General features: G+C 63.1%; 7 protein-coding genes across 7 annotated transcripts; 5 read left to right on the forward strand and 2 right to left on the reverse strand.

Moving 5' to 3' along the window:
* The first annotated feature begins 2823 nt into the window (after positions 1-2823).
* Positions 2824-8003, forward strand: LOC111146511 (ly6/PLAUR domain-containing protein 2-like). Its single transcript, XM_022502047.1, has 3 exons — positions 2824-2875; positions 4936-5034; positions 7792-8003. Exons 1-3 carry the CDS (start codon positions 2824-2826, stop codon positions 8001-8003), a joined length of 363 nt encoding a protein of 120 aa, XP_022357755.1.
* A 9513-nt stretch (positions 8004-17516) lies between these two features.
* Positions 17517-18840, forward strand: LOC111146457 (lymphocyte antigen 6 family member D). The gene is made up of 3 exons (XM_022502011.1): positions 17517-17568; positions 18287-18385; positions 18596-18840. The coding sequence occupies exons 1-3, from the start codon at positions 17517-17519 to the stop codon at positions 18838-18840; spliced, it is 396 nt and encodes a 131-aa protein (XP_022357719.1).
* An 8524-nt stretch (positions 18841-27364) lies between these two features.
* LOC111146825 (Ly6/neurotoxin 1) lies at positions 27365-33306 on the forward strand. The gene is made up of 4 exons (XM_022502524.1): positions 27365-27454; positions 28768-28924; positions 29134-29235; positions 29426-33306. Exons 2-4 carry the CDS (start codon positions 28873-28875, stop codon positions 29620-29622), a joined length of 351 nt encoding a protein of 116 aa, XP_022358232.1. The 5' UTR covers positions 27365-27454; positions 28768-28872; the 3' UTR covers positions 29623-33306.
* Positions 33307-43243: 9937 nt separating this feature from the next.
* LOC111146459 (ly6/PLAUR domain-containing protein 2-like) lies at positions 43244-45075 on the forward strand. Its single transcript, XM_022502012.1, has 3 exons — positions 43244-43304; positions 44372-44491; positions 44870-45075. Exons 1-3 carry the CDS (start codon positions 43244-43246, stop codon positions 45073-45075), a joined length of 387 nt encoding a protein of 128 aa, XP_022357720.1.
* Positions 45076-48667: 3592 nt separating this feature from the next.
* On the forward strand, positions 48668-51976 carry LOC111146750 (secreted LY6/PLAUR domain containing 1). The gene is made up of 4 exons (XM_022502432.1): positions 48668-48728; positions 49116-49235; positions 49556-49682; positions 51895-51976. Exons 1-4 carry the CDS (start codon positions 48668-48670, stop codon positions 51974-51976), a joined length of 390 nt encoding a protein of 129 aa, XP_022358140.1.
* Positions 51977-52645: 669 nt separating this feature from the next.
* On the reverse strand, positions 52646-56770 carry LOC111146651 (thioesterase superfamily member 6). The gene is made up of 2 exons (XM_022502290.1): positions 56230-56770; positions 52646-54117 (listed from the first exon to the last, which is right to left on the reverse strand). The coding sequence occupies exons 1-2, from the start codon at positions 56740-56742 to the stop codon at positions 54004-54006; spliced, it is 627 nt and encodes a 208-aa protein (XP_022357998.1). The 5' UTR covers positions 56743-56770; the 3' UTR covers positions 52646-54003.
* A 5401-nt stretch (positions 56771-62171) lies between these two features.
* Positions 62172-64902, reverse strand: LOC111146686 (prostate stem cell antigen). Its single transcript, XM_022502345.1, has 3 exons — positions 64854-64902; positions 63524-63631; positions 62172-62870 (listed from the first exon to the last, which is right to left on the reverse strand). Exons 1-3 carry the CDS (start codon positions 64900-64902, stop codon positions 62656-62658), a joined length of 372 nt encoding a protein of 123 aa, XP_022358053.1. The 3' UTR covers positions 62172-62655.
* Between the last annotated feature and the right edge of the window lie 833 nt (positions 64903-65735).

Raw genomic sequence — 65735 nt, forward strand, 5'->3', positions numbered from 1 at the left:
CTGCGGCACACTCAGACAGGCACGGAGGCCCAGGCAGGGTTACCTGGGAGCTGGGGGTGGGAGAAAGGTGAGAAGCAGGTCTGAGTTCACTGAGAGGAGGGGTTGTAGTCAGAGTCACCCAAGATGGCAATGGCAGCTCGCACGTGTAGGGAGGGGCTCCCCTTCCCTGGAACCCAGGTAGGGCCCTGCTAGAAGAGCTGGAGAACGCGATCGGCCCCTGAGCACCTGGCCTCTCCCCCGTGAGCGTGGAGCCGAATCGAGGGCCAGCCCCCTGCCTTGTGCTCCGATATCACGGTCTGGGCTCTGTCACACCCCTTCTCATCCTGGAAGCGGAGTCAAGAACTCTCTCAGGCCTGAGCTGAGGACGAGGTGGGGTCTGAGAAGGAACTCAGTCCTCGGGGTCCGGTCCCTGTCCCAGGGCAGCTTCATGCGGGCGGGGTCCGTCAAGGCGGCCAGGGGCTGCTGAGCAAGGGCTGCAGGAGGTCACCAAGATCAGTGGTGAGATGAAGGTGGGAAGACTGGGTCCACGGACTGGAGTACATGGGGTGACCCAGGAGGGTGCGTGGGGTCAAGCGCATGGGGCGCGTGGGGTGCAGAGACGTGGGGAGCCAGAGCGGACAAAGCGGCTGCGGGAAGTGGAACACACTAACCCGGACAGAGCGGGAGGACAGGCTGGCGTAGATGGGGTGGAGGGGGTGGCCGGCGGGGACGGAGCAGGTGGTGAGGACGGGGGGGGCAGATTGGGTGTGTGGGGGATGACGATGGAGGGGACAGTCTGGATGCAGTGACTGGAGAACATGGACTGCATGGTATGGGGGTGGGAGTGGAGGAGGTGGTTTGGATGGAGGGGATGGAGGGGATGACAGGATGGAGGGGATGCTGTGGGTAGAGGGGGTGGCGTGGACAGAGAGGTGGAGTGAATGGTGTGGACAGAGTGGATTTAGGGGATGGAATGGATAGAGGGATGGTGTGCATGGGCGGCTGGTGTGCACAGGTGGCTGGTGTGCACGGAGCGGCTGCTATGAATGGAGTGGACGGAAGGGATGGAGGGTGGGGTGGAGAGAGGAGATCGAGGGGATGGAGTGAACAGGGATTTAGAGGCTGGTGTGGGTAGAGGGGATGAAGGGGAGAGAAATTGAATGAGGCAGGAGGCACGGCGTGGACTCTGGGTTTGCGCAGCCAGGATCCCTCCCATCTTAGCACCTGGATGTGAATGAATTTCAGGCTTCATGACCTGAGCTGTGTGTTTGCTGCACCAGGTGCCCTGTAAGCGGGCTCCTGATAAGGGTGAGCCCACCCCCATCTTTCTGGTGCTAGGGCAAATGAGGCCTCACACCCCATGTGGCTAAATTTATGAAAGTTCTAAAAGAAGTTTAAAAAAGGAACATAAAGTATCGTTGACAAAGATCCCATCAGAGTAAGCGAGTGGTCCAGCGTGCGTTGGGATGCCAGGCTCTAAGACAATCTGCTAGGCGGTGGCTGTGCAGAGAGCGCCCGTCCCAGCCCGGGGTCTGACCCCTGCCACACAGCAGGGCCCCCACATTCAAGCACACAGCCCCCAGCCTGTGTGCCTGCTCCACCACCCATCCCGCCACCAACTGTCTCTGCTGCCCTTGTACCCAGGGATGGGCACGTGCAGCTCTGCCCAGCCCCGCCTGGACACAGGCTCCGGGTGGACACAGGCAGGAATACTGGGTCTGAGGATGTCCTAGACAAGGATGATTCTGCAGGGGCCAGAAAGAAGGGGAGGGTAGTCAGGAATCAGGCCAGGCCTGGATGAGGGCATGGAGGCGTGTGGATTCACTCCAGAGGCTGTGGGGAGGGCAGGGGCCTGGGGGACACAGGGGAAGCTGGGGAGCCAGGGTTATGCAGATGGTGCGCACCTTCGGGGCTCTCAGTGGATGGTGACACAGTCAGGGTGGCATCTAGAAGGGTGGCTATGGTCACTGGGGAGGGGACTCCAGCTGCCAGAAGAGAGGGGCCTGTGGCCCTGGGAGGTGCTGGAGGAGAGACACCAAGAGGTGTGAGCTCTGACCCTCAGCCCCTGGGAATCCAGCCAGACCCCAAAAGAGCAACTGGGCTCAGCCTCCGGTGGGCAGACTCTTCCCTGCCTCCTCCCCAGGCACCCTTGTCTTCTGTGGTTCCCCCAAGCCTGGTCTGGAGGCCAACGGGCAGTGGTCCGGTGCTACCTGCGATGCTGGGCCGCACCTCTGGCTCTGCCCACCCCCACTTGGTCGGCCCCTTGGACCAGGAGCAGAAGCACGCCCAGGGGCTTACTAGGAATGCATGGTCTCAGGTCCTGCCTGGGCCCCCAACCCAGACCAGCGCTTTCCCAGAGTCCCATGTGATCCGTGTGCACGTGAAAATTGAGACGGGCTGGTCCGCAGCCAGTTTTCAGCCAACAGTGCCTCAGTGTCCCCATCAGAATGGGGTTGGTGTCTCTCTGATTGCCTGTCCCAAGGGGGAAGTTCAGGAGAAACTCAGAAGACCCCTGGCAGAGCTGCGTCCCTGAGGTCCCTAGAGTGGGCCGGCACCCATAGACCATCATTCCTCTTCCTTCTCCCCAGCCTGACCTGGGGCCCCATGGTATCTTTGGGGACCAGGAGGCCAATGGTTCAGGAGAGAGGACACGGTGGCCTCCCGAGAGTCCCCAGAGCCTGGGGGTGGGGCAGAGGGAAGCCCAGGCAGCAGGAGTCAGGCCGGCCCTCCCACCCCGAGCTCTGCTCCAGCTAAATTACTAGGTTTGACCCCCGCCAGGACGCCAGCCATATAAAGGCACCTGGTGCTGGCGGCTGCCCAGTCCCAGCCAGTGGATGCCCCACGATGAGGCCACTCCTGCTGTCTCTGCTTCTGGCTACTCTGTGCGCTGACCTGGGTAAGGGCCACTGACCTGGGTGGGAGCGACTGGGACAAGCAGACGCTGGGCGGGACTGGCTCCCATCGGCGGGGTCTGCTGGGAGCTGCAGGGAGCGAAGGGAGAGCTCTTGTGGGTGCTCCTTGATCAGCCAGACCTGGAGACTTTTGTGCCCCTTGTGTCCCCTTGTGTCCCCTTGGGCCCAGTTTCTGGTCTATCTGCGTCTTGTGGGGTGAAAGACCCCGGTGGGGGGGCCCGAGTCTCCAGAGCTCTGGGCGGGCGGTGGGAGCAGCTACCAGCTGGGGGACCTCCACCCTGTGCTCCTGGAAAAAGGGCGTTCTCGTGCTGAAACCGCGAAAAGGAGTGGGTCACCCCATCCCGGCCCCAGCTCTGTCTTTACCTGATGACCTGGCTGTGTGACCTTGAACCAGAGCACCTGCTGCTTTGGGGCCACCGGAAATGGGGCCTGGGGAGGGGGTGATCCAGCCTGTGATTATCAGCAGAGTAATTACCATCCAGGGATAATGGCCCCTCAGCGTCCCCTGAGTGGAGGCGGTGAGGTGGGGCCTCTGGCCTCAGGGAAAGGCAGAGAGGGAGGCGCCTTGGGGATCAGACCCAGCCTGGGTTGGGGGGCTGGAAACAGGCAGGGGATGCTTGGGCAAGGTTGCAAGGCTGGCTCTGGGGAGAGAGCAGAGGACAAAGTGCTTATCAGAAGAGAGGCTGGCGTGGAGGTGGGGCGCAGCCGTGCGGGACCCCACTGAGGATGTGCTCAGAGCCCCTAGCTCACAAGGCCCCTCCAACCCCTTGTGGGGAAGCAGAGGCATAGTAAGGTTCTTGTTCAGAGAAACCTAGGACCTGCACCCACCAGCATCAGGGACTCTGTTGCAGACAGGACCCTAGGGACAGCCAGGGTCACCCCAGATACCCTATTCTTCTTGGGGGTTCCAGAACACTAGCCTGGGAAGATAGCCTGGGACCCTGGGCTATGACCTTGACTTGATTGCCCATGGTTCAGCCCCAAGCGTCCTCACTTTCCACACAGGCGGAAGGGTCTTTGATGGCTGCTGACCCATGTGTAGGGGACGCCATCACCCCCTTTCTCAGGTGCCAGCTTCGACATCCGAGTGGCATTGCCTTGCCCAGAGCACACCACAGGGCCCAAGACCTGGTGCAGAGGTGCCCTCTCTGGCAGCACAGGCCCCCCATCCTGGGCAAGGTGTCCTGGCTTTCCCACCAGCCCAACTGCTGCATCACGGCTCTGGGGACACCCACTCCAGGCAGCCTTCCCAGATGGACCCCTCCCTGTACTGAGACTCAATTCTTTCTGGACCGGGTGTCCCACAAAAGTGTCTATTGTAGTTTCCAATCCATCCCACTCAGTCACACATAGTACCTCAGTCGGCCACCTCTGGGTCCTGCAGGGTCTCCTTGTGGCTGGGAACTGGGGCCAGTCACACCACATGTGGGGTCTGACTAGAACAGGGGCCTTTTGCTGTAGACTCCCCTTGGATCAGGCAGGCAGGTCCCAGGCAGTGAGGGGCAGGGCCGGTGCCTCCTGGTAACTAAGCCGCCCTCAGTGTACACTGTGTGCGAAGCCCTGCGGGCCACAGCTGGGAGCCCAGCGCGGGGCGGGGGTGGGGGCGAGCCAAGTGCTTGATGCTCATGTCATGTCCTCTCCCAGCACGGCTGCGCTAGTCCCATGATGGTCCCTCAGAGAGGGGCAAGGACAATGAGAAGCAGAGCCCAGATCCCCCCAAAATTAGCTCTCCTTGCATTGCCCCCTGCTGCCGGTGCCCGCCTCTGTCCCAGGTCCCAGGGCCGCCTGCAAACACCAGGCCACACGCTGCACCCCACTTCTGCCTGTGGGTACTCCCTGCACAGCGCCGGCCGGCCTGGGGTGCGTCTCCAGCCACCGAGTCTCTAGTCCCAGCCCAGGGGACCAGGAGTGGCTCTGCAGGGAGGCTGGGAGGAAGACGAGGTGCAGAGAGGGACAGCTGGGCAGTGGTCCAGCCTCCCCACGCCCCACCCTGCCCGGGCTCCCCTGCCCAGACTGACAGGGGCCTGTGCTTGCTTCCCCCTAGCCCCGGCCCTGCACTGCCACGTGTGCTGCGGCCACAAGGACTGCGAGTCTCTGGTGGAGTGTGCCCCAACCGACAAGTACTGTGTGATCACGCAGGCCAGTGAGTACCCCGCGCCCTCCAGCCAGAGTCAGAGGGGTCCACGCAGGAGATGTAGGCGGCAGGGAGCAGGCCCTACAGGGCTGTGGCAGGACGAGACATGGAGGGAGGCTGGCCCCTGGAGGACCCAGCGGGCATAGCCCTGCAGGGCCACCTGGCCGGTAGCAGGCGACAGGCCCCCGCGCCCCCTCAGCTTCGGCCTGGGGAGGGGGATGTCACCAGCCACACCCATAACCCGCCTCCTCCAGATCCCCCCCACCCCCCGGCGGCCGGCCTCCTCTGACCCCGTGGGAGAGGCTCTCTCCTTCCTCCGACCTCCCAGGATGCCCTTTGCAGTCTGCTCCCTCCGTGGGCTCTCAGGGCTGAGTCGGGGGCTGAGGGTGACAGGCAGGGCTGGGCGCGGACCACAGAAGGTCACGTGGGAGGGAGGCAAGGGGTACAGTGATTCTGGTGACCCTGAGGAGTGGCAAGCCTGACGGGGTCGCAGAGGCCTGGACAGGGCAGTGGGAAGCCGGCCTGGAGGCACAGCAAGGACAGGGTGGGGACTGAAGGGAGGGGCTAGAAGCTGCTGTGAGGCCCCCCTGGCAGCCCCTGAGAGAGGAGGAGGTGTGGCACGAGCCGGGTCCCCCGTAGATGGCGGTGTGTGGCGGTCCAGGAGGCCCTGGGCTCCTGGGAGGGAACGAGGAGCCCCCCACAGGTTGCTGTCACCATGAGTGTCCTGTGTGGGGGGGTCCCAGCAGCATCCCCAGACTCCCTGGTTGACTCAGGGGCTCTGCCATGGGCCAGGCAGCCAGGCAGCCTCACTGGGCCCGGCTCCCTATAAACCTGGGTGATCACGAAGGCTTTCCTGCTTGGGACACAGGCCCCTTAGTACGAGGAGATGTGGTGTCTGGCCGGGGACACGGGTGGTCTTGCCCCACCCCCATCCCCCGCTCAGCCCAGGGCCCCATGAGGAAGCAGCACAAACAGTCCACTGCCCGCAGGACCCTTCCCTGTCAGGCAGCAGAGGACCGTGTCGCGTTCTCAGAAGCCCCACTCAGCCCCACTCAGCCAAACCCTGGGGGTGGGGGGTCACCTGGCCCACAGCCTGGCACCTGCTGGCTCTGGCCGGGTGTGAGGCTGGGCCGGGCGGTTCTCGGCCTTGAGCAGCATCGGTGGCGGAAGAGCCTTAAAACCACAGACCTTGACGTGAGTGGGGTGGGGGGGTGAGGAGGGTCCGAGGGGGCTCCTCCCTGGCGGTCCCCAGCGTACCAGGAGCCCCCGTGGGCCCCCAGTTCCAGCCCCGCGGTGGGGGCTTCCTTCACACCCCAGGCTGGCCCTCTCGCTGGCTCCTCATGGACCGTCTGTCGCATCTGTCCGTCCCTGGGTCCGGCCGGGCAGCGTTCCCTGAGCGGGTCCCCCAGGAGCAGTGGATGTGTTGACCTTGGGGCTGTGCTGGAGGGCTGTACTCCCTACAGGGGGCCGTGAGTGAGGCGCTCCTGTGTGGGAGGGGGAGGTGGGGGGCCTCCGGGAGCAGCACCGGGGGTCCCCTGGCTGGGGAGTCCGGCCACGGGCAGGTGGTAGTGCCGTCACTCCCGTGGGCCTCCTGCACCACTGAGGCCCCTCCAGCGGGTTGTGGGGGTGGCAGCGCATCCCGGCTCCCTGCTGGCAATCCCAGGGGCGGGGGGCACCGCCCTCCTCGCAGCACAGTGCCAAGCAGTCTTGCCTGTGACAAAGATGAGTGTCAGGGGCTGTCAGGCCGCCCGCTGAGCCCTCTGACTCAGCCCTCCCAAGCCTGACCCCGTAGCCCGTTTCTCAAGGGAAGAGCCTGGAGCTCAGACTCCAGCGGGGAGGAGGCTGCTGCATTGTGGAAATGCCACCGGGCCCTGGAGACTCGGGGCGGCCCCTGCCCCCATCCATTCTGTCCATAAATACATGCCCCTTCCTGCCCCGACTGAGCGCGGTCCTGACCAACCATCAGGTTCAACTAAGAGTTTGCTCCTGGGCTGCGTGCGGTCCCGCTTGTGGGAGGGGGGATGTGTGCAGGGGCTGGGGCCTGCCACTCACCCTGGCCCTCCCAGTGCTGTTGCCGCCCACCTGTCCCCCTGTTCTGTCCTTGCTGGCCCAGGCTGCTCTCGCCGCAGCCCTGCGCACGGCGCTCACTACGGGCAGCATTTTCTCGACCGGCTCAGAGCTGTGCGGGGAGTAACTTTGCCGACCCCCGAACAGTCTCAGAGGGGCGGCTCTGGGCATCTGTCTCCTGGACCAGGAAGCTGAGCCGAGAGGTCATGTCGCGCACTGGGGTCGTCCCTTTCTGGCAGGGCTGTGGCAAGTGCGCTGAGTCACAGGTCACAGGTGGAGGGAAGTCCCACACGGTCACAACACCTCTGGCTTGAGCGGCCGTCCGGGCACTTTGGGAACCCGGTGCTCAGCTGTCCCCGGTGCAGGAGCAGAGGCCAAGCCAGAGGGTCACATAGCTAGAGGCGTTCTGCCTCCCGGCCCAGGACAGGGCAGGGCTGGGGACTGGGCCTGGTCCCTCCTCTAGACCCAGGAGTGAGTCCAGGCACCTGTGAGAGGGAAAGGTTGAGGTGGGGGGTCACCGAGGGGCCTGGACGGGACTCCCCAGGCCTGCGGGCACCACGGAAGGAGGCCCTGGAGGTTGGCCGTGCGGGCGGTGCTGATGGCCCTGGGCTACCGGCCTGCCCCGCTGCGGGCTGGCCGGGTGGGGGGGGGGGGGACCCAGGGCACGCCAGCCATGGGCCCTCGCGCCTCTCTCCACAGCAAACCCCGGTGGCATCTTGGTCATGAAGTCCTGCGCCCCGGTGTGCCCCAACAGCACCATGTCCTCGGACGGCCGCACGCTCTCCGTCTCCTGCTGCCAGGGCAGCCAGTGTAACCGCAGCGCAGCCGTGGGCCTGGCGGGCAGCCCAGGGGCCCTGTGGCTCAGCGCCTCGGCCAGCCTGCTGTGGCCACTGCTCCGGGCGGCCTGGTGAGCCCGCCGTGCCCGCCCCGGCGCTGGCTGTCGCCCGGACCCCGCGGTCCTTTGCAGCCATGCCGCTCTCCGCACACTGCCAAGCCGGCAAGAAGAGCTCCTGCCTCTCGTGGGGCTCCTCCCGACTTCCCCTGGCCACACCCAGACCCTGGGCTCCTGCCCCTGGGAGGGAGGCTCCCCCCTGCTCAGGAAGCCCCCTCCGAGGGTCCCTCAGCCCTCTGCTGGGGTCCCAGCCACCCGGCAGTGGGAAGGGCACCTCCACCCCTGGCACCTCTCCTGGGGTCCCGGCCACCCGGCAGTGGGAAGGGCACCTCCACCCCTGGCACCTCTACCTGCTCTCAGGGGCTTCCACTGGGGGTTCCTTCCCAACCAGGCTCGTGTGCCCAGAGCTGCTGTGCAGGGAGGGAGAGGGGGTTCAGAGGTCGGGGCATTCCCCCCACCCCAGCACCAGCCACCCCTGGGCTCCCACGTGCACCCCCCACCCACTCCTTCCACTGCTGACTCACACCCCAGCGGGCACGCTCGCTCCTCCTGGCCCACCAGGGCCTCTTGGGAGCCAGGAGCCCTGTTGGAACTGCCAGGCCCCTCCCGGGGCCCTTGGCTCACTGCCCGAAGCTTGGAGAGGGGATGAGGCTTTCTGGGATCCGCATGTCCCCACCCCAGTCCCTGCCAGGTAAATGCAGGCTTGTGCCCGATCCCTCAGCTGCCGGCTGTCACCGCCTCGGGCAAGGGTGTGCACAGCAAGCCCACCCCTAGGAGCTTGTGAGAGGAGAATAAAGTCACATATCCTGTCCTGTCCCCATTCTCTGAGACACTGAACTGGGGGGTGGGGGGGCTGTACCTCTGATGAGGCAGGGAGCTCTCTACAGAGGGTGGGCGCACGCTCCACGCACGAGCTCAGCGAGGACAAGCATGCTCCCCTCGGAATCCAAGAAGCCAGCATCCACTCCCACCCCCTCCACCTGGAGGCTCACATGGGGTCCCCTGACATCCGTGGTCAGCCCCACCGTGTGCCCCACAACCCCCTCCGTCCTGCACCCCCGGTCGGGGCCCAGCCAGGCACCCAGGGCTCTTCTTGGCCGGCAAGGCCCTCCGAGGCTCCAGCTCTCCTCCCTCGCCTCTGCGCAGGGCCTCTCCTCAGAACCCCACACAGGTCCCCTTGCCCACAGCTCCTGCGGGATCTCCCTGTCCCAGCCTATGGGGCCCAGCCCTGGTCCGTCTGCCTCCTCCCCACGCAGGCCCTGAGTCCTTTCCCTTCCCCCACATCACTGACCCTCACCTCCCTCCTGGGGGGCCTGCCTGGCAAAGGTGGGCTCCCACAGCTCAAGGCCACGGCCACGGAGCGTGGTAAAGGCAGCAGCTTCCCCAGTTGGGCGTGGGCCTCAGTTCTGGGAACCGGGCCGCAGATGTGCAGCTAACCCACCCGGCCTGCTGCGGGCACCTGGTGCCTGCTACTGCCCTGTGCCGGCCATTCTGGAGGAAGCACGGTGCTCCGGAGGCATGTGGGGACTCAGGCTGGTGGGGGGGGGTGGTGCCTGGTGCTGGCAGACTTACTGTGGCTCCTTCTGTGCCCAGGAAGACCCCGGAAGACACGACGGCGGAGGGGGCCCGGCTTGGAAGCAAGGATGCCAGCCTTCCCCTGGGGCCCCTCTGAGCCTCCAGTATAATTTCCCTTCGTGGCCAGGCCTGCAGGGCTCCAGGGACCCAGGAGGAGGTTGGCTTGGGGTCCATGTGAAGTGTCCACATCTCAGGGGTTTGGGGTACGGTGGCCCCAAAGCAGCCTCGGAAGGTTGGTTTTCTTAAGGAGAGTGGAAATTCCCTCTTGACTTCTGTCCGACCAGCCTTCCCTCCAGCGCAGGTCCCACCCGTGCAAGTCACAACGGAAAGCCGAAAGCCGCAGTGGGTGCCACACCATGACCCACCGCCTCTTCCTCCAGGAGCTTCTGCGTTCAGAAGTCGGGGCGGGGCCAAGAGACTGTTCCACATGAGAACATTAGAGGACACTGAGACACAAGCAGCTTTTCAGATTCCACTCTGGGCTGGCAGAGTGGTCTGCCCAGAGCCGAATTTTCTCCCCCATCCCCGACGGCGGCACCACAGTCATTAAATCAACAGACACTCAGAGAGCGCCCACCACACACCAGGGTCGTGCCGGCGCTGGACCAGTGCAGCAGCACGCACGTGGGGCCTGCAGACCAGCACAGGCCAGGCCTTCCCAGGACTGGGGCGGCGGGGGGGGGGGGAGTGGAGGGCGGTGCTGGAGGGAACAACAGCCTCTCTGAGGGGCAGGTGACAGCTGTGATCCGGACCCTGGGAACCTGCGAGGACAACAGGTATAAAGGCCCAGGGTGAGAAAGGGCTGGGGGTGGGGTGTAGGGAGACCCCGGGGCAGGAACCCTGAGGGGGCAGCAGGGCTGGAGCCTCAGGGAGGAACACTATGGGGTGGCATGGGTGTGGGGCCGCAGCCAGGGACTCAGGCTTTGACCTGTCCCTCCCGAAGCTGCTGAGGACACAGGCGGGAAGGCTGGGTGGCAGCCCGAGCTGAGAGCTTGGTTAACATGCACCATGCAGTCCAGAGTGGCTGGCCTGGCGGCTTTGGTCCTGGCTCTGTATGCCCCGGGGGTCACCTCCGGGACTGGCCCCAAGCCTGTGCTCTGCTCTGGGGGTTCCTGGGCCTCCCCCCAACATCTCCTGCTCCCCAAGGAGCAGCCCTGCTCTGTCCTTACATAATATTCCCAGGATGAGATGATATAAGCCCCTTCATAAGCTCTGTAGGTAATGAGCTCCCTGCCAGGCCCAGCTTAGGACCCACTCCCTGCCCTGGGGAGCCCAGCCCCACACCCAGAGCAGGTTGCAACAGCATGAACCCCCCTAGACCAGGGCCTGGTGCCAAAGCCAGGCCCCTGAGGCCACCAGGCTGAGCAGGGAGTGGCTGAGCTGGGCAGCTGCTGGAGGCCTGGGGGGGCGGGGCTGTAGCTCCTCAGTGTCAGGCCGAGTGAGGACGGCACCCAGGCCGCCTGGCCCTGCCGGGTCCCGAGCATCACCCTGTGCCCTGACAAGCTCCAGGAACCTCGTCTATAAAGTGCAGGTTTGGGAAAAGGCTGCCTGCGCCTGGAATGTGGGTCTCACTGAGAGACTGAAGCCCTCCCCCACACATACTTGGGAGGACAGTAGTCCCCATCCAAGCATGTCACCAGTTATTTCAAAAAAAATCTATTTTTAAAAGTCTGGTTGGGGCGCCTGAGGGGCTCAGTGGGTTAAGCCTCTGCCTTCGGCTCAGGTCATGATCTCAGGGTCCTGGGGTGGAGCCCCACATCGGGCTCTCTGCTCAGCGGGGAGCCTGCTTCCCCCTCTCCCTCTGCCTGCCTCTCTGCCTCCTTGTGATCCCTTTTTCGCTGTCAAATAAATAAATAAATAAAATCTTTAAAAAAAAAAGAAAATGATGTTGAAATTTTAAAAGAAAAAACCTTAAAAAAATCTGGTTGTCCTGGTAAGTGTTTTAGTGGAACTTAAAAGAGCGGCAGAACCCAACAAGGGGCCATTTGCTATTCTCAAGGGACAAGGGACCAATGAGAGGGCTCAGGATTGTCAAAGAAAGGAATTTACACTGCTCTGAGGTACTAGTGGCCAGAGACAGACAGACCAACAGGGCACAAACTCTTAAGGGTTAGGATTAATGATGTCCTCTCAAAGCCACCCCCACCTGATCATACAATCTTAAATAAAAAGAGCGTTTCTGCATGTTGGGTGTTGCAAGACCCAGAGCTGCCCGCCAACCACTTGCAGATGTAAGGCTCTGAGAGCCCCCACCTGGGTTCACTCCACAGTCTTTGAAAATTACTGTGTTCTCTTGTCAGGGACAGGTGTGCATGTACATGAGAAAGGGAAGAGAGGATAGGAGAGAGAGACGTCATGTAAGCTATCTCCTACAGGACACATAGGTGTATGGATGGATGATGGATGGATGGATGGATGGATGGGCGGGTGGATGGATGGATGCATGTATGTATGAATGGATAGAAGATGGATACATGGATGAATGAGTGGATGGATGGATGATGGATGGATGATGGGTGAGTGGATGGATGGATAGAAGATGGATATATGGACGGATGGATGAGTGGATGGATCGATGATGAATGGATATATGGATGGATGAGTGGATGGAGGGGTAGACAGAGAGAAGATGGATGTATGGATGAATGGATGAGTGCATGGGTGGATGATGGATGGATGAATGGATGGACAGATGGATATATGGATGGGTGTTGGATGGATGAGTGGATGGATGGATAGATAGATGGATACAGGGCTGGCTGGCAGCCTGTGGATGGATAGATAGAAGAATGAGTGGATAAGTAACAGATAGATGGGTGGATTACATAGGTTGTTGGTGTTCGCTACCCTGGAACTTATACCCAATGCCATCATGGAGCTCAAGGGTTTAGAGCCACAGGCTCAGGCTACAATAGGAGGAGCACTGAGCAGCACCACAGCAGAGCGGAGAACCTAGGGATAGAACATAAACACACTCTGTCTTTTTCTAGAACCCTAGAGGGAGCTTTCCTCACATGGAGAGAATAAACTCCCTACAGGATACCTGATTCTCAGGTTCTTCTTTTTTTTTTTTTAATTTTATTTTTCCAGTGTTCCAAGATTCATTCTTTATGTACCACCCCCAGTGCTCCATGCAATCTGTGTCCTCCTTAATACCCACCACCTTCCAATCCCCCCACCTCCCTCCCCTCCAAAACCCTCAGTTTGTTTTTCAGAGTCCACAGTCTCTCATGGTTCATCTCCCTCTCCGATTTCCCCCAACTCCCTTCTCTCCATCTCCCCATGTCCTCCGTGTTATTCCTTATGCTCCACAAGTAAGTGAAACCATATGATAATTGACTCTCTCTGCTTGACTTATTTCACTCAGCATAATCTCCTCTGGTCCCGTCCATGTTGACACAAAAGTTGGGTATTCGTCCTTTCTGATGGAGGCATCATACTCCATTGTATATATGGACCACATCTTCCTTATCCATTCATCCGTTGAAGGGCATCTTGGTTCTTTCCACAGTTTGGCGACTGTGGCCATTGCTGCTATGGACATTGGGGTAGAGATGGCCCTTCTTTTCACTACATCTGTATCTTTGGGGTAAATACACAGTAGTGCAATGGCAGGGCCATAGGGAAGCTCTATTTTAAATTTCCTAAGGAACCTCCACACTGTTTTCCAAAGTGGCTGCACCAACTTGCATTCCCACCAACAGCATAAGAGGGTTCCCCTTCCGCCACATCCTCTCCAACACTTGTTGTTTCCTGTCCTGTTGATTTTGGCCATTCTAACTGGTGTCACGTGGTTTGGATTCATGATTCTCAGGTTCTTTGGGTTCTTCAGCTCTGGGATTCCAGGCTCTACAAGCCCACACTGCTAAGAGCCTGTGCCCTTGGAACTCCAAGGTCCCCAGGGTTGCTGGGTTCTGTGGCTTGTGCCCACGACCTTCTGCAGGCTCTCTTCCTCTACTTCACAAAGGAACACAGCCGAGAAACTGATAAGCAGGGTGCATGCCAGACCTCTGCTCATCCTAGGTGCTGGCACTAGGTGCTGGTCTCAAGGTGCTAGTCCTAGGTACTGGTGCTAGGTGCTTGTCCTAAGTGCTGGCGCTAGGTGCTGATGTGGGCAGAGGTCCTGTGGGGCCTCTCTCAGGGGAGTTGGCTGCCAGACCTGAGAACCGGTGTGTCTGCTCCCTGGGTTTGCGCTCTGGCACAGCAGGAGAGGGAGGCCCCGCACTAGTGGCCCAGGGGATGATCTAGACAGGTGGGGCCATGCCAAACCCTGGGAAGCAGGTGAGAGAGACCCATGTCTAGGCCTGTGGCCCTGTGTGTGAGGGCGAGTCTCCCGCACAGGAGGGAGGAGTAGGGAGACCTGGGCATGGGGTAGAGCCCCAGGGCAGCCAGGGACTGAATTGGGGGAGGAGGGCAGGCCCGGCTCTGGTTCCCACGGGCTGGCCGGGTGACCCTGGGCAAGGCCCTGCCCCCTCCACATCATCTGAGGGAGGTCTTGTCAGCGAGTGCAGGTCCGTGAGTGGAGGGACAAGGCAGGCCCTGCCCCAGGGCAGTGTGACCCTGTATCCCCCCATGGCCTGACTCACTGGGTAGTCACCTCAGCCCTGTGGGGAAGAAGGGGTGTGCCAAGCCCGAGGCCCCCCGGCCCAGACCCAGGCCCCAATGGCCTGTCCCTGCTCTACTCTTCAGGAGGCCCCAACCCTTGGACACCCGATCATCCCACTCACATGGGGCCCACTTGTCTGTGCCCCATCTCCCCAGCTCATCTGGGGGTCCTGCGGGCTGGCCCCGTCTCTCCTATCTGTCTCTGTTGGGCCCTGAGTGCGTGGTCCATGGCGGGTACTGCTCAATGACGAGTGAGCGGCGGCCAGGCGCCATGCGTCCCCTTGTGCGGCCGGCCAGCCCTCGTCCATGATGCATCTGGAAACTAAAGAAGCCTTGTCTGCAGACCCCAAGGTGGGGGGCACCTCCAGGGAGGGAAACCGACCTGCCCATCCTAATGCCCACCCTCACCCTCAGCAGGGCCCGGGGACCCCTTAGGCTGCCTTTTCAGAAAGTCTGGAGTGGCCACTGTCTGCCCTGAGCTAGGCGCTTCCCTCTCTGAGCCACTCGCCCCCTTTGTGGAACCCCAGGGACCCCCAGAGCCCGGTGATCGAGGCCTTGATTCCCCTCTCCCACTCCAAGGCTGAGACCCTGGGGAACAGGGGGAAGGGGGGGCAGGGGCGTGAGCAGGAAAGGCACGAGGCAGCAGAGGTCTGGGCTTGTCCTGGCGCCGCTGAATTCAGGAAGCAGGCAGGGCTGAGGGGTGAGGGCGTGAGCACTCCTGTCCCTCCAAGACGTCTTCTAGGCCTTGTTTCTGCTGCTAACAATCCCCGGCGCCATACAGCCCAGCGACCCAGCGGGCCCCGGGGACTGGGTGAGAGGGCTTGCATTCTGGAGAGTGGCAGCTTTCTCCAGAGGATGAGCGAGGACAGGAGGGGAGGCCACGTGACCTGGAACTGTCGGGCTGACACCAGCGGGGTCCCACCAGGACCTCATCTCCTCACCAGTGAAAGGATGTTGGAAGGGGCCAACCTAAGGGGCCATGACGGCTCCTCTCTCCCCTGAGATCTGCCTCCAAGATCAGGGCAGCCAGGCCACCACCTCCAGGAAGCCCTCACTGACTGTACTGTTCCAATGACTCCCCATTCTCCGAGAGCTCCTGCCATGGAAATCGCCCACTCTCTCACACAAGTAAACTGTGTCTGAGGCTGCTGCTGACGGTCCTGCTAGGAAGCCCCTGGACAGGCAGCGCTCATCTTAGTGGGTGGCCCATGCCCTCACCAGCAGCCCTGTCAGAGACAACGGCTGTCTTCCCATGGATCCACCTCTTTTCTGGCAGGTGTCTGTCCCTGCCTGACAGGCGCACGGCCAGTGAAGCCCCAGGTGCCCCATGAGGATGGGACAGGGGTGCAGCGGTCCCCTTGAGCCCGGCAGCCTCATGCCCAAACTTCCACTCCTGGTCTGGACCCCTAGCTCTACCAGGCCCTATAGGAAACCCAATCTCCCAAACCCGTTGTTCTACTAGCTTCTATGCCCCTTGGCCTCAGTGAGTCATCCCTCCCCACCTGTCATTCCCACCCCACCCCCCATGCCAGTCACCACCCTGTCACCGAGCCCTACATCCTGCTTCCTGAGGTCTCTGGGGCGTCCACCTTCCATCTGTCCATAATGGGCTGTGCCTGATGAATTCCAGGCCTCAGAACTTGGGGTGACTTCCTCTCTCTGGCTGAGAGCACAGTTCCCCCATATTACCTGCCTCATCAAAAGAGGCCCCAGCTACCCTACATAAGGCCCCGGGAGCCTGGGACCAGCCCGGGGGACAGGCTCAGACTGCTGATGTGGGCCTGCCCCAGGGGCTCCTGCTGGCATCCCTCCCTGCGCCTCCGGGGTCCTGGAAGGAAATGCTCTGCCAGCCTTGCGCCTCTGGCCAGGTCCCACCAGGGCCAGCAACATCTTTAGGGAGGGCGGCCCGGAGGGTCAGGCAGCACATCCCTGGCCCATTGGCACCATGAGGCAGCCTGTCTCGCCCAGGTGAGGCCCCGCTCAGGAGATGGCTTGTCCAGGGCACGCCGGGAGGAAGGGCCAAGGGCTCCCAGATCTCCCCGGCCTGAGCCCACAGTGGTCCCAAGAGCTATAGGCTGGCTCTGCCCCCTGCCCTCCCTCCAGCCCAGGGCCGCCCTCCTTGCAGCAGGCCCTGCCCCTCCAGTACTTGCAGGGATGGGGCTCCCAGGGCCGAGTTCTGTGCTCTGGCCTGACTCCCCGTCACAGTCAGCGTGGCCTGCCAGGACAGGGTCAGGGGAGGCCTCCGTAGGGGACCTCCCACAACCCAGCAGGGTCTGCCAGGCACAGCCGAGTAGGGGGAGGGGCCGTGGCCAGCCAGCAGACAGGGAAAGCTACAGGGAAGGGAAGACAGTGCCTGCGCTTAGGGGCTGGGTCTTCCCTCCCCACGAGCACTCTGAGAGGGTGACGTTGGGGGGATCTACCCAGCGCCCCACACCCCTGACCTGGAAGAGCTCACTGCCCTTGGGGACCAGAGCAGGAGATGGAGAGGCCTGGTCCCAAAGCCAGATAAAAGCTGCTGGTCCTCCACCGTGCCCGGAGCACAGTGCAGAGTACTGGAGGGCGGCGTCCAAGGCAGGGCTGCTGCAGACACAGGGGCCCTTGGGGTCTCTGGGTCAGTGAACCCTTGAGCCTCTGCCTCCATCCCCACCCCTCCCCCATCAGCTCTGCCCCTGCCCCTCCCCCTGATGCACCTGGTCCGGGGCTCACCTCTCTGTAGGCTCATCCACAGGCTTGCCCAGCTGCCAACCCCGCCCCAGGATGGCTTCCTCCCCTCCTCACTACCCTGAGGTCCTGACATCTCAGCAAGATGCCTTGCTCGCCTGGGGGTCCTTCTCCCAACACTCCGTGGGCCCACCGAGCCGTCCTGAGCCCCAAGCCCAGGAAGCCAGGGCCAGAGCCTACACCTGCCTCGCGTGCCACCTGGGCACAACTCTGGCTCCCCACAGGGCACCTGCCTAGGCTTGCGACTCCGTTGACCTTATCTGAGGGTCGGGGTACAAGGGAGGGAGTAGAAAGTCCGAGACAAAGCAATCTAGGGACGGACGGAGAGTCGGAGAGAGGAGAACAGACAGTGAGCTGCAGAGCCTGCTGAGGCCTCCATCATAGCCTGGAGATGGGGGACGGCAGACCCTTGCCCTGCGGGGGCGAGCAGCCAAGGGGCAGCGGTCCCTCCAGGTGGCAGTGGCAGGGGCAGCCATGCACCAGGCTGGCGGGCGTGGGCCAGCCAGGGTGGGGCAGCTGGAATGTCGCTGCCTGGCTGGGTCCCCACCTTCACCCCTCCCATCAGCACCGGTCCCGGGCTATAAGGCCTCCAAAGAGGAGGGGCCCCCACTGCTCCCAGAGACGCCCCGAGATGAAGACAGCTCTCCTGCTCCTTGCTGTGCTGGCTATGGCTGCCGGGCCAGGTGGGCGAGGGGCTGGGCAGGGGGTGGGGGCAGGCAGCAGGGACCTGAGGGACACACATGGGAAGCTTGCAGTACCCGCCATTAGGCTCCGGGCATCCTGGGCTCCCGGGATGCCAGACTCAGAATTTAAAACAAAATGAACTCAGGTCTTAGCTTAGTGGAATCAGATGTAACATATCACAGAGTCAGAGACTCTTAGAATCGGCCCCCCAGGATCCACACACAGAGAGGGAGAGAGGCGGGGAGCTGTCTTGAGACGCCCACCACCTCCGAGGATGACCAGCGGCCAGTCATCCAGCCCGACTCTGTCCCCAAGGCAACCCGCCTCCCGCAAGCTCAGCGTGGTGGAGCTGAAACCCCCCAGCCCTGACTTAGCCTCAGGTCCTCATGACCCTCATCATGGGGACCACTGGGGACAGGCTCTGGGGTGGGGCCAGCCATGGTGGGCTGCTCTCTGGAAGTGTCAGGGCTCCGGGACGCTCCCGTGGCGAGGTCCCCAGCCCACAGCAGCCACCAGTTCTCTAGACACGCCTGGCTCAGGAGCCTCCTCCCATGGTCCCAGCCATGGAGGACCGTCACCTCCTGGCCCCGGGGGGTGTGTGCAGGATGGGAGCCCCAGCGGGGGCCCCTCAGAGGGGCCAGCGGGTCTCATGCAAGGCTGGCAGAGGGCTGTGGCCAGGCAGTGACCCCAGGCCCCCCTGTGTCCCTCCTCCTCCAGCCCGTGCTCTCCGCTGCCACGTGTGCTCCAGCTCCTCCAACTGCGAGAAAGCCCAGACCTGTGCCGCCAGCGCGCGCTACTGCAGGACCAGGACCAAGGGTGAGCGCGGGGAGCACCAGGCCAGGGCAGGGCTCTGTGTAGGTGCCCTGGGGCTCGCGGGACCGTGGCCTTCTGCAGGAGGATGTCGGTATCGGTGGGTCCCGGGGCCCCAGGGGCCGGGGACTGGGACTTGGGGGCTACAGGGGCCGGGTGCCTGGACTGGGGGATCCAAAGCCGTGGCGCAGCCTGACCGCACCCACCTGTCTGCAGTGGAGCCCCTGCGGGGGAACCTGGTGGAGAAGGACTGCGTGGAGGCGTGCACGCCCATGCACAGCCTGCCCGGCCAGGTGAGCAGCGGGGCGGCCGCCACCCTGTGCTGTCAGGACGACCTGTGCAACTGGAGCCTGCAGAGCAGCGCGCCTGCCCGCACCCTGCGCCCCGGTGCCGGCCTCGGCCTGGCCTTGGCTCTCGGCCTCCTCGCCCTCCTCGCCCTCCTCGTGGGCCCCAGCCTGTGACCTCCCCACTGCGGGGAATCCCATCCCTTTCCCGAGGCCTTCCTGCTCCTCAGCCCCTCCCACTGGCCTTGCGGTGAGGGGAGCCTGGGAATCCCCTGGCTGAGCTGGCCTGCCAGGGTCTGGGGCCCCTCCGCCAGACAGGACGGTGTACGGCCCCGAGCGGCAGGAAGGCAGGAGACAGACGGCAATCGGACCCCTTGTGACTGGACACTCATTCTGTTCGGGTTCTGTTTATTTTTCTATTTGCAGAGGAATAAATGCCTGAAAATCAGCGTAGCTGTGTCCGCGCTATCCGGGGGCTGCAGGGGGTGGGGAGGGGCCATCCGGGCACACAGGCCCCCAGCTGCTGGGGCTTGTCACCCGGGCCCAGTCTTGCCATCGTGCACGAGGACTGAAATGCCACCATCACTCCTCGTCTTCAGAGGAGACATAACTCTCCCCAGGCGCCCTCTGCCAGCCCCAGAAGGGGGAATGCTCCGGGCGGGCGGGGGTTGGCGCTGAGCAAGGGCACAGGCAGGAGGCTTGAGTGCACTTTCTGGCACCCAGCCCAAGTGCCCAGACACAGACACACACACACACACACCCCAAATCCACCCTGGGGAGGTTGGCCAAGGGGGTTGCTGAGCTCACCAGGGATCGGGATCAACCCAAGGCAGGTAAACTTACCTTGGCCCAGCTGCGTGGGTTCAGGGCCCCACTGCCTGGGTTAGGGGCTTGCTGTCTGGATCCGGACAATTTGAACCATTGCATCTGGGAGTTCCCAGAACTGGCCAGGTGTCCAACCAGCAACCTCCCCCCTCCTCGGAGGACCAGAGGCTTCTGGGGGCTTCCTCCACCCCTCGGATAGTCATCACACTCTCAGGCCTCACTGTGGGTCAGACAGAGTCCCAAGTCCAGTGCCGGCAAGGGTGAGTCCTGGCTGCTGGGGGCCCCAGCCGGGTGCAGGGCAGGGAGATGGCAGAGGCGTGGGGCCCCCGGGAGCAGGAGGAGCAGGCGCCATGCGGCCTGAGCGCGGCAGCAGAAGCCTGAGCTGCGGGGCATGGTGCCCGCTCCGCCAACCGCGCCTGTGCTGCCGTCCCAGGAGCCTCACACGGGCGCCACCATCTGACACACCCATGTCCCCGTGTGGCCCACGCCCGGAGGCTGCCCCAGCCCCCACCCCCGTCCACGTCTCCCCATAGCTCTTTCCTCACCACCTGACCACGGTGCTGTTTCATCAAGGTGCCCTTGAGGTACATCGAACAACGCCCTCAAGCGTATGTGGCGATGGGCTTGGACACGTCGTGTGCAGGAGGTCGTCACTACCATCAAGACAATGAGCACAGCCATTCCCCCAAAGCCGCCCGCACCCCTGCCCGTGCCCCCTCCATCCTTCCCTGCGCACCCCACCCCGGGCAACCCCGGGTCTGCTCTGTTCCTGGCCATGTTCTTCACGACCGCTCAGACGGAGACCCCCACACTGCACAGCAGCCCACGTTGTCCAGAACTTGGTAAAATGGAGCTGACGGGATTCAGAGACATAGCCCTGCTCTGGGGCGTCCCGGTCTTCACTCCTGGCCCTGCTGGAGCTCAGCTGTGCGGCCACCATGCAGTGCGGCCACCATGCAGCCCGGCCGCCGTGGGCTGTGGCCCGTCCCTCCATGCATCTGCCGGCTGGCAGCTGGCATGTCCCCGGGCCCGAGCACTCAGAGTGACGCTGCTACAGACACCCACGTGGGGACAGGCTTCCTCTCACTTGGGTAAAGGCCAGGAGGGGGTGCACGGGGCAGAGGATAGAGGGATGCTTCCGGGTTGAGCGGCCACCAAACTGTTCTCCAAAGTGGCTGTTCTCCCCGTGTTCTTTCCGGCAGAGGAAGAAGGTTCCGGTCACTGCACATCCGAGCCTTGCTGTGGTCACTCTTTGACCGTCCTGATTCGGGGGCTGTGGGGTCTCCCTGTGGGTCCTGTTTGCACACCTCTCCTCGATCAATAGAGCATGTCGTGTGTGTTTGCATCTGGGTACCTTCTCTGATAAATTGTTCGACTCCTTTTACTCCCTTGTCTCTTTTGGGTTGTTTGGCTGATGATTATGTATAAAAGCAGTTCCCCCATTGTAGATACAGCTTCTCGGACACAATAACTTGCAAACATGTTCTCTCGACCCGGCTGGTCTTGTCATTTTTATAACATTGTTCTGTGAAGAGTAAAAGTTCCATTTTGATCAAGCCCCGTTTATGGGTTTCTTCTCCTAGGTCTGTGTTTTTAAAGAAGTGTCTGCCATACCCGAGGTCACTAAGATTTCCAATGGTGTCGCTCTTACGTAAGGCCTGTGACCCACTGCGAGCCCACGGATGGGACACACAGACAGACGTCAAGTTTGCTCGCGTCCGGCCTCGCTGGTGGCAACGCTAGTCCTCTCTCCGTTGACATGACTTAGTACCTTTGTCAAAAGTCAGCCGACCATACACATGCGGTCTGTCCTAGGCACTAGCTCTGTCCACTGGGTCTGTACGTCTGTCCTGACCCCTACCATACTACCGTGAGTATCTTAAGACCTAAAATCAAGTCTTGCGAGACCTCTACCCTTTACCTTCTTTCTCAAAATGGTTTTAGCTATTTCAGATCCTTTGCATTTCCATACAAATTTCTGAGTTAGTCTGCTAATTTCTTCAAGAAAAATGCCCTTGGGCTTTGGGCTGGGAATGTGCTGAATCCACAGAAGGTTTCAGGGAGAAGTTAGGTCTCGTTGTGAAGTCTGACCGCGAATATGAGTGCCACAGAGCGTGACGAGCCTCTCCATCTGGTGAAGCCCTTGAAAATGTATGTCAGCACTGTTGCGTGGCTTTCAAAGGGAGCGGGTCTTCCCCGTCTTTCGTCGGTGTCATCCCTAGATACTGCGTGGGACGCTATTTGTCATTCTTTTTTTTTATTTATTTACCAGAGAGCAAGCAAGAGAGAGAGAGCGCGAGAGCACAAGCGGGGCAAGGGGTTGGGGAGGCAAACAGAGGGAGAAGCAGGCTCCTTGCTGAGCAGGGATCCCAATGTGGGACTTGATTCCTGGACTCCAGGATCATGACCTGAGCCAAAGACAGACTGAGCCACCCAGGCGCCCCTGGGATGCTATTTATAAAGCGTCTTTTCAATTTCCAGTGATCAGTTTTTGGTTGTAGGAATATGGACATACAGTCAGCGTCTGCCTGCTGACCTTTGACCACACAACCTTGCTAAAGCAACATAGGTCTAGGACAGCTTTCTTGAGTTGGCTTTTTTTTTTTTTAAATTCCCCAAAATTTTCTATGTGAAGGGTGCTGTCATCCGAAAACCGGGGGCGGTTTCACTTCCCTTCCAGTCTTTGTGTTGATTATGTCTCTGTCCTGCCCCGCTGCACCGCCAGGCTTGCAGCACGCGCCGTGGGAGGCCCGCGCCCTGTCCTTCCAGACCAAACGGAGGAGCTGCAGGGCTTGTGCAGGAGCCTTCATCGGGCTAAGACAGTTCCCCCTGCTCCTGGTTTGCGGAGACCTTGGTTGCTTGGTGGGTGGGTGGGTTGGTTTAATCAGAAACAGACGTGAGATTTTGTGAAAGATTTTTCCCAAATCTATGCAGACGGTCGTCTTGTGGACACGGTGAGTCACACTTGGTCTTCGACGTCAAAGCCGCCTTGGGCCTGGTCACGTTACATTTCCTTTTCTCTATTTTCAGATGCGTTTACTACGCTCTCGTTCCTAACTTCTACAGCTAAGTCCGGGAGAGGCGCAGGCCCGCTGCAGTGCCCTGCAATGTCTGAGTCTGGTTCTGGGTCTCAGAGGGATGGTGGCCTCCCAACTCTTCCAGACTTTTCTTCCAAAGACAGAGGGGTACTCCGTTACGCGTTTCCTGGCCCTAGAACGAAGCCGGCCTGTGTATGTGTAGGGCCTGGCCCGAGTCCTCACACCTATAGGACGTACCGCTGTAATGTTGTCGCGACCTGTCCGCATGTCCCCTTTCTCACCCCTGCTTTGCGTTGGTCTCATCTCATCTCTGTTTGATCCATCTACACGGAGGTTCAAGAATCACACCGATGTTCTCAAAGAGTCAGCTTTTCGGTTTGGCTGATTGTTGTTTTTCTTCCGCTTTTTCACAGATTTTTCTCTTTTTTGGCTCTTATTTCTATTATTCCCTTTCTCTTGCTTCCTTGGGCTTTGCTATGCTCTTGTTCTAGTCTCACTGTGTTGAGAGCTTTCTGGTTTTCTACCGTGAGCTGCAAGGACGCTCCCCGTCCCAACACTGCTTCCGCTGTGCCCAAGGACCTCCCTGGGTTGCGTTCACTTTCCGTGGCCTGGAAATTCTTTCTTATTTCCTGGCAAAGTTCTCCTCTGGCCTGGCAGTTACCTAGAACGCGGTGCTCAGTGTCGAAATACCTGGGCGCTCCCACACATACTTGTCTCTTGCTTGTATCTGATTCCATGCTGTCCGAGGAAACCACTCATCTGATTCCAGTCCTTGTGAGTGTACTGGGATTTGTCCTATGGCCCCAGAGCACAGGCGGTCCTGGGAAATACTCTGTCCCCCTGCCCGCCGGGCACAGGGCTCCCTGCCCACGCAGCGGGCGGCTGTGCTGCTAAGGTCCTCTCTGCCCTCCCTGGGTTTGCGCATTTCTGCTCTCGGATCCTGAGGGTGGAGGGCGGAGGAATCACACTCTGACTGTGCGTGTGATTTTCTTCCTCTCTGTTCTGCCAGGCCCCTGCGCTGGTGTGTTCTGAAGCACAGCGGTCAGGTACGGGAACTTTTAGAGTCGTTCTGTGCCTTTCTAAGCCAATCCCTTCGCACTTAAGAGTGTCCCCCGTCCTCGCTGGCTGAATCCTCAGCTCCGGGCGCACTTTGTCTGCTGGGACTGCGCCCGCCCGTGCTTTCCCGTCGCGGTGTGGACGTGGATCTCTGTCCTGCGCGCTCAGCGGGAGCGGAGGGCGCCTGAGGACCGCACCGGAGGCTCTGCCCCTGCTTCTCTCCGGGCGTCCGGGCCACCGAGCGGGGTTTCGGGTGCAGAGTCTGTTCTCCGGCCCTTGTCTTCTCCTTGGCACCCGAGCTGCCCCGCCAGCCTTCTCTATGACTCACAGATTAATTTTTTCTGATTCCGTTTAATCCCCTTTGCTGCGTTCTCAGGCGGAGCTCTCCGATTCCGCTTTCCGTTCCTTCTCTGCGCGCGCGCTTGCTCTGGTGTTTGTCCGTCTTCAGCCGACGCCTTCGGGCTCCGGAGCGCACACAGCGCTGCGCTTCCCTCCCGTCCGCACCGCGTGGCCGCGACCGTCGCGCGACTCCTAAACCTGCCGAGCAGCTCCTCACGGAGCGGAACCGCCTCTGCTCCAAGCGGCCACTTACCTCCGAATTCCAAAGTAAGAAAAAAAGGGCGGGCGGGCGTCCCACGCCCCCTCCACGCCCCCTCCACGCCCTCCACACCCCCTTCCACGCCCCTCCCGCCTCTCCACGCCCCCTCCACGCCCCCTCCACGCCCTCCACGCTGCCCTTGGGGAGGGCTTCGCTGGCACTGCCCGCTGCACTTGCAGACTCCACCGCTGGGTTCTGGGGTTCCTGACATTCCCTCTGTCTCTGCCACTAGCTCACCGGGCAGCTGTGCCCCCGCGCTCTCCGGAGCTGTCCCGAGGTTTCCTCGCTGTCGCTGCTTCTCCACACCTGCCTCCAGACGTGCTCGGCCTGGTTTTCTTCATATTTCTTGTACTTTGTGTTCATTGAATTTCTGGGTTCCATGGATTTATAGTTCTCAACAAATTCGGGAAAATGTGGCCATTATTTCTTGGAAACATTTTTTCTCTTCCTCGCCTCTCCTTCTGGGACTCCGGTGACGCACACGGGGCCACTGGAAGCTGCGGCCAGGCTGTCCCTGCTCATTCTGTTTCCTGGCAGCCTCTGCCTGGTGCTTTACCCTCAAGCCTCTGATCTTTGACCCGCAGACTCCAGTGGGCCGTTAATTACCCCCCAGCACGTTTTTCATCACAGACCCATTTTTCATCTTTAGAAATTCAGTTTGTACTTTTTTATTTCCCACAGCTCCCCGACACAGTCATGCTCCCCTCTGTCTGCTTGAGTATGGGAAATATGGTGTCTGGTTTTTGGTTTTGTTTTTTTTTTTTTTTAAGATTTTATTTATTTGACAGAGAGAGACACAGGGAAGGAACACAAGTAGTGGGAGAAGGAGAGGGAGAAGCAGGCTCCCCGCTGAGCAGGGAGCCCTCCATGGGGCTTCATCCTGGGACCCCAGGGATCATGACCTGAGCCAAAGGCAGATGCTCAACAACTATGGTGTCTGTTTTAATGTGCACGCTCAGTAACACTACTGGCTGTGTCATTTGTGGGTCTGTTTCTAATGATTTTTTTCTCCCCACCATGGGTCTCATCTTTCCTGCTTCTTCCCATGCCTGATGGTGTTTTCACCACCATTAAATGCCAGGCACTTAATTTGATGTTACATTGTGGAACGCTGGCTTATTTTCTCTTTTGAGCTTTGTCTTAGGATGCAATGAAGTTACTTGGAGACGACTGGACCCTTTCAAGGCTTCGTTAGGTGGGACCAGATGTGATCTGTGATCCAGGCGAGTAGTGCCCACGATTAAGACGATTTCCTTCTGAGCACTCCGCCTGGTGACCCCATATTTTAAGATTTCTGGTCCCAGCTCACACAGGTGAACCCCCAGCCCCGTGTGACTCTGGGGACTGTTTTGCTGCCCCTTGTCAACAGCCCCCTCTGCTCACCTCCTCTCTCTTGAGCAGCCCTCCTCAACCTGAGCTCTGCCCTGTGAATCCCAGCTGCCCTGGCACTTGTCTCCTCCCTCAGGGAGAGCACGCAGGCTCTGCTCGGTCCCCCCGAGGTAAAGCCTGCTGTCCCTTCTGCGAAGTCCTTCCTCCAGAGTCCCAGACTCTGCTGGCCTGTCATGCAATGTCCAAAAAACACTGCTTCATTTATTCTCCCTTTTTTGGTTGCTTAAGGCAAGGCAGTAAACCCAGTTCTCATTAATGCACATAGCCTGATGCTGAAGCCGGTGGTGTGCTCTGGTTTTGACCCATGTGTTTATTCTCTGCCCTGTTAGAGTGTGAACTTCATGAGGATGAGATATTTGGGGTACATGGGACGGACATCTCAGTGGCCACTGGCAAACAGGGTGACCAACCATTCCAGTCTGCCCACAGAGATTGCCTCCATGGGTCTGGAGGCTCAGTGCCTAGGGGCCCCCAAACAATTCACCTCCTTTCAAGACAAAACAAAAACAAAAAACAAAACAAAACAAAAAAAAAAAAAAAAAACCCTTATATGTAGTCAAATGGAATGTTGTGTTTTTGCATCAGAAAAAAAAATGAAAAATTTAGGGCCCATGAAAATCTTAAATTTCACTTAAAACAGAACAAAAGCTAAATGTTGAAGTGAAGTTATATAAGTAAAAACCAGTTATTTAATATTGATACTATGGTTGGAGGGGGGCCCTGAAGTAATGGGATTCAAGTTCAAGGCTTGCCGTTCCGCTTTGCTAGACTGGACCAGGGACCGTTGCGGGGACTGAAGCCCGGAAATGCTCGGTAAAATGCAGAAGTCACTCAGCAGCTAAGGCAGGGCCAGGTGGGGACCCAGGCAGGCTGAACAGGGAGCCGGGTCCAGGGGTCACTGAGCCCTGGAACAGATCCATGCAGCACCTCTGCTGAACCGGGCTCGAGGACTAGGTCCTGGGTGGTGGCATGGAGGAGGGGTCAAAGTGCACCTGGCAGCAGCAGGGGTAGACTGGGAGAGCCCGAAGCTTCAGCCGGGTCGCTGCGGCCAGACCCCGTGGGGGTAGCTCCTGAACGGTGCACGTGCATCTGAGGATCGCGTGGGTATCCCTGTCCTGCCGCACTCCGCGGTGCGGGAGTTGCGCTACGCTGGGGCTGAGGTTTGAATCCCCGTGGGCGGCGGGCGGGCTGAAGCGAGATGGGAGGGGCGTTGGGGTGGAGCCTGGGCCGACCTGGGGCGGGGGCGGAGACAGCGGAGCCGGGGCGGGGCTGAGACTGGGCGGAGCTGAGGCGTGACCGACAAGTAACGGAGCCGGGGGCGGAGCTGGGGGCGAGGCGGAGACTGGGCGGAGCTGGGGGCGTGGTGAAGATAAACGCGAGTCGGGGGCGGATCTGGGGCGAGGATTGGGCCGAGCTGGGAAGGGGGTGGAGCCGGAGCAGGACCAAGACTGGGCAGGGGGGCGGGGCCGAAGCTAAATAGGGCCAGGGACGGAGCTGGGGAGGGGGCGGGGCTGGGGCGGGGCTGAGGCGGACTGGAGCCCGAGGGCGGAGCCTGGGAAGACTTGGGGAGGGGCGGGGCCGGGGCGGGGCTGAGATTGACCGGAGCCGGGGCGGGGGGGCGTGGGGGGGGCGGAGACTGGGAAGAGCTGGGAAAGGGTGGGCCCGGGGCGGGCCGGGGCCGGGGCGGGCCCAAAGCCGGCCGGGGGCGGGCCGGGGCGGACAGGGGCGGGGCCTCCGGCGGAGAGCTCACGCGCTGCGGTTGGCTTCCAGCCGCACAGGCAGCGGAGGGGCACTGCCTGGTGGTCGCCGCGGGGCGCTCGGACCATCCTGCTGTCAGACCCGGGCCTCTGCGAGCGGCCGCGGGGGAGTCCCGGGCGCAGCGGAGGTACGGTGTACTGAAGGTCACGGTTGAGGTCACCCGAAACCTTCCCCCTCTGCTGGGGACCTCAGTCTTCGGGGCGGAGCTCTCCGGGAGGGGCGGAAAGCGCTGGAGCCGCGGCTCGGCCTCGCTCAGGCCTCGGGCGTCCTGAAGCGGCTCTTGGGAAACGGGGCCTGAAGAAGTGCGGGTTTGATGTGCTGGGGAGGGCGGAGTCTAAGCTAGTCTGCTGGGGTGGGGACGCTGCGCACCCCCACCAGTCCCGAATGTCCCCGCAGGGCGGAGGGGAGTCCTAGTCCAAATTCCGCACCCCACCCCCGCCCCACCTCTCACCGGAGACTGGATCTCTCCATCCCAAACACCGTAGGGGAACTGGGAGGTTAGTTCTCCTGCTGTTTGCCCAGTGCCCCTCCGCCTGGTCCGAGCTCAGCACTGCGCGGAGCTGCGGCTGTGGCCAAGGACGCAGACCTGGAAGGCCCAAGTAGGGCGGGGCTCTGGAGGTCTTCCTGGGAGCGCAGCCCCCCGCCTGGGCCCTGAAAGGAGCAGAAGTGGAGACCCACTCAGGGATATCCCAGTGACGTGATTTTGGAATATAGATGAGGTTTGGTGGAGTGGGGTCTGGAACCGATGGCCAAAAGAGAATTCTTGAGAGGTCTTTGGTGCAAATTGGTGGTTTTATTAAAGCCCAGGGATGGGACCTGTGGGCAGAAAGAGCTGCACTGGGGTCCTGAGGAGGAAATGACTATGTACCATGGGGTTGGGGGAGGTATGGAGAAAGGGAGTTTTTCAAAAGACCTTTTACATGCTCAAGAGGACCTTCAGGGACCTGGAGGCCTCGCCATTGTCCAGGTTATTTCCCCGTAGCAAAGCAGTAACATTAAGACAGTTGGGAGCTTCCGGGAAGAACATCACATGTCCCTCCAGGAGTGGGCGGCAGTGGGGGGAGGGGGGCTGCAGGTGTCGCCTTCTGCTCCCTCATCACTAGGAGCAAAGGGGAGGGGAAGTGATGAGGAGAGACCCAGCCCTGGGGCCCAGTCCTGCACTCAGGGCCCTAGGTGACGGGGGCGGGGAGGGGGGCAGCGTGTCAGGCTCCCACGGGGCCCTGCATGGACCGCCCCTCCGAGTCTGCGCCACAGGCCTCCTGTCTTGCAGATGCCTGCCTCACCCCTTGGAATGTCCCCCACCCTGCTCCCTTCTCATCTCTTTTCATGTTCCTTTCTTCAGGAAGCCTGACACTCTGGGTAGGGTGGCCCTTCGGCACAGGTCCCCTGGGGCCTCTCAGTCCTCCTGGTGACCACCCATCTTTGTCTCCCTCTGTGCAGCGCTGCAGTGCCTTGAGGCAACCAGGAGCCCCGGACGGCAGGGGTCGTCTGAGCCCTCTGTGCCCTGCCCAGCCCACCACGCCCTCTCTCCTCTCACCTCCAGCCATGACAGCCCTCCTCACCCTGTTCCTGGCAGCCCTGGTGGGCCTCCCTCTAGGTAAGACAGTTGGAGAACAGAGCGATGGACAGACCCCTGTTCGGGGGGTGGGGGGAGAACAGGTGGGCCAGAAATGGGGAGGGAGGCCGGAAGGCCTAACCACCTCCGTCCAGCTGTTCTGCCCTGAGGAAGGTAACAGGGCCTGGGGTCTGACTGGCTGGAGGAGGGGCCTCTCCAATCCAGCTCCCACCCCACGCCCCGGCCCCCAGCCCAGGCTCTGGACTGCCACGTGTGCGCCTACAATGGAGAGAACTGCTTCAACCCCATGCGTTGCCCAGCCATGGTCACCTACTGCATGACCACGCGCACTTGTGAGTCCGCGGGTGTCCCCTGCTGCCCTTCCTGGGGAGGGGGTGTGAGGGCTGTCCTCCCCTGCCCCAGGCAGTGTGGGACCCAGAGGAGGGAGGCTCCCTGCTGCCCTCGGATTCTGGGAGCACCTGGCTGGGGGAGACCCGGCCAGGATGGACCAACCCCGGGCCCTCGCCTGCCTCCCCTCTGCAGACTACAGCCCGACCAGGATGAAGGTCAGCAAGTCCTGCGTGCCCAGCTGCTTTGAGACAGTGTATGACGGCTACTCCAAACACGCCTCCACCACTGCCTGCTGCCAGTACGACCTCTGTAACAGCGCCGGCCTCGCCGTGCCTGGGGCCCTGGCCCTGGCGCCCGTTCTCCTGGCTACCCTCTGGGGTCTGCTCTAAACCCCGCCCCCCAGGACCCACTCCAGGACAAAGTCCTGAGAGGCTCAGCCTTTCCCTTTCACCCCGCACACCCCACCCACCTGCTGCACCCCACCCCTACCCAGCTACACCCAGCACTGCCTGCTAGAGGGACTCCCTCGCCTGCCTGCCACCCTGGGACTCACTGGGCCTCGCTCCCAGACCACGACCTTCTGTTCTTGAAAGGTCGATGTGGGCCCAGCCCTCCCAGAGGAGCCTGGCAAAGTGTGCTGCTTAGCTGGGGTCCTCTGCTGGCTGAGGAACACTGATCTGAAGGGAGACTTGGCCCACCTTCCTGGCAGCTCTGGGAGCAAGGCCCCACCCCAGTCCACCCAGGAAGTGTGGGGAGCCGTGAGGGGAAAGTGGGGACCCAGGATGGGTGAGGGACCATCCTGGGAAAAAGGGCTTTCTGGGGCACCAGGAGGGCTATCTCTGTGCCTCTGACTGAGTCCGGGAGCTGCCCCGGGGAGCTGTGGCATAGAGGCCCGAGGGAGGCAGGCCTTTGTCCCCATCTGCTGTCCCAGGTAGGAGTGCCAGGAACATCCTGGCAGCCCTTGGCTGGGGGTTGGGGGTGGACTCAACCTAAAGAGAACCCTGAGCGCCTCCCCCGCCCCCAGAAACCTGGTAAGGGAGTCTTCCCCTTTTGACTTTTCCCCTTCCCCACCCTGGCCTGAGGCTGGCAGGCACTTGGGGGAGGGGCAGGCGGGCGGCTATATTTGGTGAAGCCCAGAGCTGACCCCAGGACTATTTTCAGCATGGGGGAAAGCAAGCTGGGGGGGGGGGGGTGCCAAACAGCCTGGTCTTCAGCCCTAGTGTGCCCCTTAACGGAGGGGGGCGAGCCGCAGTGGGCGTCTGGGTCAGCCGGGGCGGAGATCCTGGGAGTCCGTCCAGGACAGAGGCTGGGAGAGGCAGGGTCCGGGATGCCAATGACCCAGCTCCCTTCGGACATGTGCCCCGAGATTTCCTGTGCACCCCGATCCCAACAACCTGTTGACACCCACTTCCAGCGCGCCCCCCTCTGCTCTGGCCTGCAGGCCTGGCTGTACAAGGGCCGGCTGACCTGGCCTTGGTCCCAAAGCCTGAGGGTCTCACAAGGACCCTCCAGCCTCTGACTGGGAGAGAGGGGTCCACCCAAGGCTGAAGAGCTCTCTCCTTGATTTGAAGAGTGGCGTGTTGGTGCCCCCAAGCCGGCGGGGCATTGGGACCCCCAAGAGCCCAAGAATTGGCATTATTTAAAGGGTGCCCAGCCTAGGTGAACCCCATCTCTGTCCTGGTTTGGGAAACAAGAGTCCGCCCAGCATGGACCATCCTGGGTAAGGGTGGCCTGGGAAACGCGTCTTCCTGCCAGTGGGGCCAGACTGCGCACATGTCCTCATGCCCCAGGGCAGACAGGGCTTGAGGCCTTACCTGACCAGTGTCCCCAGCTCCGTTGTCCGTAGAGGAGCCTAGGAGCCCCTTCAAGCTGTCTGGGCCTAAGTTGGCAGGACAGTGGCAAATGCTTATATGGTGGGATTGTCCCTGGAACTCAGGAGCCCATGGCCCGAGAGCATGGCTCTCATGGTGGGGGTGGGGGGAGCTGGACAGTCTGGCTCTCATGGGGGGCGGGGGGGGAGGCTGGACAGTCTGCCCGGAGAGTTTCACCCAGGTCCTTCTGGAACTCGAGGGACTGGGAGAGCCTCGGGCGGGGTCCTCAGGCTTGCCTGGCTGCTTGGACCTCCCAGAACGTCTGGGAAGATAGGCCTCATCCTGGGCCGGAAGGCGCTGCACTCAGGGAGCGCCTGGTCAAGAGCTCAGTCTCCACGGAGACCTGGGTGTCTCTGTCCTCCACAGCCCAATCCCGTGTGAGCGCTCCCTGGCGGAGGCTGGGAGCAAGCCAGACCCCAGCCGCGAGCTCCCAAAGGTCCAGCAGGACCCCCCAGGAGTGATCAGCCTCAGGGAAGTGACCCAGCTCGCTCACAGAGCTGGCTGGAAGGCCGGCACAGGCCTCTGGCTGCGGAAGCCTGCTAGGAGGAAGGGTGGACGTGGGCCTGTAGCCCCAGCCGCCCTCGGCCTCCTGACTCAGTGGGAGAGGCTTGGAAGCAGTTGTTAGCTTGTGTAAGACTCGTCCCGGGTCAGCGGCATCCTAGGCCACAGCTGGGAGGAGCACAGGGTCAGTCCCCCCTCCCCTCAGTGGGTGATGACCTTAGAGACCTGCCTGGCCACCTTGGGGTTCTGGGGTCCCCGAGAGCAGGGAGCCGGGCTTGCCGCAGTATGGGGGTGCTTATACCTGCCTTCTGTCCCCATCTGCCCATCCTCCGCTGTGACCCAATCCAAGCCCAAGACCCAGAACATTGCACCCGGCCCGCAGGACCAAGCCCCCCCCCACACACTCCCACAGCCCCCTGGCTGGGTGGGCTGTCCCCAGAACCCAGCACGGAGCCCTTGGCAGGCCCTCAGCTGATATGGGACCCGGACCCTAGTGGGAAGCCCGTGACACTGAACTCGAAGGGCAGTGCCGGTGGGGACCACACTGACAAGGACGGGAGCTGACCTCCGTCTGGCTTCCCTGTGCCCCGGCCACCTGCACTCCACGACCACCCTGCGAGGAGCAAGCCATTCCCACGCCCCCTTCACAGGTGAGGTACAAATCTGGACGGGGTGCCCAGCCGCCACACCCCTGCCCCGCTGAGCAGTATTCTCCCACCGGCTAGGAGGCTGCACCCCCGAGCCTGGGGTGGGGACACCAAGGAGGGGTTTTATAAACTGAAAACAAACTGCGCCCGGGAAATGCAAGAGCTTAGGGTCAGGAGAACTCTAGAAGGAGAAGAGTGGAACCAGAGACTTGAGGAGCCTTGGGGCCCCAGGCAGGTGTCCAGCCCTGTGTCTGTCCCAGTCTGGCTCGAGTTGCCAGGATGCCCGCAGGCAGTGGGCGTGTCCTCTGTGGGGAGGGGTCCCTCCAACAGAAGTGCGTACCCCCTGGATGGGAATAGAGGTGCTCCTCGAAGCTCCCTGTGGCGTCTCAAGTCTGGAAGCAGCCCAGAGGTCTCAGTGCCGCCTGCCATGGGTCCCCTCGGAGCACAGCTGAGCAGCCGGAACTTCGGGCGCTGACCTTGGGGGCACCCTCCAAAGCGCCCGCCCCACTGCTGGGAGGGGAGGGGGAGGGCGCATCCACCACCCCATCTCCCTTTGCAGCAGCTGATTTGTTAAATACCCATCTTACCGCTGAAAAGGGTGCAAAGAAATGGGGACGCCTCCTTCTTTCTTCTACCCCCCTCCCGTGAGTTTTGTTGAGTCCTACAACTCGGGGTGCCTGGAGGTCCTCACCCACGTCTCTGAGCCTCAGCTGTCTCATTGGTAAAATGGGACTGGTGGGTCCCCCCAAGCCGAGCCTCGGGAGCATGGCCGAGGCTGTGGGTGAACGTGCCCGGCCCCAGGCCTAGCACACAGGAGGCTTCAGACAGACGGATGGACGGGTGGCCCCTCTTCCCTTCGTGCCACGTGCGAGGGCTGGGCCCTTCCAGGGCTATGCCGCACCCTGGCAGCTAATGCTAAGCCCCGTAGCCCTGACCCTGACCTTGATCGGCATGAGAACCCGCCTTCGGGCCAGGGCTCCCTCCTTTGCTCACACAATGCACTTCAGGGAGGCCCCGTCAGTGTCTCGAGTGTGAATAAATGGGTAAATACATACGTCCACCCATCTCTCTGTTCTCAGCGGCCGCCGCGGCCGGCGCCAGCTCCCCTCCCTGGCCTCGTACGGCTGGTCATGCCGGCTCTGTGGGTCCCAGACTCCAATTCGCCCTGGTTCATCCTGTCGCCCTTGGAGCCAGGGCTGGCATGGGACAAGGGGACGACCCATGGGAGGGGAGCGGGCACGAGAAGCCAAGGACCCGGGGCTCCAGGGAAAAGTGACAGGCCCACCAATTCACCCGGCCTCCCTCTGAGAGGAGTCCCTAGAGGGGGCTGGGGGGACCCCAGGAACCCACCTACCACCCCTGCTTTCAAGCTCTTCCCCTGGGAGCAGGGTCTGAATCCACCCAGCTCCCAGCCGGAAGGAGCCCACCAGATAGAGTGGTGGACAGAAGCCACTCAGCGGCCAGAACAGACACAAGGATCGGTGGGTGGACAAGCTTCTGCGCTGCCCCCCACGGCTTTTGGCAGAAAGGTGGGGCTGGCAGGCGGCTCCGCACATCTGGCTTCTGCTCTCACATGCCCCCTTTTGGGCTCTCACCCATCATGGGACCCTTTGAAATCTCTCTCTGCTCCCTGCACCTCCCCGGCCCCCAACCACAGGGCACACGGGCACACTGCCCAGGTCTTGGGTCCTGCTGTGTGAGCTCCGCGACAGCCACCAGCCCTCATCACTCCTAGCAAGGCCGCAGCTCTCCACCGCCAGGCCCGTGGAGGACACACCTGTTCCCGCTCTGAGGCGGGGAGCTGGTCATCGGACACCTTGGGGGGCACTTCTGGCTACCCCTAAGCTTCGCAGGCGTGTTGAGTGGGAAGGGCGAGCTCAGGTCTGTGCTGGACCCTCGTTCCAGTTCCTCACAGGAAAACCAGACACTGTGAGCTGAGGGTCCACCCTGTGCCAGGGGGTCTTACCTGGTCCCCACCCTGCCATCTGATGGACAAAGAGGTCTGTGTGATAAATGGGGCTGGGCCTGGGGCCTGGGGGCTGGGCAGGTCCTAGCCTGGCTCCTCCACTGAGTCAGTGGCCATGTGAGTCAGAGCTGGCGGGAGCAGCAGGTATAAGAGGGCAGCCTGGTACCTGCGAGCCAGCCTCGACCCAGGAAACCATGCGGCTGCTCCCTGGGCTCTTGCTGGCCGCTGCCTTGAGCCTGGAGCTGGGTGAGTCCAAGGGCCACCTCTGTCCCCACTGCTCTAAGCCAGTCCCCCAACCCCAGCCACTACCGAGCCCTGGGCTGGGGCTCATCACCTCAGGGAAGTCCAATTCCTGCCCCCCCACCCCCTTTTCTGGGCTCTAGACCTTCCCCACCTGCCACCTCCTACCTTCCGCTTGTGGACAGCACTCAGGAGCTCTCCCGCACCCCCTCCTGGACCCGCAGGCCCATCCACGGAGCCCACAATGCTGTCCTTGTCCCTGCAAGGGCCGTCAACCTCCCAGCACCCTGCCCGGAGCTTGACAGCCCGCTCCCCCACAGGCTTCTCCACTCAACAGTGACCCCCACACTGAGTGCGAGGGCCTCTTCCAGTTCTCCCTGGTCTGCCCCTGTTTCCTAGGACCACCCTATTCTGGACCCTAATGGTTCTCTTCTTACTGGGACACGGGTCTCTCCTCCTTTTGCTCAGGCTTCCTTCTGGCGCCAGTCCCCCACTCTGGCCATTTATTTCCGTGTTTGGCTGCGCCCACGTCTGCCCTTGCTGGCCCTGTCTGGTCCAGCTCCAGGCCCGGCGGACCAAATGCCTGTCTAAGGGCTTCTCGGGGAACTCTGCCTCAAATGGGGCTGCCCAACCTGGCCTCATCTTCCTAGTGCACCCGAAGGGGGACGGCGTCTCCGCCCACCCACCCACAGCCCCGAAAGAAACCAGCCGGCCCCACACCCCCAGCTCTCACCTGACAAGGCCTCTGCCTCCACTCCTGGGAAGGCATCTTCCTCCCGGCCCGTGGCCCTAAACGAGATGGACACGGAGAGTGTCTGTACTGCCCCTGGCATGTGCCTCAGCTCCACCCAGGGCCGTCTGGGATCCTCTGCTGTCCCCCTGCAGGAACCTCCCGCCCCAGGCCCAGGCACTTGCAGGCTCTCTGTTCAGTGGGGAGGGTCTCACCAGCGAACCCTAAGAACTGCCCCAGGGTCGTCAGTGTGGATGGACAGGGGTGGGGAAAGCCTTTGTCACCTCCAGCGCTAAGTCACAGGCCCCTCCTCCCTCCTCTGGCTCCCCTGGGGTCCAGCGGATCAGGGGAGCAGCACATGCCACAGCATTGCTGGTGTCCTCTCCCTGCTCCCGCCCAGTCCCCACACCTGCCCTGTCAGAGGGAACACACGGGGTGCAGAGTGGGAGGGGTCCCATCTGCTGCACAGTGAGCCAGGACAGGGCACGAGCCTGGCCAGCTGCTCCCACAGCCCTGCTGCCAGACGGCTCTTCTTTCCCCTTCCCCCTCCTCCCTCACTCCCTCCCTTCCTCCCTTCCTTCCTCTTTCCTTCCTCCCTCCCCCCCCTTCCTCCCCTCCCTTCCTTCTTCCCTCCCTCCCTCCTTTCTCCCTCCCTCCTTCCCCCCTTCCTCCCTTTCTTCCACAAAGCTCTCCTGGCCTCCACTAGGTACAGTGGGGGATGCTCTGGGGCCGCAGAAGAGTGGGTGAAACACCCCACCCATGTCCTTCAGGTCAGAGGGGGTGGGGTGGGGAGGGAGCCCTGAGCAAGGTCACATGGGGGCAGGGATGCCGCCACCAGGCTGGGGCAGAGGTCCCAGCCGCTCCTGGGGGGCATGTCAAAGGAGCCATCAACTCTGCCTGGAAATCCAGAAGGCCTTCTTAGAGGAGGTGGCGTTTGAGCTGGGGCCTGTCTTGCCTGGAAGTCAGAGGGAAGAGCATGGGTGAAGCAGGGAGGCGTCTGGGTGAATGAGAGAGGAGAGCAGAGGAGAGCAGGAGGCGGGAACTGCATTTCTCAAGGGGCTCCCTTGGGGCAGAGACACCCCAGTTCCCAGGTGACAGTCCCCTGTCTGCCCATTAGGTGGCGCGCACAGCTTACCACGCGTCCTTGGGCGTGATGTGCCGGTGGCTTCAAGCAGCAGTGATGAGCTTTGTGACAGGAGCTGTCACCTTTCCTGGTCTCGGGCAGTCTCAGATTGCTCTGCAGGGCTGGCCGATGAGTCGGGGCCAACTGGGCACACTCCCATGGTGGGGACTTCGTGTCTCCATCACTGCTCTGGGGCTCTGGGAGGAGGCTGCCCACAACCCCGGGGCTGAGCAGAGGGCTCAGGGCTGGCCAGGAGGTGTGTGCGCCTTGCCCAGGTGTGCATGTGTGTGCCCGTGCACACTGGGGTTTGGTGAAAGTGTGCAGCGCCTCACGGTGCCCACTGGCCTGGGTCGGAGACTGAGCTGATGTGGGGCCGATCCAGGGCGATGGTGGTGGCGGGGCTGGGGCAGCAGCAGAGGCCTGAAGGCCGGACGGGGGCGGGGGGGGGGGGGAGGAGCCCGCCCCGACCTGTGGTGCCCTGAGGCTCGGAGCCTGCCGGCAGTGAGCGTGCCCCGTGCGAGTGTGCTGCGTCTGCACTGGGGACTGCACTGCTGCGTCTGCACTGACAGAAGCACTGAGCACAGGAACCAGAGAAGGAGGGGCAGGCAGGGAGGGAGGAAATTCAAGGCAAGGAACATGGTGGGGAGGGGGTCCTGAAGGACAGACAGCCCACTGCTGTGCCCCCATTCGAGGACAGTGCTGATGGGCAGATCTGCCAGACATTTACGGAACGAACTTAGTATTTCAAAAGCCTCCAGGTTGTCCTCAGAGAAGAAACATTGAACAAAACTGCGCCGGCCGCCCTCCCGTCCCTTTCGTCGCCCGGCACTCCTGTCCCCATGGCTTCCCACTCCCCACGGAGGCCGGTGAGGCCCCCCACCCCACCGCAGCCACCAGAACGAAGGAGCCTGTGGGTCTCAGGGGTTCTGCTGACGTGGAAACGGGCACGGCCACATCGTGGGGAGCCCTCACCACCTTCCTCCCATCTCCAATGCCTCCCAACCCCCAGCTCGTTCTGCGTGAAGCCGCTGCTCACGCCATCCACTGGGTGGGGAGGTCTCACAGAGAGTCCGCGAAGACCCCATCCTGCCCCTCAGCCATATGCTGTCCTGGGCCGGGGGACCAGCAGAGCCACCTCCAGTTGCAGCTGACCCCGCTGTGGCCCCGGGCCTGGCCACCTGCACCCTGGGAAGAGAGGTCCTGCAGGATGGAAGGGCAGAGGGCCAGCCCTGGGCTGAGGCTTGGGATGGGGTGGGCTCCCCACCCCCTTATCTAGAAGGTCTTAAGGGACTGCGCATGCCAGGATGAGAGCCTAGGGTCCTGAGAATGAGAGGGGGGTCCTGGGTGGGAAGAGAGGGTGTTGTCAGGCCGGCATTGCCCACACCTGTGTCCCTCTCGATCTGTGTGTCCATCCACCTGTCCCTCCGCCCACGGCTGACCCGCCTGTCCCTCCTCCACTCGCGGCTGCAGCGCAAGGCTTGAACTGTCACCAGTGCAAGGGCTTTGGAGGGTGCACCCGTGCGTCCAGATGCCCATGGGGCTCCAACTACTGCGTCAGTGTCGCCACCCGTGAGTAAGGGATGTGTGGGGTGGCCCAGCTGTGCCCTCCCTGCCCAGGAGAGGAGACCCAAGCTCAGAGGGGGCAGAGCTGGTCCAGGCTCCCAACGAGGCTGGAACAGGATGGGAGGGGCACCCACTGACCTCAGTGCAGGAGAGGACTCAAGGGAGGAGGCCAGTTACACCCAGTTTGGGCGTTAACTCTTGTCGTGGTGGCAGGTGGGGCGGGGGCACAGGCAGCTCAGGGCCTCAGGGAGCTTGCACTGTTTACCTTCTGTCCACCCCAGGAGTCCCCTTCAGCGTCGCTGACCTGCCTCTGGTGACCAAATCATGCTACAGTGGCTGCCCGGACGTCTCTACCCTTGGCCTTGGCCCCCACGTGTCCATTGTCTGCTGCCAGTTCAGCCTCTGCAACACGGACTGACCGCCCCTCAACCCTCAGCTGCCCCCCCCCAGGACCCGGCCCAGGGTTAAGAGATACCTGGAGCCCCAGGCTGACGCTGCTCAGGCAGCTGAGAGGGGGCACCAGCTGGGGGGAGGTGCTCCAGCGTCCCAGCAGGCAGAGCAGGAGGTCCTAAGAACTAGAGGTGGCATTGGGCCGGCCAGAGGAAGAGGGAGGGCCCCCGGCAGAGAAAGGGAACTTTGGGGGAACTGGAAAGGGGAAGATGGAGGGAACAGAGCAGACAGGTGAGAGGGGGAGGCTGGAGGCGGCTCGGCCCCCACCCATGCACAGGTGCAGTCGCCTTTGCACACCCACCCGCACACCCACGCACGTCCCTACACACCGCCCCCACACGCTGAGAAACTTTTAATCAGGGCTCCAGCCGGCCTCCAGCTGCAGAGTGGACCAAGACCATACCCCACCGGGGCCATGGATCCTCCCCACCACATGACCCCCAGCACAGCGCCCAGCCCTTGCCTTGTCCTTACCCTGACCACGGTCTCATGAAAGAAAACGTGGAAAAGCCAGTGCGGTGGTGCAGCCACCCAGTGTGGGGGGTAGCATCCCAGCAGAGAGTGACCCCACAGAGAGGCACAAGCAGGGATTCGGGCTAGCGGGGTGAGGATGGCACGCGGGAAGGGCAGGACTGCGTAGGCGCTAATGTGGCATGCGGCAGGTGCAGGGGCGGGGGGCGACACGGCACAGGCGGTGGGTAGCTGACCACCCCGGGAAGAAAACCAAACCAAACTGGCTCTAGGTTTCACTCCCACTCACTCGAAAGGCATTCCAACCGAATCACAGATTTAAGTGTTAAAAAGAGAAAGAGAGAGAGAGATTGTTAAAGTGTTTGGCGTAGAAAATCGAGACACCCAGCAATCCCATCCGCGGGCACGTACCTGCGCCGGACGAACCCAAGTTCACATGGAAGCCTCTCGGTGACCGCTCACACCAGCCTCCCTCGTAACAGCGACAGCGTGGATAGACACCCCGGTCTGTCCAGACTGCGCCCCGCGCTGCTAAGGGCGGCGGCACGAAGCTGAGACCTGAGACGCGGAAAGAGAGAGGCCACATGCGGAGAACCGCAAACTGCGCTCCGCTCTCGTTTCTGCGAAGCGCCCAGCACAGGCCAATCCAGGGGGCGGGCAGCCAGGGCATGCCGGGAGCGCGCTGGTGCGGGGCTGGCAGCCCGCGGGGGGCGCGGGGGCGCGGGGGTGCGGGGAGGGCTCCTTCCTGAGCCTGACTGGGGAGGGTTTCAGGACCTGTGAGTACACCAGCTCTCCGTGGGTGAACTGTACGGAAGGTGACCCGTGTCCAATAAAGCTGATACAAATTTCAAAGAGAAAAAAAGAAAATGTGTTTGCAAGAAAAACAGGACCGCACATCCAGACTAAGAAAGGTTCATGACCACACAAACACAGGAAAGATTGCGCTGGGCAAAACCAGAGCGCAGGCAACAGCACTGGCACCCCCCACGGCCGCACCACCCCTGGGCGCAGTGAAGAGTGCTGCCCGGTCCCACCAGCAGATTTCCCCGAGGAGAACGTCAGCCACAGGCAGAGCCAAAAAGGAGCCTTTACATCTAGGAGCGAGCACACGGAGAAGAGGGGGTCAGGGCAGGCGGGAAGCCACCCCTCTGTGCCCCGGGGTGGGGCGCAGCGGTCCCTGGCCGGCAGGTCTGCTGCCTGCCCCCGGAACTGTTCAGTGTTGCCCCCCCCGAAACGTCACCAGACACCTGCAGCAGGGAGTGCACACCCACACGGCCTGCAAGCCCCTGCTCCAGGCTTGAGAATCTGGTGAAAGGCAGGGCTCCCAGTGTGAGGGCCTGGTGAGGCCTGGGTGAGCACCCGGCAAAGCAACTTAGGCCCCGAGGCAGGGGTGCTGAGTCTTGAGGCCTGAGACCCATCAAGAGCGGATGGGTCTTTTGCACGGTTCCTGCAAACCCCCTGGGAGGGTCAGGCCGTGGTGGGTGGGGACCAGAAGCGCTATCACGTGACAAGGAGTGCACGGTGTTGGGGGGCTGGGCAGCGAGGGTTCCCAGGTGTCCCAGCACAGATGGGAGCAGCCGCACACCTGCCAGCACACAGGTGACCATATATTAGGGCACGTCCACATCGGGGTCCTTCAGGAAGGGTGCAGCCGAAAGAGCTGCCTCGGGGATAATGTCACTCCCCGCATTTTCTTCACTGTGTAGAAACATGGAGCCATGAGGCTACTCTGCTAGACGCCCCGCACAGGGGAACGGGTGAGCAGGAGCCAGACACCGCACAGCCTTCCTGGGGGCCTGCAGACACTGCCCAGAGGAGGCCACCCACAGACGGCTGGGGAGGAAGCCTAGTCCGGAGATGGAGTAGCAGCAGAGAGCCCTGACCCTGGTCACACTCTGAACCCTGACCCTGGTCACACTCTGAACCCTGACCGTGGTCACACTCTAAACCCTGACCCTGGTCACACTCTGATCCCTGATCCTGGTCACACTCTGAGCCCTGATCTGGTCATGAGCCCTGATTCCTGGTCACACTCTGAGCCCTGATTCCTGGTCACATACTGAGCCCTGATCCTGGTCACATACTGAGCCCCGATCCTGGTCATACTCTGAGTCCTGACCCTGGTCACATTCTCACCCTAACCCTAGTCACATCCTGAACCCCGATCCTGGTTACACTCTAAGTCCTGACCCTGGTCACACACTATACCTCAACCCCGGTCACACTGCAAGTCCTGATCTTTGTCACACTCTGAGCCCTGACCCTGATCACATGCTGAGCCCTGACCCTGGTCACACACTGAACCCTGACCCTGGTCACTCTCTGAGCCCTTACTCTGGTCATACTCTGAGTCCTAACCCTGATCGCCCTCAAGACCCCCACCCTGGTCACACTCTGAGCCATGATCCTACTCATACTCTGACCCTTGACCTAGTCACACTCTGAGCTCTGACTCTGGTCACATGATGGGCCCTGATTTTGTCACACTCTGTGTCTGGACCCTGGTCACACTCTTGAGCCCTGCCCTCGAGGCTCCTAGTAGGACTGGGGGATGGCTGGAGACCTCTCAGCATGGAGGCATCCTAGACAGAGCCCACCCAAACTCTGACTGAGCCACATCCCTCCCGGACTGAGTAGACAGGCGCAAATTTGCAGTTAAGTTTCAGCCTGGCTGCCCAGGGATCAGGCAGAAACTGTAGGAGGGGTGAGCGCCCAGGGGCAAGGGGTGTGCTCTGGATGGAAAGTACAGGTGGGGCTCCTGGGTCTGAGCACAAGGAGCTGGGCTTGGTCCCAGCTGCAGCAAAGGAATTGGGCTGGACTGAAGGAGGAAGCTAGGGTGTGTGCGGTGGGTGTCTAATCCGGTTAATGGCACCCGTGTCAGCACACAGCGGCCGCGGCGACTTGCTCAAGTGTGAAATCAGACAAGCCCGGCTGCTGCTTGTGCTTCCCCAGCCCACGCAAGGTGACCTGCCCAAGTCCGCCGCTGCCAGGAGCGTCCGATCCGATGCCCGAAGCACAGTCGGTTGTTAGTGCTGTGTGCTAGTGTCGTGTCTCCAGAGCTGTGGTGAGGAAAGCGCGATCCAGCAGGGGAGGTGGCTCCCCTAGGCCAGGTGCTCTGGGAAGCCACGCACCCAGCCCGCAGGCCCCACCCAGTGTCTAGAGGGGCACAGGACCCGTCAGCTCCCACATGGAGCTGATCTCAAGGAAAGCCAAGGACCGCATAAACGCTGTGGGCTGGGGATGGGGGGAGTCCCCAGACAGAATGTCAACCCAGGAGGATGGGCGAGGAACGGGCATCCCTGGTGACAGGAAAAGCAGGAGCAAAGTCTTGGAGGGGAGTAAGATTTGGACCCTCTGGGAGAAGACAGAGGCGTTGGGTGGGCTGCAGCGTGGCCCCAAGTGAGTCTGGGCGCCATGGCCTTGACTTCCCAGCAAGAGGCCCTGGGACCTGCCAACCACCATCCGCACCCTGCCCCGGGCTTCACCCTGATGGCTGTGGGCTTGCTAGAGGGTGTGACCGGGTCATGGGTAGAGGACATCCTAGGGCGGCTGAAGTGCAGGCACTCTGCGGGGGATGCGTGTGTGCCTGTGTGTTGGGGGGCAGCAGCGGCTGGAGCCACACTTCGGTGCTGTCTGGGCCTTTGGCAAGGGCCTTGCTGTCGATGGCCTGACCTACAACGGTCCAGGAGAGCCTTGCCCAAGGGGCAGCCTCTGTGGTTTCTTTAGAGACCAAGGTGTACCTGCCTCTCCAGTGGGCACTGGGGCTAGTGTCCCCAAAGTGACCCTGGCCCCTCCCCAGCTCCGGCCTCCACCCAGGACCTTTCTGTTGACCCAGCTCTCTTCCTGTCTTTGTGCCCATAAGCCTGTCAACACACTTCGGCTGGTTGTCCCAGCAGCGGTCTATCCCTGTATCTCCATGCCCCGCGAGATTCCCTCAAAGGAGCTGGGGTGGGGGTGGGGGGTTGCAGGCCCCCTTGGAGCATTCAAACCCAGAATTACTAGACCCAGACTCTGCCCTGGAGGCAGGCCTGGGGACCCCAGTGGGAAGGGTGCCTGGCAGAGGCTGAAACCAGGGTGGGGGTAGGGGTGGAGGAGGAAGGAGAAGGTGGGGAGCCTGGGGAAGGGAGTCATAGAGGGAGGTGCGGGCCCCAAATCACAGAGAGGGGTCATCAGGGCCAGGAAGGGACCCCAGGCTATGAGGGGGTAGAGGAAAGGGGAAGAAGACAGGGAGGGCAGGAGGAGTCCCCACAGAGGAATGGGGCTTCCAGCGCAGGCGGGAGGGGCCCCAGTGGGTGGAGGGGGGCGGGTCTCTGCACCTCTGCCGCCTACAAGAAACCCAATCCCACTAATCTGCTTGGCTGACCCGTCGGGTGGCTGCACTGGGCGTCCACTGTCCCTGCGGGCAGGCTGAAGGCCAGCGTGCTGCAGAGCAGGGTGAGGACTAGACCATGAGGGGGACACGGCTGGTGCTACTGATGCTGGTGCTGGCGACCTGCGGCCACGAGCTCGGTGAGGGGCGCGGGGCAGGGGGGCCAGGGAGTGGAGGAAGGCGGGGAGACCCAGGAGAGGCCGGGTGGGGAGCAAGGGTGAGCCGCAGGGAAGGGCGCAGGTGTCTGAGGGGGAGGAGGGCATAGCCCCAAGGGCCGCCCCCCAGGGCGGGGGTGGCTGCAGAGGCTCTGGGAGCCAGCTGGGGAGCTGCATGTCACTGGGGGCCATGGGCACCCCGGAAAGGCTGTAGCTGGAGAGGTCGTGGGCAGAACCATGTTCCCCAATTCTGGGTCCATCTGGAGGCAGGGCTCAGGGGCGTCTTGGGGAGACCAGGAAGGCTCTGGGAACTGGGGCTGACACAGGGGTCTGAGAGAACACCCGGAGGAGATGCCCCAGCCCCTTGGGGCCCCCACACTCTGCCAGAAAAGGAGCTGGGCAGTGGGGGCCCCAGCCAGAGGGGAAACAGATCAACCAGAGGCACAGTGACACGCAGTGGGGGTAGAGCCTGTGGCCTTGGCTGTGCCGGACCAGCTGGCCCCGGTCAGGCCAGCCAGGCTCCTGCGGTGGGTGGGACGCAAAGCAGCACACCCTGGGGCCCCGCCCCTGCCGGCCCGCACCCCGACCTGCCCCGGGTCCCCGAGCTGTGGCTCTTCCCTCCTTTGTTAATCTGGCACCTGTGGGTGCCCCAGGCCCAGCCCGGCCCACCCTGCACTCCACACACCTCCTTGTCTGTTCCCAGTGCCCACTGTCGCTCGTTGGGTGCTGTGCTTTGCTGGTCAGGATTCCAAGGGGGTGTCCGGCCACACTGAGGCCCTCCCTGACCCTGCAGGGACGCCTGGCTCCCTGCAGGCCCCTCCTCGATGCTTCCAGAGCTGTCCCCTCCCCACCTTGGCCCTGCAGGCTGAGCCTATCAGGGGCACGCTCTGTCTCTAAGGACCACAGATCAAACCTCCCGAGACCTCCCAGAGTCTGGGCCGCTGGGCACCAGCAGCCTGGACGGCGCGGCCCCCTCAAACCTGGGTCTCCGGGACGGGGGCTCGGGGAGGGGCAGGGCAAGCCTGATGTGTCCTTTGTCCCTTCTTACCCAGCGGAGGCCCTGCGATGCTACACCTGTCATGAGCCTACTAGTGTGTCCAGCTGTGTTGCCGTTGCCACCTGCCATGCCAACGAGACCATGTGCAAGACCACCGTCTACAGCCTGGAGATAGGTCCGCGGGAGCTGGGGGGCGGGGCGGTAGGTCCGCGCGAGCTGGGGTGGCGGGGCCGGGGTCCCAGGGTCAGAGCGCCTCCAGGACCCTCACCCTCCACCACCTTAGCCATTTGTTTGCAAAAGGGTTTTTGGTTCCCAGCAGTTAGGCCTCCCTCCCTCCCTCCTCCTTTCTTTCCTTAAACGGAAACGAAGCCTCCCCTTGCCCGGGATTCCCCGGAAAGGTATGGCCTCCCGCAGCCAGCCAGGAGCCCACACTTGGCCCACAGAGGCGGAAGGAAAGAGGAGTGGGGAACGGGTCACGCCACCCTGGGGTCATGGGCTGCACGTGGGGGCCCTGAAGCTCGCGAGCTGACCGGACACCCAACATGGCCCACAGTATACCCCTTCGTGGGGGACTCCACGGTGACCAAGTCCTGCGCCGTCAAGTGTGTGCCCTCGGACGTGGACGGCATCGGCCAGACCCAGCCGGTGTCCTGCTGCAACACGGACCTCTGCAACATAGACGGGGCCCCTGCCCTGGCTGGTGGCTGCGGCCTGGCCTTGGCGCTGGCGCTCCTCCTGCTGGGCAGCCTCGGCCTCTAGAGCCCCCGCCACCTCTGTCCCCACCCCCACCCCGCCCCCTGTGAGCCAGTCCTGAGTGTCCCTGAAGAAGCATTGTTCCTACACCACGCTTCCTGAATCTCCTTTTTGGCAGCCCTGTCCCACCAGGGCGGGGAGGGCTTTGAGCCTCGAGTCCAGCTCCCTCCACTTGGCCCTGTGTCCCCCTCCCACCCCTTCTCAGCCCCTCCTCTCCTGGTCCCTTCCTGCCCCTCCTGGCCTCTGGGTTCTCTCTGGGGCTCTCCTCACCCACATGGCTGCCTCCGTCTGTCTCCTCTCCACATACCAAGATGTGCTAAGCAGGGATGGTCACTAGGGCAGGAAACCGGGCAGGGCTCTGCTCTCTGAGCCCTGTGGGGGGCCTGACTGGTGGGACAGAAAGCGGGACCCCACAGGCAAGGGCAGCACTGCACCTGCCAGGGTCGGATCACAGGTGGCTTCTCAGAGGAGGGGGCCATTAACGCCAGGCTTTGAATGACAGAGATCGTTTGGGTAGAGGAGGGCAGGCCAAGTCGGGTGGAAGGAAGATCCAGACGGGCTCAGAGTGGCCCGGGATCCAGGACCCGTGAAGCGCCTACTGCCCGCTCGCCTGGCCCCTGGTGACATGGTCCCCTTCTGTTGGCTGGCTGGGCTTGCTGCTGGGCATACCCACCACCTGCCTTCTCCAGGCCCACCGAGCCCCACTCCCTGGGGGCCTAGGGCGGCCCAAGCTCCAGCGCAGACGGGACCTTCACTCCGTCTTGACCTTGGCCCGCACCGAATCCTCCAGATCACCCTCCCGGGAGTCGCCTACCCCAGAGGCCTCTTGTCCGGAGGGCTCCCAGCTCTGCATCTGGGTTGAGACTCGATGCTCACACACACATGCATACACACGTGTGTGCGTATACACGTGGTCCTGGAAACACACAGTGCGGGCCATGGACTTGAGGAGGACAGGCCCCGGCTGTCTTCCTCCCCAGGACCGCCAGAGGGAGGCAAGAGGGGGAGGGGAGGAGAGGGCCTCCAGTCACCCTGGAACCTGCGCCTCCTCCCTGTCCTCCTGCTCCAGCAGCTCCTCCTGGGCCCCTGGGTGAGTTGGCCCGGTCCTGGGAGGGGGGCACAGCACTGGGGTCCAGCCTGAGTTGGGGCTGGGAAACCCTCTTTCTGGCTCATCCCCACTGGCCTCTGAGTCCAGAGAGCCCTCATCGTCAGCCCTCGCCACCACCCATTAGGCCATCTGAGGACAGAGAAACTAGAAGGAAAGGGGGTTTCCTTCTCTTGGTTGGTAGAGAGCAGCAGCCGGAACCTGAGCCAGGTCTCTCCTGGGGCAAGGGACACCCCATGCCTCCGAGAGAGGAGACCAGTGGCCAGAAGGCCCGCTATCCCTGGGACCCCCGGAACTCCACATCTCTGCCTCCTGTGACAAGACCTTCCATCTCAGGGGCTCTGTGGTCCTGAGCCAGATCCTGGGGGACAGAACACCCCGCCCCCAGCCCGGCAAGCCCTGTACCATGTGTCCAGCACAGACTGGTCGCACAGCCTGGCCACCATCTGCCAGAGACCCCTGACTCCGGGAATGGCAGAGAACCTGGGAGGCCAGGCACGGCCAAGTGCTGTCAAGATGCCTCCGTCTGGGGCTGCGGCTCTGAACTCTGACCTGACCGCGGAAAAGGCCCGTCCGGTCATTCAGCACCCCTCTCTCCTGGCGCTCCTGTGTCTCTCACAAAAGTGAGGAGAGTGGCAGGGTCACTTGAGCCCTAGAGCCTGGTTTGGGACCCAGTACACACACACACACACAGCCCTCCAGGGAAACATGGGAACACTGTGCGCCCCCCCCATCCTGGCCACTGCTCCTGCCTGGCCTTCCCTCCCCTCCGAAGCCAGAGCCAGGGCCCTTCCAGGCAGCCTCCGACAGCACACGGGTGTCTCCCCCTCCTGCCCACCCCAGCCGCCTTCTCGGCACACTCGCCCCACCACTGCTCCAGGTTCCTGTCCGCCCCTCGTCTTCCCAGCTGCCCTCGGAGGCACAGGATGTTCTGCCTGGTTCCAGGCGAAAGAAAGGGGGTCAGGAGGGTTCGTGAGCAGAAGGTTGCACAGGAGGTCAGGTGGGGCCAGGGCCCACTCAGTCTGTCAGACTCCGCACTAGACACTCCCCAGTTCCTCTTGCAACATCTGGGGCGCAGTCGCGGGACCAGACCCCGGGGAAGGGCCGCCGGCTGCTGTCCGCGCCCGCACCCGCCACGCGAGGCCCGGCTGTTGGCCTGGCAGCCACCGCGGCCTCTCCCTTTGCAAGCGGCGCCTCCCTTGGTTTCCTCAGTCCACGAGGCCCCATCACACCTGCCCTCAAAACCGCCCTGGGTCCCTAGTCTCATCCTACCCACAGGAGTACGGTCTAGAGGGGCAAGGGAGTCCCCTCAAGGCCACACGAGCAGCCAGCAGCACGGCCAGGACCGAAACCAAGACCTCCTGAGTGCCGGTCCCCGCTCCTCCAGCATGTCATCCCGCCGGGAGGCTGCGCGGTGACTCCATACCCAACAGCAGGGCCCCTCCACACACCCAGCTGCAGCACACTCATACTCTGTCCTCAGCCACCTGCCCAGCCACCTGCTCTTCCGTCCACCATCTATCGCCTCCCCCCATCTTTCCTCCCTCCTTCATGCTTGCCCCAGCCACACCCTCCACCTTCTACCCACCCACTTCCTCAAACATCGCCCGCCCGCCCACCCACTTACCCAACCAGCCACCCACCCATCTCCTCACCCGCTCACCCACTCACCCGCCCACTCATCCATCATCCATCCTCCCATCCACCACCCATTAGGCCATCTGAGGACAGAGAAACTAGAGGGTCTGGAACACCAGGAAGACCCCTGGACGAGGGGCACCTGGCCTGGACCTTCCAGCATGGGGAAGAGTTGAGGCCAGGACGGGAGGCCAGGGAGGGCACCCACCAAGAGGCAGAGAACAGACAAAGGTGTGGGTGTGGGAAAGCCTGCGGTGAGAGGTGGGCCATGAACAGTCGGAGAAGGCCGTTAGGCCAGGAGGCAGGGGTTGGGCAGAGCCCTGTTGTCTGGGAGGAAGCTCAGGCTTGGTCATTTGTAGGGAAGGGGCTGGCAGTGACTGTGGGGCCTGCCTGGAGCCCACACCCATCAGCCCAAGAGGAGCCTGAGGGGCGCATCCCACCCCACGTGACACCATCCCCACCCCACCGGGCGCCCACCCTCCTCTGCACCTGGCCCAATTCCCCGCTCCCGGGGCCTGTGCTCTGGTGGGCTTCTGTGTCAGGAGGAGGACATCTGGGTGTGAAGGAGACTGGCCTGCGTCCGGGCCAGGCCCCCGTTTGGTGCCTGGGTGGCGTCCTTGCAGGCCGGCACCAGACAGGCTCCAGCCATGGGGGTCCCCCTCCCTGAGGGCCTGGGAGTGATGCTGCCTGCCTGCCCACCACCCCGCCCACTCCCTCCCACTCCTACCCTGTGCCGCCCAGCTGACTCACATGCCCCTTCCGTCACCACCCTGGCAGGCCCCGCGGGGCGGGCAGGGTATAAGTGTCCACGGAGGCGGCCCTGGTGCTGCCTGTCCCGGCTTCCGAGCGTGGCAGATGGCCTGGTGCAGGGCTGTCCTCCCACTGCTGCTTATCACAGCATCCAGCGTGCGTGGCGGTAAGCGGGATGGCTGGGAGGGGACCGGTCACCGGCCTCACTTGGCCCACTTCCTCAGTGGGGAAGAGGCCCTTCAGGCACTGGGGCAGAAGGCCTCCATAGGCACCCCCGAGGCTCACCTCCCTGGCCTTAAATCAGCCTCCTGGGCCCTAGAGCCTTTGCTCGGGACAGGCTTCAAGTCCCCATTTTCTAGGTAGGAAAACCAAGGCTCAGTGGAGGAATGCGGCGTTCGGTGCGCTGGCCGGAGCCCTGGGCCTCGAAGGGTCTCAGTCAAGCAGGGGTGGGCCTGGGGAGTATGCCCAGGGGTAGACCGCACTTGGGCTCTGCTCCAGCCTCCCAGATGGCCCTCGAGGCCCGGTGATGAGGTCTGCCCCATCCCCCGCCCAGGTGAGGCCTTCAAATGCTTCACATGCGAGCAGCCCACAACCATTTCGTCGTGTAAGAACGTCACTCACTGCAAGCCGGAGGCCACGGCCTGCCAGACCGTGCTCGTGCAGATGGAGTCGGGTGAGCTCGGCCCACAGCGGTCACCTTCCCCAAATGGTCCTCGGGGTAGGGGGGCAGCGGTGGAGGTCCCACAGATTGGCTCTGGGGTGCACAAGGGCTGCATCAGCCTCAGGGCTCCAGGCCCCCCCAAGGCTGCACGGCACGCCCCAACAGGCGCCTGAGGGAGGAGCATGGACTCATTCCCAGGCCCGGCCTTGGGGGGGGTCACGGGTGTCCCTGGCAGTTGAAAAGAGCTGGGGCAGGTGCCTGAAATTTGGGGCAGCTGGGAAGGGCACTAGGCAGCGGAGGAGCAGGCTCTGATGCCTGTCCGCCCCCGGCAGAATACCCCTTCAACCAGAGCCCCAAGGTGACCCGTTCCTGCGCCAACTCCTGCATAGCCACCGACCCTGACAGCATGGGAATCGCCCACCCCGTCTACTGCTGCTTCTATGACTTGTGCAACTCCATGCAGAGCACCAGGCCGGGGGCCAGCCGCCGGGGGCCCCGCTCCTTGGCCGCCTCCTTCCCTGAAGGGCCCAGCGCCACCGGAAATCGCCTCTACCCACGTGCTTCCTTGAGCTCCCCGAGCCTCAGGTGAATCATGCGCCCCAAGGGCTGAGTCTTGCCAGGGGCACTCTGTCTCCCACCCTTGCAGAGGATAAATAAAAACGAGGCAGAGGCCACTTCTTTCCTTCCTGGGCGCCGACAGCGCACAGAGTCAGCTTTCAGGAGAGCCGGGCTGAGTCAGGCACATTCCGGGCCCCTGGCCTTCCTTCTCACCCAGGGCCATTTGGACTCATTTCACAGAAGGGGAAACGGAGGCTCCGGGGGAGAAAGGCATCCCGGGCTGGCCTTCCTGCAAACCAGTCCCACGGCACCTCAGAGCAGGACCGGTGCCCTAGCCCAAGGGGAGTCTGCCCCTACTCCCAGAGTCTCCCCTCAGCCCCCGGAGGCATCAAGCCCACCCCCCGTTCCCCAGGTGGGAAGGAAGCTGGAGTCAAGGGTGGGCACGCCAGGCTCTACTGGGCCAGCACAGGGAAGCTGGGAAGAGAGCTGTGGACTTGCAGGGAGCCTGCCCGCCCAGCCCGGGCGTTCCAGGAGCGTGTGGGGTGGGGTGCCTCTGGGCCAGCAGACACCCACACACCTCCACGGGCTTCGGTCACTTCCCCTGACAAGGGGCCCACGGTGTCCTTGCCGCGGGGACAGCTGCAATGAGAAGAAACAGTGTGCATGGAACCTGCCAGCTCGTCCCAGACCCCAAGGGCCAGCGCTGGGCCCTGCAGGTCCGGCAGCAGCCCTCCCAGCCAGAAGACGGGCAGCCGTGGCCCCCCAGGCTGGCCTCAGACTCCTGCCTTCCCCTCACGATGACCCCCAGCTGGCCCTGGTCATGACCAGGCTCAGCAGCCCTGGAGGGAGGTGGGGGCAGGAGCCACGCCCCGCACACAGCAGCCTCAGAGCCTGCGGCTGCCCCTCTCCAGGCCCAAATGCCCACCAGCGCCCTGGGCGGGGCCCTTTCCAGGCCCTGGATTATGGCCAGTGTTCCTGAGAGCCTCTAGCAGGCCCGGGGTTTGGAGGTGAGGGGCCAGGGCCACGGCCTCCCCATGGGGACACCGCAGCTCTTGGCTTCAGCTTCCAGGGGTCGACAAGGATCCTTCTTCAGGATGAGCAGGGTGGGCTGGTGGGAGGCTCCGGAAGCCACCCCAGAGTCCTGGGGGAAGCAGGCGGGTGGCCCCAGGGACCTGCGGGGCCTCCGCACTGCACCGGCACGGCCAACAGAGGGCGCCCCTGCCCATCACCGCCCCAGCGCCAGGCTGCTGAGCCCTCCCCCGCAGGAGCTGTGCTCTCCCCCCAACCACCACCCTGCGAACTCAGCCAAGTTGAGCTGAGGAGAGCCCCTGAGGTCTGTAGTCCTGAGAACAGCTCCCAGCCCTGCACAGCCTGGTGTGCCTCAGGAGCTGGGGAAGCCGCACACGGGGTCCTGGGAGGACGGGCCCTGGGGTGGCCGCGGTGCCGCCCGGAGCTGCTCACACCGGCAGGGGACACTTGGGGCCTTGGAGGAGGGGGCACGTGCGGTCACAGAAAATGCAGAAGGACGGGAGGTCATCCACGCGCGGGATGCTCAAACCCCACCGGGGCCAGCCCTGTGCCCTGATCAGCAAGCCCCTCCCGAACTCCGAGGCTGGACCTCCTCCACACAGCAAGGGCAAGAGCGAGCCTCTCCTCCCCCTGCCCCCACCCGCTGGGGCATGTCTCCCTTGAGAGGACAGAGAAACTGCAGTGGCCCCTGGGACACGGTGACGTTCAGCCCAGACGCCCCTGACCATCCTGAATGCCTCCTACAGACGCACAGACCCATCCTGCCCCCCACTGGGGGGGGGCAGGCTGGCTGCCCGTACCATGTGGACCCGCAGGGACCCAGACCCACTGTACACACACCCTCCCCTGTCCCCACTCGCACTGGGGAATGTGTCCCTGTCTGACAGCTGCGGCGATCCCCAAGCTCCCCACTCCCCGCACGTGCCCCACAGGACCTGCCCAAACACCTGTTTGACAAGGAGATGCAGATGTCCACGGGGATGCCCGAGGGCCCCCGTGGGCCGGAGGCTGGCTGCTCAGGGCAGGGGCGAGGCCCAGCGTGGCCAGCCCAGGGCACCCCGGCCTGCCTGGGAGGTGGGAAGAGTGAGGCATCACGCGACCTCCCTGGCCACAGACCACTGGCCTGCCAGACCACATCGCTTCCCCCATCACCAAACACCGGCTGATAATCCAACTTTCCCAATCACCCATTATTTTCCAGGCTCAGCAGGTGGTCAGAGCATGACGTGGCCCCTGCCGTCTCCCCCTCCCCCGCCACCTTCCGTCCTGGCAGCCCCACTTCTTACCCTCTTTCAGGGGCTGGCAGAATGAGCCCTATGCTGGCCCCACCCTCTACCCACCATGGTCCGCTGAACCCTGCCCCACCTGCCACCCCACAGCCTCACCTCAGTAACCCCAGGCTCCGAGGCCTGACCTCCCAGACTCCTTGGGAGGATCTGGGACCAAATCAGAAAGGAGCACCCCACAGGACCTGCCCAAACACCTGTTTGACAAGGAGACGCAGATGTCCACGGGGATGCCCGAGGGCCCTCGTGGACCGGAGGCTGGCTGCTCAGGGCAGGGGCGAGGCCCTGGGACAGCCGGGTCCAGGGGCTGGGGACGAGGAAAGCGGCGCAGCCTACAAGGGTTTGGGGACATCCTTCATGGCCTTGGTCCCGTGTTCTGTGAGATGGGAGCACGTCTTGCTCTGCCTACCTGCTTCCTAAGTTCACAGGGGCCCAAGAAGCCTAGACAAACCCCCACAGGAAGACACCGCCGTGAGCGGCCCCCTGCTTCCCTGGGGCGGGGGCAGGACTGGACAAACGAGGACTTTCCCCAGCACACGGACATCAAAACCCTTTAATCTTGGGTTTTCTTTAAATAAAACAGAAACATTGCAGCTTTCCCATTGCAGCTGTAAGGCAGAGGTCAGCATGGGGGGCAGGCAAGGGCTCGGGGCACTGCTGCAGTCTCGGCTCCAGCTGGCAGTGGGCTGCCCAGATAGGACGACAGAGACGGCCCAGGGGCTCCATGGCTCCGGCCTATGCCACAGCGGACCACACGGAGGCGGCCCCTCGTCCTGAGCACACCCAGGAGCCAGTGCCAATCCCATCCCCGGGGCCCTGACCCGAGTCCTCAGCCAGCTCTGCGCACCCCTGCCTTGCTGTCAGTGCCCTGGGCCACCGTCTGCTTCTCTCCAGGCCTTCCAGACTGGAGGGCAAGTGATTAGGCAGGAGGAGGTAGCTGTGCTGGTGTCCCAGCAGCCCCGGGACCCACCAGGGAGCCACACAGGTAAACCCCGGAAGACCCTTCCCCAGCCCCAGCCCACGGAGCGAGGCAGCCCCTCGGCGAAGGGAAGGCAAAAGTCACCAGCAGGATGCCTGTTGAGGACGACCCCAGGAGGAGGGCAGATGGGTGAGGTGCTGTAGGCCCGAAGAGGGTGGGGTCCGACCCACAGTCCCAGAGCAGCCCCGTGAGGACCCTGGGGTGTGGACGAGCAAGGGCAAGGTGCAGAGGGCACCCAGGCAGAAGCCTGCTCCCTCCTCCGGCAGGCCCCAGCTAGGACGGGAAGCTCACCACCAGCACCCCTGTGCCATCTGACCTGACGGGCTCTGGCACAGCGTCTGGCCGCAGGCCCTACCCGCACCCTGGGGGAGCCCCTCTACCCTCTGGTCAGCCGGCCTGGGCCCTGATTGTCCAGACTCCACCCTGGGCCTGCCCCTCCCCCACCCGCAGCCACAAGGCTCTGCCTCAAATGCAGTTCTGACCCTTCGCAGATCCTCACCAGGACAGATCAGGCCTCACCCCTGCAGCCCGCTCAAATTCCAGGCTCCAGTGCTCAGGGTGGCTTTGGCTGGTCCCTCTGGTCCAAGCCCTCTCCCGACTGGAGCCCACGGAAACTGGCTTCACCTGCCAGGTAGGGCCCAACCTCCATCCCCATCCCCCCACATTGAGGGCCCTGGGCCTCCCATTTCCTCATCACCTCCAACCCAAGGGCAGAGCTGGGTCAGGGTCTCTGTCCCCGGGTCCAGTGCCCAGCATGGCATAGGGGAGGAAGCGGTGATTACTGGCTGGGGGAGGGAGGGCCTGAGCGTGGGGAAGGGGCAGGGCGGATAGCCCAGCCGGCCCGGTCCACCTGCACTCTCCACCCCTGGCAGGCATGGGCGGGAGGGCAACCGCCCCCAGAGTGAGGCCGGTCAGCAGGGTGCGGCGGTCACTGGTCCTTGGTGATGTCACTGAGTCCGCTCTCGGCCCTGAGCAGCTGGCTGCTGGCCTCATTGTAGGCGACCCAGTGCCGCAGGTCTCCGGGTAGCTCAGGGGGCTCCACCTGCAGGGGAGACGGTGAGGTTCCTACCAGCTGTAGCACCGCAGGCGGCGGCAGCTGGGCTGCCAGGAGGGGCCCCCGCTGGGGTGCTGCCTTCACACCTCTGCGCCTCTGCTCATGCTGTTCCCTCTTCCAGGTGCCCCTCCCCGAGGCCCTCAATGTCTGCATTTCCCCCTGGCCAGTGCTCACGACCCTATCCTCTGTCACCAGGCCTGTCTCCCCAACGGGGCCACATCTGAGCCTTCTGTGTGTCCCCAGAACCCAGGCGAGAGCCTCTGAGGCCAGCTGGCTGGAAAGAGGAGGAGAGAGGGGCTCAGAGGGCGTCAGGAGTCTAGAGCAGGGGAGGGAGGGAAGGGGGGGGGCGAGTAGCAGAAGGGGGAGGGGCGGAGGGGCCGCTGTCAGAGCCCCTCTGCTGGGTAAGTGCCCGACAGGGGTCTGCCTGAAGCCCCTGTCCTTCCCGAGTGCATCAGGAGAAGCCGAACCTACAGCTCTGGGCCTGGCTAAGCGTCCTCACCCCTGCACACCCAGCCACCATTCTGTGCTGGGGAGGCAGGCAAGGTGCGGGCTCAGGCCTGAGAGGTCACAGGTTGCAGATGGGCTGTGGGAGTTCCCAGGGGCAAGGGGAGAAGCGGGGGCAGAAGCGCTTGGAGCTGTGCAGCCCCGGCCTCCCCTGCAGACAGGGGTGCTCTGCTCAGCATCCAGGCCAGGCTTTCAGGAGAACTGTCCTCCCAGCCAGCTGTGGGGACCAGCTGCGGCGGCTGGGCCGGGCCAGCTGCCGCCCCACAGCCACCCTAGTTGCAGCAGGCAGGGTCTCTGGGCACCAGACTCGGACTGCCCTGCACTAAACCCGAGACTGTCGGGGCTCTCCCTGACCCAGGGGCTAGGCCAGGCTCCCGGGCCCCTGCAGGCCCCACACTGGCCCTCCTGTCCCTGGCTGGGCAACCTCGGGGTATGTCTGCTAAGCTTCGCCACCAGCTCTCTGCGAAGCCCCTTCCAGCCCACACCGGCCGCCTAGTATCCTCTCTTGCGGGAAAGGCTCCCCTCTGTCTTTCAGTTCCAGCTCAGTCCCTACACACAGAAGGACACATGGAGCGTCTCTGTCCCTACGGCGTGGGGGACATCCAGGACCTGTGGGGGTGTTCAGAGACAGAGACAGAAAACCGGGGAGCTGTGCCTATGGCCCACAGTATAGCCTTGGGTGGTTCCCGTTGCCTCTCAGCCTCAGTTTCCCCACCTCTGATACCAGGAAAAGGCTGGCTTTTCACAATCACGGTGCACTTGTGTCCCTCCTGGCTCAGGAGGCCCCTGCCCAAAGCCAGAGAGGGCAGCGCCCTGGTTTAGGGCCCCTAGGGGTTGGGGCAGGCCCTGGCTTTGGCATGGAGGCTGCAGAGAAGCTTTTGGGAACCCGCCTCAGGCAGGAGCGTGCCCTGGAAACTATCACTGTGGTGGTGCCCTAGCTTGTCCCCAGGGCCCCTGTCGCCATGCTGTAGTAGCGGCCGTGCTGGAAGGAGCAGGCCCTGGGGAGAGTCCTTCAGCCCCATGCACGCACTCGGGTACTCACTCCAACCGGTAAAGGCAGAACAACCTGGGGCTCTCTGGGGTTCAGTCCCCCCAGCCCAAACCCAAGGACTCTGTCCAAGCTGTGTGAAAAGGGCAGGGGGAGGGGCGGGGTGTCCTCAGGTTCTCGGGAATTCCCAGTAACCTCCTCTCACCGACACCATCCCTCACGTTCAGAACCAAGGACCAGAGACGACGGCTGCACACTCCAAGCACCCAGCACCACCAGGACTCAAGACGCCTGGGAGAGACCTGGTCCAGGGTTCCTTGCACTGGGAAAGGTGGAGGTTATGGCATGGAGTTTGGAGGAGCAAGGCGGAGCCGTGGCGGGGTGGGGGGGGACCCTGCTAAGAACCGGCACAAGGAGTTGATTCAGGGACCCCGGAGCTCCCGGGAAGTGAAGGGAGGTCCTGAATCCAATGGCAAGGGCTGGGGTGATACCCGGAGGGACAGGGGCACCCCTAAGGATGCACTGGCAGCCGGAGCTGGCTCAGAGACCAGGAGCCCTGAGGGCCCTGCGGGGGGCGTGCACCCGGGGCGGGGGAAGAGGGTGCTCACCCGGCGCTTGCACAGGCGCTGCACGACGCGCTCCGGCGAGGTGCCCAGCACGTGCTGGCGGGAGCGCAGCAGCGCGCACACGAAGCCGTCGCGCTGGCTGATGAAACGCGCCTCCAAATAAAAGGCGCGGTCGTCCCAGCCGAGCAGGCGGGTGCGCACCTCGAACGGCTCAAACAGGCGCAGCGAGCGGCGGTAGCGCGCGCACGAGGCGGCCAGCACCGCACGGGCCCCGAGCGCCCGCAGCGCCTCCAGGACCCCGCAGCGGGCCAGGTGCGCGGCGCGCGCCACGTCGGCCTCCCGCAAGTAGCGAGCGTTGTTCATGTGCAGCAGCAGGTCCAGGTCCGAGGGCAGCACGCGGCCCCCGTAGCGCTGCTCGGCCAGCAGGTCCCGGACGCGCGGCTGCAGCAGGCGCGCGCGCAGCACGGCGCACGGCACGCGCACCAGGTACCACCCGTCCAGCAGCGCGAAGTAGGCGAGCGCCACCAGCAGCGCCGCCATGAGCAGCCCCAGCATCGCGGCGGCGGACGCGGGGCGCGGGGCGCGGGGGGCGGCGGCGGCGGAGGCCACAGCCCTGGTGTCGGCGGCAACGGTGCCCGAGCCCAGCCTGCCAGCCTGCCGGGAACGCCGCGCCGCCGGAGCGAACCACCTCGCGCGGCCGACCGGGGGGGGAAGCGCCGGAGGCCGCAGGTGCCGCAGGCCCGCGCCCCGGGCCCCGCGCCGGCGACCCCACCCCCGCGCCCTCAGTGGCCCGCCCCGCCCCCCCCCGCCCGCGGCCCCCCCGCCCCCCCCAGTAGTCCCCCCCGCCCCCCCGCGCCGGCGCCCCTCCTAGCGTCCTCAGTGATCCGCCCCGCCCCCCACGTCCGCCCGCGGCCCCTCCCACGCTTTCGCTCGCGCTGGGCGCCGGGCGCCGCGCCACAGCGCCATCTGGTGGGCGCGCCCCGCGCTGCAGGCGCAGAGGCGTCCGTGCGGCTCCGCCGCGTCTCCTCCCGCCTGGATGGGGGCTCGAGCTCGCCTCTCCGGCCTCTCTCCCCGGCCCTTGAAGCCTCCGCCGGGCCCCGGAGAGGAGGACACGGAGCGGGGCAGGGGCAGGGGCTCCAGCTCTTCCCGGCCCCGGCGGCGCTGCTTCAGGACTCCCCCGGAAAGCGACGCTCGAGGCTCCGGAACGCCCAGGGCACACCCCTCGGCAGGGCGACCGCCCCCGGGGCCGCTGCGGCCACTCGGGGCGCGTCACCGTCCGGCCCTTCGGGGGCTTTCTCAGTCCCAGCCTGTGACCTCGTTACCCCACCGCCAGGTCCGGGCCGTCTCAGCCTCCGTCCCCAGCTCCCGGGCTCTGCCTTTCGGAAAGGGGCAGGTCGCCGGGCCGCGGGGAGCGCGAAGGCCCGGCAGGCGTCGCCAGCACGGGCGGCTGTGGCCCCCGCAGCCTGGAGCCCGCTGTCCGGCGTCCCGGCCCTTCTCTGGACTCCGTCTTCGCTCTTTCTGGCTGTACTTCTGGGGCCCGTAGTTGGGCAGAACGGGGTCCGGGTTTTCCTGGGTCGGGGGATCTGCTTGGATGCTCCCAGGGACAGGCAGTTCGCTCTCTATCAGGGCTGACCCCGCTGCCCTAGGAGCCCCTGGAGGTAAGAAGCCTTCTCCCCGCTGCTCACCGTTGTCCCTATCATGCTCTCCTGTCCCTGGGGTGGGGCAGCTTCTCAGGCTGACAATGTCCCTTGAGCCCCCCGGGCAGCTGGTCTGTGAACACACCTTGTGGCATCCCCACAGGGGAGGGGTCGCCTCTAGAGGCTGCTCTGGAGGCGTCAGTGAAGGTTGGTAAATGATAAAATGGGGGGTCAGAGGCTCCCAAGAGCCCCGCCCCCACCCTCCTCACAGCCCAGGCTCCCCCTGCCCAGCCATCCATGCTGAACCCCGCACCACTGCAGGAACAAACTCCTTCTTAGCTGCCCGCCATCCTCCTGCGACCGTCTTCCACAGCAGACGCGGGCATGGGGTGGGGGGGTCATCAGCAGACGGTGAGGGGTCCCAATCAGGCCAGGGACTTGGACCTGGAACCCCCTCCCTTGCCCTGGCTTGAAGTATCTGGGCTCCAGGAGCTGGGCAGGGTGGGCGAGTTTCGGAAGGGCTACTCCTGGGTCCCCGTGATTCCACAAGAGTTGTCCTGTCTGGGTAGTGCCTGGTGTCACCAACACGGGCGGCCCCACGGCCTAAGTTCTAGTGGCCGCCGCCTGGTACAGGGCTCCGGGGGAGAGGAGCGCGCAGAACAGGAGCCTCGGAGCCAGCAACTGGAGGACCCCCACCCCACCCCGGGCCCCTTCCTCTGCTCTGTCCCAGGCCCGCTGGTCTTGCCCGGGGTCAGAGACTCGAGGTGGTGATTGTCACAGTGAAGGAGTAGCCTGTGGGCATGGCAAAGGGGGGGTTGAGAGGGCCCAGACCCATTTGTCTGTGGGGGGGCCAGCCCGTAGCCCTCTGGAACCTCAGGTCTGTAAAAGAGCGTTCGCTGTAGCTGGTGGCGGCTCTGCTGCAACGCTGTGCCTCAGTTTCCCCAGATGCACTCTTGCTCCCAGAGGGGTCGCCTGCCTGCTGTGTGCCCACATCTGGACTGCGGGCACGAGTGCTCCATAGTGAGGCAGGCCGTGTGTCTGTGGGCACATGGTGACATTTGGGTGACGTTCCTGTGCAGCGCAGAGCAGGGCCTGGCCCAGAAGGGCCACTCCCCGGGGGGCCGCCCTTGCACCCATAAACTTTGTGGAGTGGGCAGATTGGGTCCCCGCTCTGTGCCCTGCAGCTGTGGGCACTTGGGCAGGGGCACTAAGCCTCTCCAGGACTGGTGAGTGATGCCAGGCCCTAAGGCTCCCATAGGGCCTGCCTCGCCCCACCCCTGCCCTCCAGGACTCCTTCCTGTCTCATTTGCCTCAGCTGAGGCGAGCGGCTGAGTCCCTGTTCATGGGCTCAGGAGAAGAAGGAGAGAAGCCCCAAGACGGTGGGTGGACCCCCACTGCAGGGAGGAGTCTGGGGGCAGGGAGAGATGGGGGAGACAGAGAGACAGGCAAAGAGGGAGAAGGGGCTGGGAGCCACGTGACAAAGATGGAGCGTCGAGAAGCAGAGGAAGATGGACATCTCTGCCCGCCCCCCAACTTTGCTGCCTCCAGAGGGTCTGACCTGGCACCCCTCAGGCAACTGCCCTGCCCCCACTCCAGCCTCCCTCCCTACGGCACCCCAAGTCCAGCCAGGCAGGAGCAGCCCTTCACAGAGCGGGGCCCAGGCTGCTGACTGACATGGGGACCTGCTCGTCCAGTCCTGGGTCACGTGGGCAGGGCACTCTACAAACACCTGAGTGGCCGCAGATGGAGAACTCACCAACCTGGGCGGGGTTGGCGGGGGCGGGGGCACAGCGATCCCAGCCCTGGAGGGGCCTGGCAGACAGGCCCTGGGATTGATGGTGGGGCTGAGCCAGAGTCCTCAGCGGGGAGGACGGCACCAGACGGCCTCCAGCCTGAGACTGGGCATGGTGCCAGGGCCAGAGGTGCCCACTTAGGGATGCCGCTGGAGGTCTGGCTTGAGGTGAACAAGCACGCAGGGGAGGAGGGTGACGAGCCAGCTGTGTGACCTCGGGGCAGTTCCTTCACCTCTCTGTGCCCTGGCTCTTTCCCTGTATGGCCGGCCTTGCTGGGTGGCGGGGAGTTGATGACGGATTGCACGGAGACCCATGGGCGAGCCCCTGAGCCCCTGTTGTCACCTATCATGACAGAGGTGAAAGGCTCAGACAGCGTCTCCAACACGGAAAGTGCTCAGGAAAGGCATCCTAAAGACAAACCCAAGTCTGTCTGTCCAGGGGAATGCCTCTGCCTCCGGACAGAGCTGAGAGGGTCTGTATTCCTCGCTATGGAAAGATCTATGTTCAGAAAGTAGTTTGCTGGGGAGCGTGTGTCTGGTGAGCCAGGCGTGTATGCTCGTGGCGTACACCTGCGTGTTCTCACACAGGAAGCACCCTGAGCCAGCGCAGACGGTGACACACGCCAGCCTAGCGTGTGGGGATCTGAGGCTCGGGCTCTCTTATTCCTTGCTTTTCTGTAGTTCATGAGGACGAGATGGTGAGGGGACGGGGAGATTAGGGCCCGCTGCTGAGGGGCCCTGGGCCAGTGGGCTGCCCCTGCAGGTGGCCCCCTGCTGTACCTACCCCGAGAGGAGGAGCCCCGTTGGTCCCAGTGCACTGTGTGTCGGGAGGGGCTCCTGCCCCACCTTCTGTTGTGCAGTGAGGTTGCATGAACTTGAAGACAGCTCAGGAGGCCGGAGGAGAGCCCCTGGTTCTGGGATATGGAGAACCCTGCCAGGCCTCCCACGTTGCAGGGGCCTACCTGCCCTTTCCCCTGCCCCTGGCCCAAATGTTTCAAACCCTGTAGCCCGGGACAGGATATGGTGGTCCAGGCACTGCCTCACCGCCCTGAGCCTCAGCCCCAGGGAGGAGGTCCCCTGCCCAAGGGGTCCCCGTCTTGTTCAGTGGGCTGTGGCCCATCCCTCTGGACTTCCAGGCCCCACAGAGGCCTTCCTGGCCTCACCGATACTTGTGATTTTCTCTCTGTGTTTTATTCCTTTCCTAGCTTCTCCTGCCGACATGTTACATATTTCTGTATTGATCCTGTTCACCTAAGCCCTTTGTCCTGTAAGCTCCATGACCTGGGGTGGCCCCAGGGCATCAAGAGAGGTCCGGGAGAATCCAGCCAAGCCCAGGCGACTGCTGTTTTTGGTGTGTCTGGAACAGCGCCTGGAACATAGCAGGTGCTCTGTAACTGCAGAGGTGTCCACTGTGTCCTGGGCAGGGTCAATGAGCCTGGGCCTCACAACTTCAGGGCACAAAGAAGCCTAGTCCTGAGTGCTCACCAGTCCTCAATCTCCAAGCTCCAGCCCAGCTCAGACCCTGATGGGCCTAATGCTCTGCCCAGGGTCCCCCCAGTTCTGGGATGCCCTCCCAGGAAGCAAAGGCCCAGCCTTGAATCCAGGACCCTGGACTGGAGCCAAGCCAGGTCTGTGTGTTGGGCCCTAGCGGAGCATCGTGGGAGAGGCCGGAGCCCACAGCTGCTCCCCAGGAGCCAGGCACCAGGGCTGGGAAGGGAGCAGGGAGAATCACCACTCAACATGGGGAACTCCACCCTCTGGAGGTGGCGACCCTGGGACCCAGTGGCCTGCCTGAGGACACACACAGGGAAGACTCTGAGCTTCTGGATCAACCTTGTTGGTCAGTGTAATCCTGCCCCACCCCCAGCCCAGCTCTCCAGACCCCGGGTTCTAATGCTGCCTCACCCACAGCTTGGTACGTGTCTTGGAAGCACCCACCATCCCATGCAGGTCCCTGTCCTGGCCCCCGCTCCGAGGACACCCCCCTGCTCACGGCCCCCACTCCGCTCACACCCACCAACGGCCTGCCCCACCCACATAGGCTGCCCTCCCTTATAAAAGACAAAATAAAAAATTCAAGAAAGAGACAGAAGGGCTCTCCTCGAACAAAAGGGAAGGCCAGGGAAGGGACACCATGGGGACCTCACACAGTCGCAGCCCCTCCCCCCCCGAAGCTTCTGTGTCCTGTGAATGCTCAGTCCTCACAGCACAGGGGTCACAGATAAGTATCTGAGGCTCAGAGAGGTCGAAAGACGTGAGTGAGTCTCACCGCAAGAGCCAGGAGCCCCTAGGGAGGCCACCACCTTCTGCAGCAATGCCCTCCCTTCCAGGGGTCAGTCATTTGCTCCTGCCCAGGCCGGACCTCCACCCCATGTGGCTGGTCAGTGCTGTGGCCACAGCACATGGACACGGGGCCGGGTGGCCATCCAGCACAGCGCTGGACCCCAACCCTGGCTTCCACCCCGGGGCACATAAGAACACAGCTCTCTGCCACTAGGTCAGGGGGATTTTATTAAGGGCTGGGGTTACTGCCCCAGAACTACCATGGCCATGGGGAGCTGGACCCCCCTCCACACCTCATCTCTTGGGGCCCATGGGACCTCACACTCCCTGCCCCTAATTCTATTCAGCCTTTGTGGGGCCCTCCCACGTGCCTGCTCCTTGCTGGTTGTGGGGGACATCATGGGTGGGAATGATTCCGTCGATGGGGGGGTGGGGCAGAGAAGTCTTGCCGGAAGAAGAAATGCCCAAGCAAGGGTTGAGGAGGGGGCTGCGACATGGGCGTTGGGCAGACCATGTGCAGGCTGGGTTCTAGGGATTTGGAACAGTGCCACATCAACAGGACTCAGCCTGCTGAGCAGGGGGAGCTGGGCAGGGCTTCTGGAGGGAGCCACAGAAGGCTGGAAGGGGCAGACGGGCATGGCCCAACCTGAGCTGGGGTCTCGGAGGGGTCTCGACTGGGCCAGTGTGTGTGAAGAGCACTCCAGGACCCCTGGGCACTGATACCCAGTGTTGGGGCAAGTGGGGTCCTCCTGGATCCTACAGCCGGCTGGGACCCCATAGCAGCAGGCCACCGAGAGTGGTGAGCAGCAGCAGGGTGACAGCTGCTGGCCGCAGGGCTTGGGCCCCGTTGGCATTGCACAGGTCAGTGGAGCAGCAAGTGAAGTTCTTCTTGCCCACGTAGTAGTTCTGGGCGTCCTCCACGCAGTGCGAGCTGCAGCCCTTGCTAATGATGGTCATGATGTCAACAGTACCTGGGGGTAGGGGCTGCTCAGCTCACCTACCTGGCCTTATCCTCGATCCCATGGCCCTCTTCCTGTCCCCACTCTAACACTTTAGAGTCACCCCGGGTGACTACCTCAAGACTGCCAGCAGCGTCAGGGCAGGCACCTGGGCTCATCCTTATCCACATGCCCAAGGCAGCCGGACCTTCTGCTGCAACTGAAAATGCCTAATGGGTGAATGCAGGGATGGGTGGATGGATGGTGGGTGGGTGGGTGGATGGGTGATAGAGGGGGATGATGGATGGTGGATGGATGAGTGATGAAAGGGATGGATGGACGGATGGATGGTGGATGAGTGATGGAGAGGCGATGGGTGGACGGATGGATGGATGGATGGATGGATGAGTGATATAGGAGGGATGGATGGATGAGTAACGAAGGGGGACAGATGGACAGACAGACAAGGGATGGGTGGAGGGATGAGTGGACGGGAAGCGGAGCACTTGTATCTGTGGGTGGGTGAACAAGTGGGCAGATGGACAGAAGGTCTTTGAGTCCCTACCAGGGGGTGGGAAGGGGCAGGGAGTCCAAGGGAATGGCAAGAGGGGGGGCCGAGCCCCACCCGGCCCTGGGGGAGTCTGGGAAGAGTCCCGGGGAGGCACGGGAACAGCAGGGTCACTCACTGTTGTGCTTGGTCCAGCAGTACGTCTCGGAGTCGGTGCAGTTCTGCACATGCCGACAATCGTGGTTGCTCACCTGGTCCCTGCAGGAGTAGCAGTGCAGAGCGGAGCCTGGGGGATGGGGGGAGCTCAGAGTGGGGAAGCAGCCTCCTTTTTTCATCTCTCATAGCTTCCAAGCTGCTGGCAGTGTGTGAGAGCACAAGAGCCCACTGCAGACTGGGGACCCCCAGGGAGGGAACCCCGCTCATCAGAGTCCACCAGGAATGCTTCTCTGCCTACTGGCTGCCCTGGCACCTGGAACCCACCGTGAGTGCCCCAGCCCGCCCCTCTGCCAAATGCCCCTGGTCTGAGAAGGAAGGGAGTGACGCGCTCCAGGGCGGGCTGGGGATGGCAGGCAGGGTGGGCAGGACTCCAGAATTGCTCCTGCCACCGGGAGTCACTGTCTCAATAACGTGTGCCGGTCCAACGCAGCCTCCCAGCCCTGCCCAGGTCTCCCCAGGGCCGGGAGACCCTGTGTGGGCCCCTGGCCAGGCCCTGCTCTGTCCCTGGGGGCAGTGGCCCCAGCTGGCTCGGTAAGGCCCCTTCCAGTCAAAACAATGGTGGGATAGGGTAGAGTCACCCAAGGCAAGGAGGCCCCGTGCTGTCGGTCCCGTGCTCAGTCACCCCACATCCCAGCTGACCCCCCCCAGCAGCCTTGGGGCCATGGTCATGAGCCCCAGTTTCCCGAAGAGGAAGCTGAGGCCCTAAGAGACTTCGTGATGACCCAGGATGGGAAGGACCGCGCAGAGCCTGGAGTGCAGACCAGAGCAGCTGAGGCCCACTCCCCAGCCTGGGTGTCTGTGGTCCTTGGTGTCCACAGTGGACCCCAGGGCAGGGCAGGGGGAGAGGCCCCAGATGCTGTCAGGACACCCCCCGCACCCCCCCCGCCCCTGTTCATTTGGCCCTTCCCTGACTCCGGGGCACTTGTTGCCTTGAGGTTTTTCTGCCCCTGTGCCTCCCCCAACACTGCATGTTCCCCGTGCATCCCTCCGACTGCTGGTCCTCCGAAAGCCAGGCCCCGCCATGCCCTCCCGCCTCTGGGTGAGTCCCTGCTGCCCCCTGGCTGTACTCAGAGCTGCCCCAGAGGGGGACACGGGGCAAGGACCAAAGCCCCTTCTTCCTGCCGCTGCCTCCCTTACCTTCCACCTGACCGCCCTCCCCCGTTCCCCACCTCTGCCTCCTCTCTCTGTCCTTCTGGGTGGGTCCCCTCACTGAGTGCCCCTCTGGTCTCCCGATTGCCCCCTTCCCCCAGCGCTGTTCCCGTGGCCCTGCCCCATGGGGGCGGAGGTTTCACCTGGATGCAGGGTCAAGCCGACAGCCAGCAGGGCAAGGACAGCCTTCATGGTCACCAACGGGCGGCCCAGACTGGACTCCGGGTGGCTTTATAGGCTTTGCCTGGCAAGGGGGAGGCTCCACCGCCCACGGTCAACACGGACAGGCTCCCCAGCCAGCAAGTACCCCAGCGCAGGTAGATCCCAATCTCTGGCCGCCCCACCACACCCCTTGTCCTCTCCCTTTGCTTCCGGAAGGCGGGGCCTGTCCCGGGCAGGGCTGCCCTCCCCCCTCTCTGCCATCTCTCAGCACCCCCAGGGCGAGGCGTGGGGCTCACAGCGAGGCCAGAGTGGGGTAAGTGCGGAAGGCCAAGGTTGAGGCCCAGCCTCCCTTGGGCCCTGCTCTGCTCCCAGGGCTCCTGGTCCTCCAGGGACAACAGGCCTTGAATGACCACACCCAAGGGGGCACAGGGAATGGGGAGACCGTTCTGGGAAGGGCCCTGAGGCTGGAGGGGGTGCTGGCACAGCCCAAGGGCACAGGCGTGGTGCATGGGAATGTGTGCACGCTGGGGTGCAGGCTTAACCCTCACCACCTTCCTGAATCCCCCCAGGACACGGAACTCTAGCTGCAAGGGAGTCTGGGAAATGGAGCATTAGCTGCCTCTTGAGGAGGCCATGGAAGGGGGTCGGCACTGGGCTGGACATAGGCTGCGCCCCAGACCCACTCTCCATCCCGTCTGTGTCCTAGGATCCCATAAGGGCCCCAAAGGGCTTCCAGTGGCTGGAGACCTGAAGGTGGAGGTGCAGAGGCCAGGCCGTGTCCTCCTCCGTGCCCCGACAGCGAGGTGGCAGTGGCTGTGCGTGGCCATGTCCCTGAGGGCCTTCCCACCAACCTGGCCTTCCCT

Source organism: Enhydra lutris, unplaced genomic scaffold (genome assembly GCF_002288905.1).
Source record: "Enhydra lutris kenyoni isolate GAN:26980312 unplaced genomic scaffold, ASM228890v2 scaffoldscaffold14, whole genome shotgun sequence".
Taxonomy (NCBI): Eukaryota; Metazoa; Chordata; class Mammalia; order Carnivora; family Mustelidae; genus Enhydra; species Enhydra lutris.

Coding starts and splice junctions, on each gene's coding strand:
- LOC111146686 (XM_022502345.1), bottom strand. CDS start 64,902: ATGAAGGCTGTCCTTGCCCTGCTGGCTGTCGGCTTGACCCTGCATCCA. Junction 63,632..64,853: donor CGGCTTGACCCTGCATCCAG/GTGAAACCTCCG, acceptor CCCATCCCCCAG/GCTCCGCTCTGCACTGCTAC. Junction 62,871..63,523: donor CTGCTGGACCAAGCACAACA/GTGAGTGACCCT, acceptor CCCTACCCCCAG/GTACTGTTGACATCATGACC.
- LOC111146511 (XM_022502047.1), top strand. CDS start 2,824: ATGAGGCCACTCCTGCTGTCTCTGCTTCTGGCTACTCTGTGCGCTGAC. Junction 2,876..4,935: donor TACTCTGTGCGCTGACCTGG/GTAAGGGCCACT, acceptor GCTTCCCCCTAG/CCCCGGCCCTGCACTGCCAC. Junction 5,035..7,791: donor CTGTGTGATCACGCAGGCCA/GTGAGTACCCCG, acceptor CTCTCTCCACAG/CAAACCCCGGTGGCATCTTG.
- LOC111146750 (XM_022502432.1), top strand. CDS start 48,668: ATGGCCTGGTGCAGGGCTGTCCTCCCACTGCTGCTTATCACAGCATCC. Junction 48,729..49,115: donor AGCATCCAGCGTGCGTGGCG/GTAAGCGGGATG, acceptor TCCCCCGCCCAG/GTGAGGCCTTCAAATGCTTC. Junction 49,683..51,894: donor TATGACTTGTGCAACTCCAT/GCAGAGCACCAG, acceptor AGGTGGGAAGAG/TGAGGCATCACGCGACCTCC.
- LOC111146457 (XM_022502011.1), top strand. CDS start 17,517: ATGAAGACAGCTCTCCTGCTCCTTGCTGTGCTGGCTATGGCTGCCGGG. Junction 17,569..18,286: donor GGCTATGGCTGCCGGGCCAG/GTGGGCGAGGGG, acceptor CTCCTCCTCCAG/CCCGTGCTCTCCGCTGCCAC. Junction 18,386..18,595: donor CTGCAGGACCAGGACCAAGG/GTGAGCGCGGGG, acceptor ACCTGTCTGCAG/TGGAGCCCCTGCGGGGGAAC.
- LOC111146459 (XM_022502012.1), top strand. CDS start 43,244: ATGAGGGGGACACGGCTGGTGCTACTGATGCTGGTGCTGGCGACCTGC. Junction 43,305..44,371: donor GACCTGCGGCCACGAGCTCG/GTGAGGGGCGCG, acceptor CTTCTTACCCAG/CGGAGGCCCTGCGATGCTAC. Junction 44,492..44,869: donor CGTCTACAGCCTGGAGATAG/GTCCGCGGGAGC, acceptor CATGGCCCACAG/TATACCCCTTCGTGGGGGAC.
- LOC111146651 (XM_022502290.1), bottom strand. CDS start 56,742: ATGCTGGGGCTGCTCATGGCGGCGCTGCTGGTGGCGCTCGCCTACTTC. Junction 54,118..56,229: donor AGCGCCTGTGCAAGCGCCGG/GTGAGCACCCTC, acceptor TCTCCCCTGCAG/GTGGAGCCCCCTGAGCTACC.
- LOC111146825 (XM_022502524.1), top strand. CDS start 28,873: ATGACAGCCCTCCTCACCCTGTTCCTGGCAGCCCTGGTGGGCCTCCCT. Junction 28,925..29,133: donor CCTGGTGGGCCTCCCTCTAG/GTAAGACAGTTG, acceptor CCCGGCCCCCAG/CCCAGGCTCTGGACTGCCAC. Junction 29,236..29,425: donor CTGCATGACCACGCGCACTT/GTGAGTCCGCGG, acceptor TCCCCTCTGCAG/ACTACAGCCCGACCAGGATG.